We start from the raw sequence: 54,154 nt of genomic DNA, 5'->3' as shown, positions 1-54,154 counted from the left end.
TGAATGGCAAAGGCAAAGAGTTTTATTTTGTGTCATAAGAAACTGATAGTTTGGAGCCGGGCGATGGTGGCGCACGCCTTTAATCCCAGCACTCGGGAGGCAGAGGCAGGTGGATCTCTTGTGAGTTCGAGACCAGACTGGTCTACAGAGCTAGTTCCAGGACAGGCTCCAAAGCCACAGAGAAACCCTGTCTCAAAAAAAAAAAAAAAAGAAACTGATAGTTTATTCTATACAGTTCTTATAACAACAGCTTCTCCACCTGCAAATTTTGTCACAGTTATGTGCTATTTGGAGTTGATTATTTCCCATTCTATGAGCGTTATGGAGCTCTGAAATGGTGAGGCTTATTTTCAAGGTATGTGGGAAAACGCTTTTCCACTTCTCTTGTGGGTTGTGTAAGTGCAGGTACATACATATTAGAATTTGAGAAAATGGTCAAGGATTCATGATTCACTAATGAAAGCAAGCATGCAATCCTATACCTTTGTGCATGAGTGGTTTTATTAATTACCATTTTGTGTGGATGTGTGTATGCATGTGTGTGAGCGTGCACATGCCAGGGGTCAGGACTGAGTGTCTTCTCCATTGCTTGCCACCTTTCACTCTATCTATTTATCTATCTATCTATCTATCTATCTATCTATCTATCTATCTATCATCCACCCACCCACCTACCTACCTATCTACCCATCTACTATCTATTTATCTACTATCTATCTATCTATCTATCTATCTACCTACCTACCATCCACCCACCCACCCACCTACCTATCTACTATCTATTTATCTATCTACCTACCACCCACCTATCTAGTCTATCCTATCTATCTATCTATCTATCTATCTATCTATCTATCTATCTATCTATCATCATCCACCCACCCACCTACCTACCTATCTACTATCTATTTATCTACTATCTATCTATCATCCACCCACCTACCTACTATCTATCTATCTATCTATCTATCTATCTATCTATCTATCTACTAACCATCCACCCACATACCTACCTATCTACTATCTATCTACCTACCACCCACCTATCTAGTCTATCCCATCTATCTATCTATCTATCTATCTATCTATCTATCTATCTATCTAATCGATCATCTATTTTTGGCACAGAATGCCTCACTGAACCTGGAGCTTGTCATTTCAGTTAGCCTAGCTGGCTGGTAAACCTCAGAGATTGTCTGCTTCCCTGGTGCTGGATCCCAGGCATGTACTGCCGTACCTGACTTTTTAATGTATGTCCTAGGGCCCAAACTCAGATCCTTATGCTTGCGAGGTGAACAGTTTACTGACTGAGCCATCTCTCTAGCCCCTAATCACCATTTATACAAATAAAATTGTTGGGGCTATAGATTTCCCAAGAGCATGTGAAAAGCATAATGGAAGTAACTAGACTTTAGGCCTCCTGTGCCCCGGTGCAAATGTTCAATTGTTTTCGATGGTAAAGGTGGGATGGGGCAGGATAAATTGGCACGGAGTAGAGAGGCTGACAGATGAATGGATAGACAAAATGTTTATTCAAATGTATATATACATATTTGTGTGTAAATTTTACTCAGCCTGAGCCATGACATTCTGACACATGCTACAATATAGATAAATTCTAAGTACATTATACTTAGAAGAACACTTTGATATTTACATAAGAGACTTGGAGTCAAACTCCTAGAGAAGGAAAGTGGAATGACAGTTGTCAGGGTGTGAGGGGAGGAAAGATGTCAGGTGAGTGCTTGACAGCTAGAGAATTTCAGTCTGAGAGCATAAAAAGTCACAGCGATGGTGGTGAGAGGGGTCACACGTTCAAATGTTCTCTCTTGAAAAAGACCTGGTTCTGTGTGTCCTGTGAGTGCTGGGGTTACAGGTATGTATGACCATGTTCTGTGTGTGCTGGGATTACAGGTATGCACTGCCATGTCCTGTGAGTGCTGGGGTTACAGGTATGAACTGCCATGTCCTGTGTGTGCTGGGATTACAGGTATGCACTGCCACGTCCTGTGTGTGCTGGGGTTACAGGTATGTATGACCATATTTGTGTGTGCTGGGGTTACAGGTATGCACTGCCATGTCCTGCGTGTGTAGTGTTGAGGCTCTAAACCAGCACTTCATGTATTCTGGGCAAGCACTGAGCTGCATCCATAGTCAGGATCAGTTTATGTGGTGTCGAGGATTGCACCTTGCCCTTCATGCCTTCTAGGTGAGCGCTGTATCAGCTGAGCCCCAGCTCAAGCCCCAGCTATACTTCATCCCCAGGCCTCATCCTCCCTCACCCCAACAATGAATTGTACTCACAATAAGCATGAGGAAGATCCTAGGCTTTATTATAAGTCCAGATTATAAAAAAATAAGTCCAGATTGCATGTGGCCATTAAAAATGAATGACAGTTTTTTCCAGAGAAGGGAGGTGGTTCTGTCTGATTTCTGTGTTGGTGGATTACCCACGTATCATCAAAATGATCTTCCTTATTGCTGACCACTTTGTCGCTGTGCTAACATAAATTGGTGGCCTCTCTCATGCCAGCAGACAAGTGGCTGTTTGGCGGCACAGTGTACAAACTCCTCTAGATAGCTCTTGTTTTTGTGTGACCTCCCGGCTTTTTTTTGTCCATGTATAATTGCTGGACTAGAAAACACTCAGATTTTTTAAGGAAGCATTCTCATAGTCCAGAGCAACATTTTTTTCCCTGTCTCATAAAAAACAGAAGTTTGAGTGTTTTATACTCACAAAACCAGGTTTTATAGTTTCAAAGTAAACGTATCAAAATGAGGTATCATAAAGCTCTAGTGTGAATTGGGAGGCGAGGGAGCAATTGCTCACAAGACCAAGCCCACATGTGTACAGGAGAGAGCAATTAAGAGGCCAGCCATGAGAGTTGCTTTGAGAGTGCATTCAAAACAAGATGAAAGAATCTCCGGACCTTTGAAAATGCCCCAGAAACAATGAAGACAAGAGCCTTCTCCTTTTATCACACTCTGACTCATAAACCCACTTGAAAGGTCCATATTTACTTTATATAACACATGCACACATATGTATAAGCCACATGTATCCCTTCATGCTTAGACCATTTACGTCCAGTCTTTTTTGAATCTCAGAAGAAGCTAGGCATTGTGGTACAAGCTTATAAACCCAGAACTTGGGAGGTAGAGGCCGGAAGATCATCTTGAGCTACATAGTGAGACACAGTTCAAAAACCGAGGACTGGGGATAGAGCTCAGTGGTAGAGTTCTTGCCTAGTATGTTCAAGGCTCTGGATTTAACCTCCAGCACTGCCAAAGGAAAAAGTTCTTACACAATGTGGCATAAGAATAGATGTGGAAAATTGAGTGAATTGGGAGGAAAATTGATATAGGAAATTTCCTGAAGTTTCTATGATTCTCATTTGACACAAGTTGTAGCACCATCAGAATGAATTTATTTATGACCCATCAAATTGAAGCCCTTCATATCATAGAGACATCATCTTTAAAAGGGTGACTTAGCACAATATCCATATAGTAGAACATAGAATTTTACTGATCCGTTTGGCACAGCCTGCAACTCCCCTGAGTATTAAGTTGATAGGTATCTTAGTGGCCTCTTCTTGTAGTTGAAAGTGATGACTCCACATCCCTGCTTACTGGCCTTCTCTGAGGATAGGGAGGTTGATTTCAGATGGTTCAGTCAATATCATCATTTGGTTGCTAAGTGACTGTAGGGCATGGTGCTAACCTTTATAGTTTCCTTCAAAATTGTCTAGCCATGATTGCTCACACAGCGAAAGGTTCTGTGAAACACCCCAGTTCCATTTCTGTAGTAAATCAGGGTGCACCTATAGCCCAGCAGAAACTTGGGCAACTTGGCAGCTCGGAGGGTGACAAAAGGAGGGCCACAAAGCCATATTTCCTGAGAGCAGCTTGCTCTAAAGAGCTCTGCTTCCCACTCTCAGTTAGACTGGGTTTTTCTAAGGCTTTCTAACAATACACAATTCAATTTTAGTACTCAGCGTTTTGCAATTACCCACTCATTTTATGGTTGCCAGTTGGGTCCACCTCCACACTAGACTGCAAGCTTGAGGGACGTGAAGTGCTATGCTGGTTTTGAGTTCTAGCTTTCTAGTCCAGGGCCTGGCATGCTGATGTGCTCAGCAAGTATTATCGGGTATGTGGAAGTTTCTCTCCTTTGTACTTCTACTAACATTGCTGACATAAACTGAGGTAGGTATTTCAGGAGGAGCTAAGCCAGTTCAGAATGAAATAGGTGAAGTATCATGCCTGCCACAGAGGCAAAAAGATGAACTAGGTGGGAAAAGTTACATACACCAAAGAGGCAGGAGACTTTCTTGCTGACAAGATAAGCATCTCTGAGATGGGCATAACTTGACTTTGCTGTCTGAAATGTAATTTTGTTCAAATGTTTTATGGCTTTGAATTTTGTATTTCTCACCCTCTGCTCACATCTTCATTCTCCCAGGATAAAAGTCTCTTAAGATTAGACATGACAATATGTTGCTCATTGTTAGGACAAAATACGCCACAGAAACAGTGTAAGGGAGGGAAGGTTTGTTTTGAGTCCTGGCTTCAGTCCATCATGGCAGCAAAGGCAAGAGGCATAAGTATGAGGCAGTGACTGGTTGTTCACACTGTGGCTGACCAGGAAGCAGGAGCTAGACCTACATCAGGGCTGGGCTCTAACCTTCAAAGGACTGGCTCCAATTCTACTTCTGCCAGCCTGGCCCCATGCCTCAGAGGTTTCATCGTCATCATTCCCCCAACAACCCCTAACACAAAGAGCATCATCAACTGCAGAACAAGCATTCAGAACACTAGCACAGCTGTGGTTTAAAAGAAACAACCATTCTGAGTTTTAAGAAAATATTTTATGGAGAGACATAAATCATGTTAGGATATGCATAATTATGAGTGATGTTTTATAGCCGATAGGAATTTTAGATCATCTGACATCAGAGATGAATTATAAAATTGGTCAGCTGTATGTAAAGAAAGGGCTGCTGAGAAAAGGATGAGTCCGCCACGTTAAAGAGCAGAGCAGAGCAGGTCCTTACTATGTCTTGAAGTGCTGTAATAGGAGGAGACAGATACGGAGAGCTCAAGTGATCTGGGTCCAGTGGTAAAGGTCAGATCACACAAGCAAGAAGACACAGCTAGACTTTCATAGCATGCAGTGTCTCAGGTGCAGTGGCTAAGGTGCTGCAAATCCCAGGTGAGCCGTCCTGGGAGGTCTCCAGTGAAGCGTGCCGCATGATGTGTTTGCTACCGTAATGGGTCTTCAGGTCTTTAGTCTGCTGTTTTTGCTTTAAATTAAGTTTTATGTGTATGGGTATTTTGCCTATGTAGTAATAGGAGTGGCGGGGCTGCGTCCCTGGCACCCGGCCGCCCACATGGCTAGCTCTACCCGAAATAATTACATGGACACTGTATTCTTTTAAACACTGCTTGGCCCTTTAGCTCTAGCCTTTACTGGCTAATTCTGATATACCAATCAACCCATCTCTAATAATCTGTGAGCTCCGGTCTTACCGGGAAGATTCTAGCCTACGTCCATCCTGGGTCGGAGCTTCATCGCGTGTGTCTGCCCGGGAGCAGGGCATGGCATCTCTCTGAGAGGAGCTGCATGGTTTCTTAGCTCACTTCCTCTTCCTCCCAGCATTTTGTTCTGCTTACTCCTCCCACCTATGTTTTAACCTATGAGGGCCAGCCAAGCAGTTTCTTTATTTTTTAACCAATGACCTTCCTCCATTATGCCTACACGCATGTGTATGTACCATATGTCTGCCTGGTGCTGGCTGAGGTCAAAGATGGTGTCAGATCCCCTGGAAATGGAGTTACAGATATTTGTGAGCCACCATGTACCATGTGAGTGCTGGGAATCAAACCCATGTCCTCTGGAGGAGCTGCAATTGCTCTTAACCACTGGGCTCTGGCTGCTATTTAAAACAAAAACAAAAATACAAAAACCTGTCTTCAGTGTCACCTTAAATGAATTTATTTGAGATCAGAATGATTCCACTGCAAATGACTGAAGTTTCTAGGAAAAAAAGGCCACACTTACTACTACTAATAAAAAAAGGTTGAATACCATATTAGTCATTGTCCTATTCTTCTGCTTAGAGAATTGAGGAAGCTGACAGAGGAAAAGGCTTGTTTAGTGCCTGGACACTAGTATGTTGTTCTGTAATAAATGCACCATGATGGTGAGAGTGGAGAACAAAATTGCTCACCTAGTGACAGCCAGGGAGAGAGGTTGGAGAGGGGGGAGGGAAAGGGAGAGAAAGAAAGGGAGGGAAAGAGGGAGGGAATGAGAAAGAGAAGAAGAGGAGAGCACACACTCATATAAAAGCACATGCTACTGGCCTAACTTCCTTCTGGGACCCCTTTCCAAAAGATTCTACTGCCTCCTAGTAGCACCACAGACTCTGACTGTTGTTTTAACATACAGACCTTAGGGAGATATTTAAGATCTGAACCATAAGGCTGAGTGGAGGTAGCACATCCTGTAATCCCAGCACTCAGGAGGCAGAGGCAGGCAGATTTCAGAGTTTGAGGCAAGCCTGTACTACAGAGTGAGTTCTAGGACAGCTGGGCTATATAGAGAAACCCTGTCCTGAAAAAAAAAAAAAGGTCTGAACCATAAAAAAAAAATCATTTACTAAGCCTATCTTAGTTCTTAGAGATTCTTATAACCACAGGACACATTTAATTTAATATATTGGGCCATAGCCAGGTGGTGGTGGTGGTGCACACTTTAATCCCAGTACCCAGGAGGCAGAGGCAGGCACATCTCTTGAGTTCAAAGACAGTCAGTGCTACAACAGAAAAGCCCTGTCTCAAAACGACAACAACAACAACAAAGTTTGGGCTAAACACACCTTTGCCTGAAGGTATACCAAATATTATTAAGAAGCTTAAAAATATTTATCTATGGGCTAGAGACGGCTCTGTGAGTAAAGTGACTTCTGCACAAGATGAGGAGCTGAATTCAGATTCCCAGCATTGAGTGAATGTATGTAATCCTAGTGTGTGCGTGCGTGTCTGTGTGTGTGTGAGAGAGAGACAATAAGGCAGATCATTGGAGCTTGCTGGTCAGCCCAACCTATCTAACTAATGTATACTGGGCTCAGTGACAGACCCAGCCTCAAAAATAAATAAATGAATAAATAAATAAACGAGAATGATAGGGAGGACACCCAAAGTCAACTTCTGGCTTCCACATGTACACACACACATGTGCACATACAAAAATCTGTCAAAACATTCAATTACAAGAGTCTTTTAGACCATTAGCTCTATAGGGGGGCTACGGCAGTTCTCTGTCTTCTGTAAATCCAAGTCTCTTTCTCTGGTTTTTCTTCACATTGTGCTTTGAAACTGAAAAGCAAACATGAAGCTAGGTGTGGCAGCATGTGCTTGTGATCCCTGTGTTTGTGAGGCACAGGTGGGATGATTGTGAGTTCAAGGCCAGCTTAGCCTAAATAGCAAGAATTTATTAGAGGAGAGGAAGCCTAGAGGGAGGAGGAGAAAGGGAGGGGGAGGTAAGGGAAGAGTTGGGGGACGGGAACTATTGCTTAAGAAACAAGCCCCTTGCCTGGACAATTGGAAAGTAATCCAGCCACAATTTCTGGTGATATAACAGAAACCCAGGCTAGACACCCGAGGTGAGCAAGTAAGAGACAGCAGATATGTGACTCTTGAATATCACGGATTGTATTTCAAAATCACATTGGAAAGGATATTGGTTCATATTTGACTTTTGTATTAACTTTGCCTTTTCCTATTCCCATCACAGATAACTGAGATTTTAATGTACAGTAATGACATCCTAGTAAGGGGGGCTGTCCCAGAAGCATATCTGAACTTCTGCTTAGTATATTTTATTCTTGCAGCTTTCCTTCCTCCTGATTTGTAATTCAAGAGGCTGAGCAGAGAGACAGCAAAGCTTCTGGAATGGCTAAAACAAGCAGGAGCTGGGATACCACCTTCTATGAAAAGGTTTGCTATCAAACTTGCTTTTCATCTCATTATGCTGTGCTTTGCTTTTCCCCATGCTTCCTAAATGTAGATTACTCCTACATGGTCAGTTTGTGATTATCCAATAGTTGAATGTGAGGGTAATTTATTTTTTTCTAGGTGAGCTGCTCAGGCATAAAGCAAAATTTGTTAGGTTTCTCTTAGCTGTCAGTTCGCCCCAACTGCTTTAGGTCTTATCAGATGTATCCTTGCTTCTTGTTTGTAGCACACATTTTGACGTCTTGGAGCTGTGATTAGCCAAAGTTAATCTACTGTTAGGGCATGGTTTTCTGTATTATTTGTCTTCAGAAATGATGTACGCCCGTTTACACACTGCTGTTGCTCACATTTCCCCTTTACTTAAAAAAGATGAAGACTGTTTTGGTATAGAAGAGTTTATTGGACTTCAAAGAGGTGATGTAATACAGTCATTTGCACTCACTGCCATAGTTCCCTTCACGTATGTTGGACCAGGACTACTGGAAGGTTGAGCTCAGTTTAATAAAGCATGGTGTTTTGGTTTTACACCCAACAAGATGTACTAGAATGAGAGATTACAAAGTATACTCTCATATTTGGCTAATTTTTGTTGTTATATTCTATGCACATGAGGCAACAAAATACCTTTATTAAGGAAAGATGGCAAGTAGACATTCTTTAGCACCTAACATGTTTGTGGGTAAGAAATGATTTACTTCTCATCTTTGCGACACTTTCATGAATGAAAATCTCTTTAGTGTAATATGAAATTAATGAAAAAAAGTCTTAAAACTAATGTACAGAATCTCTTGCGCTACCAAATGAAAAGCATGTTCCTTCAAACCCGAGAAGATATGAGTAGCAGTCCCAGGAAATGTCATTCTCTAGTTGTAGTTGTGTAGCAGCAGGAAGCCGAGCCACAGGAAATCCTCATGACCCTTCAGTTTGGAAACATTGTTAGCTTTCTTCCTGCTATAAATGATCAAAGAAACATCCGGCTAACTCTCCTCGGCCCGAGCTCACGTTGAGTGACAGGTCCAACATGTTAGCTCAAGGAAACCTGACGGGCTAACTTGTGGCCTTCGTTGTCGAACAGGGTGTCATTTCCCATGTTTCGTTGGGTGCTCCAGCAGCATCAGCTTCTAACAAAGGCAGAGGTTTCAACCTACAGTGGCTTCACAAAAGGAAACATGTCACAGCAGCTCCTCAGCTTGGGAATCCTAGGGCCGGGAGTACCCCTGGGATCCCGTTCCCCTAGATTCTCTGCTTTACAGCTACTGGGTGGCTTTTGGAGTTGGGAGTCAGGCTCTCCGGTCCCAGATGGAAATCATTAACAAGACAGCCAAGCCCGTAACAAGAAGGGAAGCCATGGTCTATCGGACAGACCTGGGTCTGAGTGTGTCTGGACTTGGGAAAGAAAGGAACGAGGTGGTCCCTTCCTCCCGGAGTCCATTTGAACGATTAGGTAAAAATCCCGCCAGGGTGTGGTCGAGGCACCCACCGGCAACTACTAAGGCAAGGAAAAACCGGAAGTCCTGCAGGTTCCCACCTCGGATTGGCGAGACTCTCGTAAGTCTCGGAAGTCTCCCCAGATCTTCCGCCATTAGGCGCCCAGGCGGCCGCCACCGGGAGCGTGCGGAAAGGGAGTCTTTCTCCCGCCTCCCTGGCCGGCCCGCCTCCGCTCATTGGGTAGGGGAAGAACGCCCCTCCTGCGTCTGTACGTACTCCGGGTGGAAACCGGAGCTGTGGGCGTTGGCATTCCGGATAGGGAAGGGCCGTGGGGGACTCGAGAAGGCCGCACGCCCGCCGCTCCTCCTACCCCTCCCCCGCTTCCCCTACCCCCGCCTCGGCCCCGAAGGGGGCTGCACGGGCGACTTGGCGGCGATGGCTCGAGCTCGGGCGGCGACAGCGGTGGCCGGAGGCGGCGGCTCCTCCTCCTCCTCCTGGGCCTGGGCCCGGCGGTGATCCGAGCTGGCGGCCGCGGCCCCCCGATGAGACTGTTGGCGGGCTGGCTGTGCCTGAGCCTGGCGTCCGTGTGGCTGGCGCGGAGGATGTGGACGCTGCGGAGCCCGCTCTCCCGCTCCCTGTACGTGAACATGACGAGCGGCCCCGGCGGGCCAGCGGCGGCCGCGGGCGGCGGGAAGGACACGCACCAGGTATTGGGCCGCAGCCCTGCGGAGCGGGGGCGTGGCGCTCGGCCTTCCCGCGCTCGCCCGGGCCATTGTGCGGGGCGGCGCGCGCGGGCCTCGGCCCCAGCCTCTCACAAACTTTTCCCGGCCCGGGCGCTGGCCCCGCGGCGCCTTTTGTTCGGTGGCGCGGGCAGAGTACGGCCTCCGCTGCCCCAGTCCCCCAGGCCCCAGCGTGGGCGCCCCGGAGCCCCGCATTGTTCCCAGGCCCCCGGCGGCGTCCGCGCCCGGCCTCAGGATCCGTGCAACTTTAGGGTGGGCTACCCAACTGGCACCGGGGCCCGAGCAGAAAACAGCCCCCACCATCACCCGGGCCAGCCTTCCTCTGCCCCGAGGAGCAAAACCGAAAGCCGGTCCCTCTTTTTGTCTAACCGAATCTCTAAACATACAAAGGGTTGTAAAGAAATTCAACCGGGCCTCGTGAACCATTCAGCTGACATTTTCCCGAAGCACTTAAAAAAAATGTGTTTGACAGGTCTGGGCTCCCAGCCTAGGAACCCTCCCTCCCCTTCTGCCTAATGGACGTGTTCTTTAAACTTGGGTTTAGTTAGTTGATCAGAAAGGTTAGGACAAGGAGGGTTTAAAGGGAGAGGTTTTTAAAGTCGGAACTGTGCAGCAGTGAATTCTTGTTGTAGTTAATGGATCGTGAGCCGTGGGATTCTACCGGCTGGACGGTCTTTTCATTAGCTGTTTGTACCTCTTAAAAGAAGTAGGCATGGGTCAGCTGTTGAATTAAGAGGGAGGTGTTTCATATTTGATCGTGAGTAGTTTGCGGTTAACCTTGCAGTCATTTAAGAGAGAGGCCTTGGAAATTAGACAAACTTTGGGCTTCTAAAAGCCAGAGTTTAGTACATCTTGCTTTTACAGAGAGAAACATGGAATTATTCGTGTTATTTTCGACCTCACCTTTTCATGTATAAAAGCAACATTAGGTTTGATTTACTGATTATTGGGATACATTGTTTTTTTATGATGCTAGAACGGAACTCAAATCCCGGAAACTGTTCTACTGGTGATAGATACTCAGACCCCTTTTGGAAGTAATCCTAGATTTACATTTAAAAAAAAAATGCCCTAGTGATTGTGGTGTTTTAGATGACCACTCGTGGTGTTAAGAGTGTATATAAACTTAGTATACAATCTTACGTTGTATAGTTATATTTATCGCCATGGGCTACTTCCTGCTAGCTCAGTGTCATAGACATACTACCCTGTTCATTGTATAGGTACCAGGATGCCTCATGTCCATGTGGAACAAGAGATTGGAAATACTGTTTTTAACAAGGACTGGATAGAAAAAAAAAGCATTCTCTTTGATGAAGAATTATGGCTGAGTCTCCCAGTTGTTGGTCATACTTGTGAATACTGCAGCGATTTGATTTAAGTGCTCATAAAAATTGTGCTTATGGGATGGCTCAGTAGTTAAAGAATGTGCTGTTCAGTTTCCAGCACCCATGCCAGATAACAACTCTTGTAACTCTAGTTCCCGCGGGATTGGATGCCTCTGGCCGTCTTTGTGCATACTCATGCGCGCGCACCGATATTTAAAAGAAATCTTTAAAAAAAGCATTTATTTTAAAAACTGAAAACTGGTTTCTGTTGGTGGACACTGTCTCTGAATTTCCAGCAGAGAGCATTTTCTTATTGCATACATTCATTTATTTTTTGTGGTGCCGAGGATTGAACCCAGGACCTGTACATGCCAGGCAACCACTGTACCACAGGCACATCCATAGTCCTTGTTTATTTGTGTATTTAATTTTGAGACAGGGTCTTGTAGCTCTGGCTGTCCTAGTAACCCTATGTAGTCCAGGCTGGCTTTGAACTCAAAGCAGTCTTCCTGCCTCAGCTTCCAGAATGCTAGAATTACAGGTGTTCAGCATCACATCTGGCTTGCTTTCAGGGTTTTTTTTTGTTTTGCTTTGGTGTGCCACCACTGCCTGGCCGTCCTTGGTGTTTTGAGTAGTTTAGGATGGTCTCAGCTTCACAATCCTCCTACACTGACCTGAGTACTGGGGTAATTTTAAGTGTGCACTGCTAAACCCTGCCAGACATTATTTTTGAGGTGAATACATTTGTGTTATGAAAAAGAAATGTTTGTGAGTAAAGATGAAGATGACCAGTAGGAAAGTGTATATGCCTAGAAGCCACCAGGAGCTAACAGAGAGAGGCTGTCCTTTTTGCGTCTCGGCAGAGTGCATGACTTTTTTTATATTCCAGAATCCTGGTTTGCTGCATAACTTTGTTGCTTGTGAAGTAACTTTAATGGTTTTGCCCTTCAAATTAATAGTTTTATAGAGGTTTTCTGGTGTTCATTTGGGTGTGTGGGTTCCATGGCCAGCCGCATCTGGTTCTTTTGGAGTTGCATGAAAGAGGAGTTCCAGACTAAATCATCTTAGCACAGGTTTTCTTGGTGGTGTTTTATAAAGGATTTATGGTGCAGGGTTTTTTGGTTAAGAGAGATCTGGAGTGAAGTTTACTCATTAAAAATTGCTGTTTAGTTGTTGGGCTTAGCTTGAAAACTAATTACTTGTTTCAGTGTGCTAGTTGCAGAACTAGATTATGCTTTACTTTGGCAAGAAGAAGGACTTTTGGAGAAGGGACATAACCAGCAGGCTGAACTGGTTTTATTGACTTGGGTAGCTTGTGAAATAAGAATAGCCTCATGTTTTTAAGTGGTTGTCAGTGGGGGTACAAAATACTATTTTGTAACATGAGAATTTCACATATAAAATTCAAATATCAGAGTCTTCAAGTTTTGTTGAAACTTAGCTGAACACATTGGTTCAGCTATGGACGGTATGTGTGTTTGGGTAAAGAAATAATCACCACCCAACAGTCTTTAAAAGTCTTCTCCCCCCCCCCCCCCCCCCCCCCCAGTTCCCAGCTTTGTTGATCAACAGTATGGGATTCTCAACCACAGGATGGGAGGATGGATTTGTTGGGGAAGAAGTAGAAAGCAGCAGGAACTAGATGTCACTCATCTTGTCAGTACACTCAGAGCATAGGAAACCACAAAACCCTTTGGATGTAGTCTTTTTGGTGCATTCTACCTAGTGCTTAAAGTTAAAGAACCATTATGGAGCTATTGAAACTTGAAAGGCTCCTCAAGGCCCCAATAACTAGATTCTTAGTAATAACAGTCATCCACAGCCTCTCAATTGATGGATCGAAAGGTTGTTATAAAACTTGTTGGTTCTAAACCATGGCACTTTCTCCAGGTGGAAAACTTGTATTTGTTTTTCACATATAACATTTAATGTGTGGAATTATTTAGAAATCACTTAATATTACAAGTTACATGTAAGCCTAGTGCTTACATATAAAGAGTCTATTTTTACCTTCTTATATAAGCTCAGAGCTGCTGTGCCAGCCTCTACAATAGAGTCAAGAGAGAATTGGAATATATATTTCCAAATGAAAAAGTACTTGAATGTCATAGCCAGAGTCAGATGTGCTAAAGGACAGGTTGAGTTTCCTGTCCCTTTATTCCTCATTTGCCATGTGGAGGTTGGCAGAAGTCAGGCATGAGTTAACCGTGCTTCAGGGTGTCAGCCAGCTAGCCAACAGACGATGAATTGGTGTCTCTGCTCTGCCTTCCAGGCTGGAAGCCTTTGCAGCCGAATACTGAAGACTCCGGAGGTTTCTTTCCTCTTTGCACCCTCTACTATAGCCTTTAAATAAGTGCATGCCTCAGTTTCATGGAATACTAAGATCACTTCCTTCCCTGAATGTGCCAAGGGTCATTATGTTCCCCTTTGAAAGTGCCCTAGAGGACCCTGTAACCTGTACTAAAAAGAGTCTGTTGTTGCGCCCATCAGGAGTTTTGTTAAAATCTTAGGATTATAAAACACTAATCATGAGAGAGTATTTGGAATGAGGACTGCCAGTTATATATTTATTAAGTCCAAGCTAAAGCAACTTGATCTAATCTGTATAAATGGCTTTCCACTATGAATGCACGGGCACCTTTCATTTTGCGCATTGAAATTGTTAGCTGAGCCTGATTATGCTGCTGGGTGCTCTGCAGACAGAAATGGATGGAAGGACAGAGGTTTACTCACAAGCTTTGCCCAGTATTGGGGAGAGGGAAATTCTCAGTCAGTCTTGGCCTTACCAGGTGCTATCATTTATAGAAAGATGCACCTAAAGCCAGGACATATGCATGTGCGTATTTAATTATGGGTCTTAATTACCAGACTTGTATGCCAAATTTTCTCCTGTTCATAGTGCTTTTGGACCTTCCTTCCTTCCTTCCTTCCTTCCTTCCTTTTGAAGATTTTTATTTATTTATTATATATGTAGTGTTCTGTCAGCATATATGCTTGCATGCTGTAAGAGGGTTGTGAGCCACCGTGTGGTTGCTGGGAATTGAACTCAGGACCTCTGGAAGGGCAGTCAGTGCTCTTAACTAACCACTGAGCCAGCTCTCCAGCCCCATGGAGCTTTCTTTCTTTACTCATTGTTGCTATATCTTGGAGGGATCCTAATTCCTACAGCCCCATTACACATCTCAAGTAAAGAGATAACTGACTTGTTACAAATTTCTAGATAAATGGTGAGTGGGTTTTGGATTTACTCTTGAGCTGTCTTTTAGAGTGTCAGTTGTGAAATTTTGAGACTGATTGCATTGCATCTGGGAATGGAATTTCTGAGTCCGTAACTTTAAAGATTGTAGTTCATGGGCTTTTTCTGACCACCTCTCTAATTGGAAAGAATGTTTTTTCATTAAATTAATGGGTCCCATTTCTTTTGAGAATGATTTGGGTGCCCAGACAGTTAATATGAACTATGTCCTATATCCCCCCGTCCTGGCCAGCCAGCCGTTTCCTTCTGACATGTGAACACTTACTAGGACTTTTATCATGTACCTGGTAACTTTAAGTAAGTTGTGCTTTATAATCCTATAACAGCTCTTCTTCATAGCTGGCGCCACGCCCACATTCAAGAGACTTGTGAGAAACCAGAGTCAGTTGTTGGGTTTGGGATCAAGCTCTTTGCCTCTCCCGAGCATGTCCCATTACCTCATAGAGCTCCTTCCAGGAAACCATGTGTTCTCTGAAGGCTATGTAAAATGGAAAATCTGTCCACTCTAGTGGGCCTCTGTGGAGTCACTGTGGTTCAAGATTTTGTGGTCTGTGAGTTGGACAGCTGTAGGACTGCTCAGTTTGACCTGCTTTGGTAAAACTTAAAGCTGGCGTGGGGGCTCCTTACCTTCGGTGTCTGCTGACAAGGAGTTTTTCAACTTTTTTGTTTTTGTTTTTTTTCGAGACAGCGTTTCTCTGTAGCTTTGGAGCCTGTCCTGGAACTAGCTCTTGTAGACCAGGCTGGCCTTGAACTCACAGAGATCCACCTGCCTCAATTTTTCAATTTCTCACCACTCACTGTGTGCCCAACAACACAAGGGCAGAAGTTACAGGTCTTAGGATCTAGTTCTACCAGACTGCCACTCACTTTAGAGACCAGCAGCAAGTTCCAGGTCCTCAGCCTTTCCTCACCTTGACTGTATGTTTAGAGGATCCTGCAACCCCATCTCCTGGGTTTCATAATTTGCTGTAATGGTTCCCATACTTAGGCATAATGGATTGAATCATTGGCCATGGTTAGCCAACCTCAATCCAGTGTTTTTCTGTTCTTGGGGATGTAGGATAGAGCCAAAATTTTCTAGCTGTCTAGTCATAACTTTTCCTCCTTCCCATCTTACTTATGAACAAAAGAATATTTTTGTTTTTAATTTATGTGTATGAGTGTCTTGCCTACATGTGTGTCTGGGTACCATGTGCGTGCCTATATCCCACAGAGACCAGAAGAAGGTATTGGATCCTGTGTAACTATTACAGGATGCTGTGAGCCACCTTCTGGGTTCTGGGAATCCAGCCTAGGTTCAGTCTCAAAAAGACATTCTTATCACCAGGAAGGTTTCTTAGAAGTTTTAGGAGCTCTATACCAGGAATATGGGGGAAATGACCAAATATTTTATTTTGTCACACTATGTAAAGTCAATAAGCTGTGTTTTATAATTTTCAAGTTCTTTTGGTGTGTTCAATTCTGTTGTATTTTGGAAGAAAAGACTATTCATTGTATAGCGTGTATTTGGTTGGTGGAAATTCAAAAAAACAATTTAAGAGAAACTTTTAACTGTGTCCATTAGCCTTGACAATTAGCTGTAGTTTCACAGAGAAGCTGCATTTCCTTTATTCTAATAGTGACTCATCAACCAGGTTATATAAATATTAAGAAATGTACATGTGCTTAATGAAGCTTTTTTTTGTGTGTGTAGTGAATGTATGTGTATGGTGCATAGTCGTGGAGGCTAGAGGACATTGGGTATATTCCTCTTTCACTCTCTGCCTATGCCCTTGAATAGACAGGGTCTCTTACTGACCCTTCAGACCATGGTTTTGCCTAGCTGTCTGGCTTTTTATGTGTGTGCCTGGATTTCAACTCAGGTCTTCATGTTGGCACAGCAATTGCTCTTCCTCACTGAGCCATCTCTCCCACCCATGAAGAAGTTTTGAAAGACCATATAACCTCATGTCTCATTATCTTGATTTAGTAATATTGTCAGAAACCCCACCATGCTATTGTCACCCATCCAGTTTGGCTCTTTATTATTTGTCAAGTTATTACTGTCCTTGCAGTCTTGTGCGAGTAATGACAATATTGCTAGTTATTATAGTTTTACAGAGGTGTTGAGTTATCACAACCTACTGTGCCTGACATCTGTGGGTTGGTTGGATTTCAAAGTTTACTTGATTAATAAGATCACAGACCTTTAAAGGAGGGTGATAATGAAATGCCCACCATGAAATTTATTAAGGGTAGTATTTTGTTCTTGCCCAATGCACCTTTGTCTCTGTAGTCTTTGAGGAACATGCATGCAAAGAACTTCACCTGCTGGAGAGTGCCCGTGTGTCTCTAGGTGGCCACCCAGGTCACAAGCTCTGTAGAGCTTTCACTTAAGCCTGCTTGTTTGGAGAGCACCAGCTGCCTGCAGTAGCTTCTCACTGATTGGCTCTTGTTGGCTTCTCAGCAAGTTTTCTTATTGAGGGCTCTGCAGGTTGGAATCCAGATCCTAGTCTCATTGCTACTTGTTCCTTTTGGTTTCAGAATTTATTTTTGATTCTGGAATTCAAGTTTTGAGACCAGTGAGTCCCTCCTGTAATCAGTAGCAGTATTAGACCCCATTTTCCCATCCTGGCTAAATCCAGTTCTCATAGGTTCTCAAGCAGTGGCAGTTGCTCTCTGGCTACTTTTTGTTCACTGGGGTGATGCTAGTAGCATCTGATGTGTAAAGGTAATCTGTAACAAAGGGTTACCAGGCCCAAGTGTCAGTGCCAAGGTTGAGAAACACTGGCCCATAGGAATACGCTGCCTGGATTGGATTATTAATTTCTTCAAACTTGTCCAGACCAGCTTCATTGGAGAATAGCCCTGCTTATTTTCAAGCAGTGCTGGGTAGAGTAAAGCAAGAACCCTTTGTAAAAGATGTTCTTGGCACAGTCACAGGAATAGGATCTAGAACCAGCTGAAGGCACTGGGACTCTGGATTCCCTGTCTCTTCAAAAGAGGAGGTTCAACCCACACAAAGTGGCGCATGCCTGTAATTCTAGAGCTTGGGAGGCTGAGGCAGGCAGTTGCCTCTAGTCTGAGCTACATAGTGAGCTCTGGACCAATCTGTGCTACAGGGTATGGTACACAAATTCTAATTGCTCTTTTTTTTGGGGGGGGGGTGTTTGGAGACAGGGTTTCTCTGTGGCTTTGGAGCCTGTCCTGGAACTAGCTCTGTAGACCAGACTGGCCTCGAACTCACAGAGATCCACCTGCCTCTGCCTCCCGAGTGCTGGGATGAAAGGTGTGTGCCACCACCGCCCGGCTCTAATTGCTCTTAATAAAACCTGGAGTCAGATATTAGGGAGATCAGAGAAACAGTGCAGCCAGTCACTAGAGAGACCTTTTACCTCTACCGAATTCTCAGACCAAAAGGGCGACCCTATCCTCAGTCTGCATCCTCAGACTGTTGCCTCGGACTGCACTGAGCTCCTGTCCCCTCCCACCTTATATTCCTCTCTCCGCTCAGCCAAATCACTCCTATCTCCACCTCCCTAGTGCTGAGATTACTTAGAATTTCAGAATTTATGGGTTCTGGGCATTGAACTCATAAATGAGTTCATGTTTGAAAAGCAAGCATCTTATCAACTGAGGTATCTTCACAGTCCACACAAAAAAAATCAAAGTTTCTAGTATTTTCCACATAATCCATTATCATTATGTCAGGGAACATGGTGGCAGGCAGGTGCTCGAGTGGTAGCTGAGAACTGCATCCTGGTCTGCAGGCTGAGAAGAGGGACTGCAAGCTTGGCGTGGACTTTAAAAACCTCAAAGCCCACCTGTAGTGTCACACTTCCTCCAGCAAGGCCACACCTCCTAATTACCCCCCCCCCCTTCTTTAAAATAGTGCCGCTCTCTGGTGACTAAAGCATTCAAATATATGAGCCTTTGGGGACCATTCTTATTCAAAACACCACAGGTTTTTTTTTTTTTTTCTAAGAAAACTTTTGTGGCAGTAATGGTCCAATACATGTGTTAGTATTTATGAATGGAGAAATATGCTATTAAAATTTGAGATTTTTTTCATGGTGCTTGAAAGCAATAATAGCAGTTAATGATGCCACTTCTTACTTCTGAAAGTCAGGATCCATTGTTACTCTTGTCCGTTTACAAATGGATGCCAAGAAATTCTTAGCTCCTGGTTTTCAGTTGGATAACTTGTTGCCCACGTTAACAGAATGCTCCTGATTGCCTGTTAGCAAGGTGCTGTGTTTCAACTAGATTAGCCATTTCAGAGTAAAAAATAAATACAAGTCAGAGTAACTCAGTTGTAGAGTTCAGAATGTGCACAAGGTCATGAGTATAATAAAAATGGTTTATGAGCTGTACTGGGGCATAGCTTCAGGCTCAGTAAGTTTTAAGGATTAGTAAATAGTAAATGATTAAGCAGGAACATTTCCAGACCAAGAAGAGACGTGTAGGCTGTGAATTTCAAGCCATTTTATAGCTTGTCACTAGAGGGCAGAGACAACAAGTAGTTTTAGGAAAGTCCAGGAAGTTTTGTTAGCAGTGGTTAAATAGCAAGTTAGTACAAAGTAGTCAAGAGCGAGAACCTTTGGAGTCTGTAGAGTGTACGAAGGCTGAATCATTGACATTTACTGTGACCTTTTGCTTGTTTTTGCTGGCTTCCATTTGGTTTCTTTTAATGTTAGTGTCAAGAAGACTGATTGCACTTAGCATTTACTAAGTGTAGGATGACTATAAAATTGCTTCATTAATGGTGCAGGAAGTTATGGGACACTTATTGCTAGTAAGTGGTCAGATTTGTCAAGGTTAAGCAAGTCACTTAGGGCTAGTAGACTCCTTCTTTGGAAAAATTAGTAGTTTCCTAATAAATAATGCACTAAAAGTAACTGTCTGCAGTTTTTCCACTGTGTATAAGGGACTTGAGGGTGTGTGTCTGAGAGAAATCACTACTGCTGCCTTGTACTGTACTGACTTGTCCGCATTGTATTTGTTCATCACACTTGTGAGCTAAGGAGAGTCACTGAGCTCACATAGGGCTACACTGAAGCTGCTGTGCAACCTCCTCTCCCACTTTCCTGCTACACTAACTCTAGGGAGATGGGAAGTGTTTGTTTTGGAAGGCTTGCTAAATAAACATATAAAGATACTTTCATGCCTGTGAGTGTTTTGCCTGCATGTATATACGTGCACCATGTGCATACTGTGCCTGGGGAGGCCAGAAGAGAGCATTGGATGCCCTAACACTGGAGTCGCAGACGGTTGTGAGCTGCCATGTGGGTGCTAGAAAACTGAATCTGGGTCCTTTGCAGGGCCAGCTAGTGTTTTTAAACACTGAGCCGTGTGTCTAGCCTTTGAAGGTTAACTTTCTCTGTAGTTGTGGAATTTTGTTTTTTAAAAATATTATCTGGCTAGAACCTATTCTTGTGTTTTTTCAAGACAGGGTTTCTCTGTAGCTTTGCAGCCTGTCCTGGAACTAGCTCTTGTAGACCAGGCTGGCCTTGAACTCACAGAGATCCGCCTGCCTCTGCCTCCCTTGCTGGGATTAAAGGCACAAGTCACCACCGCCCTGCACTAGAACCTATTCTTAGAAATCTTTTCTTAGTGTGTAATCACTTGGTCGTCTTAATTGCAGAATGAACTCAAGTAACTTCTTCAGCTTTCTTGAGTTCATGAGAGTTGAGGCGGGCATACTCCTAAAGCACACCCCAGGATGTCCAAAGATCTCTTTTCCTTACACCTCTGAAGAAGGCAAACTGATCTGTTTTCCAGAGTACTAGTTATTTACTCTGCTGCTGATTAGGTTGGCAGATTCGAGGTACATCTCTGGATTATACAGTGTTCCACTTAAACACAGTGCAGCCATCCGCCTGCGATGCTGAGTCAGTCTTCGGCCAAGGAAGGTTTTCTGACTTGACTGTTTTGTGACTGAGGCCTTGGGTTAGAGTTCGATGACCTGGTTCTGCCAGCTACTGTGCTGCATGGCCTGGAAGCCCTCTCACCTTCCTCTCTACCCAGCGGGCTGGGTGATGGGAATGAAGTGAGAGGTCACCTGAACTTTGTGGGTCATGTGGGCAGGAAAGATGATTGATGATCGCCCTCAGAGTCATGAGATTGTATTTGAAGATCTTAGATTAGATTTTAGGCCTCTGGGGTTTTGTTTTGTTAGATTTCTTAGGCATTACATCAACTGTGTTTAATCTTACTTTTTTTTCCCCCCTAGTGGTATGTGTGCAACAGAGAGAAGTTATGTGAATCACTTCAGTCTGTCTTTGTTCAGAGTTATCTTGATCAAGGAACACAGATCTTCTTAAACAACAGCATTGAGAAATCTGGCTGGCTATTTATCCAACTCTATCATTCTTTTGTATCATCTGTTTTTAGCCTGTTTATGTCTAGAACATCTATCAACGGGTAAGTGAATATTAGAATTTCCACCCCTTTTATTCTCAGGCTTAAAAAAGGAAAGAGGGAAGTTACCTTGTTCTAGATACTACCTTAACCACAACACTCCTGCTTGTCAAAATTGCTATTGAAGCCTTGTGTACCTAGATTTTTAAAATTCATCGTAACTGTGCAAGTAGCTTGATTAGCCTGTATTTCTGTGGTGGGAGACTTCAGTTCATTTCCTGCTCTGATGGACATAGGAACCACCAGGAGATGGTGTGGTGTTAAAAGGTAGGTTATGAGTTGGTTGCTTCTGAGAGTCTATGTTTTCTGTTTTGTTTTGTTTTTTTCCTTTTTATTTTGAGACGGTTTCTCTGTGTAACAGTCCTAGCTGTCTGGGACCTTGCTCTGTAGACCAGGCTGCTCTCAAGCTCACAGAGATTCTCCTGCCTCTGCCTCCACAAGTTCTGGGGTTAAAGACATGTACCACCTCACCCAACTAAGGGTCTGTGTTTTTAACAAACTTCTGCTAACTGTGGGCTTTGGAGTAGCAAAGAATTGAGACCAAGCCCTCAACTGGAGGAAGGCCCTAAGCCCACATCCCACAGACAAGTTTTTGAGGGGATCTGACTATCCAGCCCAACAGTAGGCAACAACTGTTTAAAGGATCTGGCGTTTGTCCTTACATAATGTCTAGGCTTACCAGGAAGTTTGGTTCCTTCATAAATATCTACAGAAAAGATTTCATAAATATCATTTATCACTTCTTAGTTAGATTTTTAAACGTGCCCAAGGCCTTACAATGAAGAAAGCCAAATTTTGGCGATCGGTCATGATGCTTTTCTTTTACCCTTGAGGTTTGGATCAAATTTCTGCTAAATGTCCAGATCCCCAATCTATCATCTAGTTCTTAAATATGTTTTCAGGCACACAAGCCATCCGCCAGGGTTTCTTACTTAATTTTCTCCCTTGTTTATATGAACTTGGTTTATGTTCGCTTCAGCAAACATTTGAGATTTTTTATTGGGAGTTGAATTTATACAACCTGGCCTATTTTGTCCTAGAATTGGTTACACTGATTTTCTGTTCTATGCCATTCATTCTTTTTTGGGGGGAAATCAAGCGTGGATTTTTTTTTCTTTCTAATTTTTTATTTTTCAAGACAGAGTTTCTTTATGTAGCTCTGGCTGTCTTGGAACTTGCTCTCTTTGTAGGCCAGACTGACCTCGAACTCACAGAGATCCTTTATGGGAGTTCTCTACTCTTTGAAGGTGATAAAAGGTGGGAATCTTTTCTTTAAAAAGTGCTTTCAGGGTTGGAGAGATGGCTTAGCAGTTAAGAGCTTTGGCTGCTCTTCCACAGGACTTGGGCTCAGTTTCCAGCAACCACAAGGTGCGCCAGTTCCAGAGGATCCAACACCTTCACACAGACATACCTGTAGGCAAAACACCAATGCACATAAAATAAAGAAATAACTTTTTAAAGAAAGTGCTTGCATCAGTGCTTTGTTTCTGGACATCTCAAACTAAAATTACTTCCTTTTTCTTCTACCTTCTGAAACCCACTTAAAATTCCTTACTGTAGAATTTGGCAGTTTGACCAACAAGGCAGCATAATAGTAAAAGCCATTGTCTTCCATTACTGTAACTCTTCTGCCTCCACCCTTTTTGTTTTTATGTAGCCTTGGTATGTTGCCTAGATTGGCCTCAAACCCCTGTACTTCTGAGCTCAATGATATATACCCCTGTTAAATGCTGTTCTGTTTGCCTTGCTTATTCTACAGTTGTTATTATTGCTTATTGTGTGTGTGCATGTGAATGTGCATTCCCAGGACATACCAGTGTGAAGGTGGTGGACAGATTGTGGGACTTGATTCTGTCCCACTGTGTGGGCAGGGGGTTGAATTCAGGTAGTCAGGTTTGGCCCTTTACCTACTGAGCCATATCACTGCCACGCCCTGCCCCCACCTCTTGTTTTGAACCCACTGGTATTTTCCACTATGCAGTGGTACTCTCTGCAATAGAAATAACTACATAGTTATGGTGAAACCTTCTTGAACCAAGATGCTTATCAAAGTTCTTCATGGTAGAAAGAAGGCAAAGAGAGAGTTGGTTTGTGTTGTTTGGTTTTGTTTTTGCATAGTGTCTTGCTATGTGTCTCTGGCTGGTCTTGAACTTGTGGCAGCCCTCTTACCTCTGCCTCCTGACTGCTGGAATAACAGATATATGCCTCCACACCCAGTTTAAAAGATTTTCTTTCTTTTTTTTTAAAAATTGGTGATACTGGGGATTTTATTCCCTTATACAGTTGGGACAAGGACTGTTTTTATATCCTAAGTTATATCCCTTGAGAAACTTTGGTTTTTCAAGATGTGGTTTCTCAGTGTAGCCCTAGACTGTTCTGGAACTCGCTCTGTAAACCAGGATGGCCTTGAACTCACAGAGACCTGCCTGCCTCCTGCCCCCAAGTGCTGGAATTAAAGGCATGCACCACTAAGCCCAGCTTGTTTTCAGTTTATTTTATAAGGAAGAAACACAGCTCTCTGTAGACTTATGTCTAGAGAACCTAGGATGATTCTGAAGGACTGGAAAGAGTGGAGAACACTCTCCACAGTGTTTCCTGGAGGCCTGATGTCATACTAGTGCAGTGTCTCCATGTGTATTTGGATAATTCTGTTTGCTTGCTAAACAGTGTAGGGCATTTAGCTTCTTGGGTCATGCTGAACTTCTCGAAGGGCAGAGTTAGTTGACTCTTTTTGACACTCTTTTTTATGGAGCACCCTTTGCTCATGTTCTTTGCAGATAGGGTAGTATTTCCCTCATTTCTTTTTGGGGCCTTTAAATGTAGACTTTCGTGCATTAATTTTGTGAGCTCTGAACTCAGAGATGATCTCTGGCCCTATAATTTTATAGTAACATGACAGGCTTCTTCACATTCTAGGGAGATGGCTTGGGAACATGTTTTATAGCTGGGAAAATTTTAGGCAAAGTACTTTGTGACTTATTTTGGTTCTATGGCATGAAGTCAGCATCAGGCTGCCTTGAGCCCTTCTGCTTGACTGGATCCTGCGTGGATTTTGCACAGCCATTTCAGCAAGTTTAGTCCCTTTTCTCACATGTGCTTGTTTTCCCCCTAGCAGTGAAAACAATGGGGATTAGTTATGTCTCTTATGAGATATGACTTTCTTTGCTAAAAAGTTCTCAACAACATGCTTAGCAGTCTCTGGGGTCTTCTCGGTTCCTGCTCCCCAGTCTTTCAGTATTTATGGGAGACAGAAGATTTACTGTAAATTATTGAATTTTGTTCAGCTCTCTTATGGCCTTAATGGCAAAAGAAGAGAAGGAATTTATTACATCAGCTCCATTTTTATTACTGTTCTTGAAGCTGGTCTTACTGCAAGCACCGTGTTGTGTGTATTTTCACAGTCATTGAACAGTAAACCTAGTTTACATTCTGATTATTTCCAGAAAGTGACAAAATGGTGCAGATTTCTCTGTTTCTGGTACCAGTGGTTTTCCATTTTCTGAGGAGGAGCTGCATCAAGCTGCTTCAGGTTGCAGAGAAAATCTTAAAAGTGGGCTTCTGGCAGTTGCAGGCTTTTAGCCTTGTTGCAGCAGTAATAGCTCCTTAGATTTTGTAAGTCTGAGTTTCACTGCATTGAAGAAAAGGCTGTTTTGTTTAAAGGAAGTTGGAGAATTTTTGCCCCAGACAAACCAGGATTTAAGAGCAAGAAGGGAGTAGGGAGTGCATGTCTCTGAGGCTTGCTTGAGCTGCGCCTGCTTTCCTGCGGGCTCTTTCGGTCTCCACTTAACTTCTGACAGTCTCTTTTTATTTTCATCTTTTCAGTCAATACTATCAGTTTGAAGTTTTTTTTTTAGAACCTTTAATAAATTATAGGTCTCAGCTAATTGTAAAACAACCTACCTGAATATGGATCCACTTTCTTAATGCCAGTTGGCTGATCTTACAAGGGTTTCTTGTTTCCTCTTTTAAGATGGTTGTATTTTTAGTGTATCTTAAACTCTTTTATATAAAGCTATTTATTTTTTCCTATCACCCATTGTTGAGTCTATCATCTTAGAAGGCATGCTTGACTCCTCTGCCTAGTACTGCGGTCTGACTCCACTGACCTGGCATCTCTGCCTTTCCTTCCTTCTTCCTATTTGACTTCAGTTCTCACTTCCATTATTTCATTTCTTTTCTACTTCTCCTTACCATGCATTTTGGAATATCATTTGCAACTGAAAATCATGATATCATTATATGATATATTAGTGAATTTGCTTTTTAGTCATAGAAGATAAACTATGTTTTAATCATATAATAGTTTAACAAAGTCAGAAATTTTTGGTGCTGTTTGCTCTGTGTGTATGTAGAAGTATTAATATGTGTAGACTTCAACTCTTACCCTTTTTCCCCAGGTTGCTAGGAAGAGGCTCGATGTTTGTGTTTTCACCAGATCAGTTTCAGAGACTGCTTAAAATTAATCCGGACTGGAAAACTCACAGACTTCTTGACTTAGGTGCTGGAGATGGAGAAGTCACAAAAATCATGAGCCCTCATTTTGAAGAAATTTATGCCACTGAGCTTTCTGAAACGATGATCTGGCAGCTCCAGAAGAAGAAATACAGGTACCAGTTCTAGAGGTGTGCCAGGGGTATTGGGTATATCTTGGTTTTAGATGGATTTCTTCTTTAAAGTATATGTATATGTGTTTACATACATTTGTGTGTGTGTGTGTCTCACTGGGGATTGGACGCAGGGCTTTACCTCTACACATATCCTAGTGATAAGAATCAGGAACAGTTTTCCATGGTTAAGAATTAAACACGAATCATTGGGAAACCAGAGAAAAGGAATTTTCCATGGCAGCATTTTTCTGAAGCAGAGGACTTGTCATCACAGGGAACATAGCATGAGTGAGAGACAGCTTGGAGAAGGCAGTCACATATGAGGGGCTCTCCTCTAGGTAGGATCTGGCATGTTCAGATATTTTGTATGCTTTAAATTTTTTTTTGGTAAAAATAAATGTAATGTAAGATGTATCATTTTAATCATTTTTAAGTTTCTAATTAGGTCAGTGGTAGTGGTTCACTTGTAACATCTGTCCTCATAGCCTTTTCATCTTCCCTAACGACACTCTCAAATAGTCATCTGATTCGTCCTTCTTTCCAGTTCATAATGACCTTTCTGCTTTGTATGAATTTGACTCTTCCGTGTACTTTATCTTGGAAGAATCCTAGGAGGACCCATGGAAGCCCTTTGACTGGCTTATTTCATTTAGCATATTGTTTTGGTGGTTCATCTGTGTTGTAGCTTGTACTTCAATTTTCTTAGTACTGAATAACACAATTGTACAGTTCCTCCACACTATTTTACAGACATTTGGGTTGCTTCTAACATTTGTCTTAATTACTTTTTGTTACTGTACTAAGAGACGGTGACCAAGGTAACTTATACAAAAAAGAGTTTATGGGGCTTACAGGTTCATAGGGTGAGTCTCCGACCTTTCTGGTGGGCATGACGCTGGAGCAGTAGCTGAGCGCACGTGCTGAGATAACAGCTGTAAAGCACAGAGAGAGAACTGGGGATATTGTGAGCATTGAGAAGCCTCAAATTCTACCCCCACCTCCTAGTCCTTCTCGAATGGTTTACCAATTGGGGACCAAGTGTTTATTCAAATATGTGAGCCTTTTGGGGGCCATGCTCATTCAAGCCACCACAGCCATTGTGAGTAATACATGAATGAGTAATATAAATGCCTGTTAAGTCTCCCCCCTTAGGTATACGCCCAAAAGTGGAATTGCTAGATCACATGTTAAGTCTATGGTTTTAACATTTTTTAAATATATTTTTTATGTGTATAGTACTTTATCTGCATGTATGTCTGTGTACCATGTGCACGACTGGTGCCCACGAAGGCCAGAAGAGGGTGTTGGGATTCCCTAGAACTGGAGTTTCAGATGATTGTGAGCCACCATGTGGGTTCTTGGAATCAAACCCAGGTCCTCTACAAATCACCAAGTGCTCCAAACTTCTGAGCCATCTCTCTGCCCTCTAAGTCTTTGTGTAATTTTTTGAGAATTCACCGTGCCTTTTCCATAGCACCTATATCAATTGCATCCACACTAATTTCCTTATGTCTCTGACAGAAGTTGGATTCCACCCCCTACCCAAACAGCTGACAGTAATGATGGGTATAAAGTGTCAAGTTCAGTTTGTAAAATGCCTGCTGCTTGAGAGACTTAGGAAGAGTATTTATTAGATATGAAGTCTGTCGGTTCAGAGACTTCTGTGTATCGACTGCTTACACAGTGTGGAGGTGGCCCCTGCCTCTGTAATGTTTGGAGGCTGTGCACAGAAATTATGTCTCCATTTACTTTCCTGTCACATGTTTTAACTTAGGCTAATCCTAGTCATAGCATCTTCGCAGCTTTGGTGGAGCAGGACCAGGTTGGACATTTGGAGAACATTTGAGGACAGCTACTAATGTATCTTAAAGAGTGGAACTGAGCCCAGCGGTGGTGGCGCACGCCTTTAATCCCAGCACTCGGGAGGCAGAGGCAGGCGGATCTCTGGGAGTTCGAGGCCAGCCTGGTCTACAAGAGCTAGTTCCGGGACGGGCACCAAAGCTACAGAGAAACCCTGTCTCGAAAAAAAACAAAAAAAAAAAAAAGAATGGAACTGAGTTTACAAATAGAATTTTAAAAGATGAAGTAAGGATGAGATTGATCTGTCAGCGTAAGTTTAACTGTCCCAGCATAAAACTCTTTAAGTTTTGATTCAGAGAGTGTATTTCTGTTTTCTAGAATCCCTAACACAGAAACTACTTACCTGTAGCTGATTTTGAGGTAGATTAAGTGAGAGGTTTTCTTGGTGTGTCCCACTACTCTCTGCTTATAGTTATTTTTAAAGCTGGCTCTAAATCAGAGAAATATTAACCAAGTTCTTTTTGATTTTTTTTTTTTCCAGAGTGCTTGGCATAAATGAATGGCAGAATACAGGGTTCCAGTATGATGTCATCAGCTGCTTAAATCTGCTGGATCGTTGTGATCAGCCTCTGACATTGTTAAAAGATATCAGAAGTGTCCTGGAGCCCACCCAAGGCAGGGTCATTCTTGCCTTAGTTTTGCCCTTCCATCCATATGTGGAAAACGGTAAGAGTGGACAGGCCAACTCTTCTCAGAATGACTATCTATTGGTATTTTTGATTTTATGTTATGAGCAACTAAACACAGCCTAGTGTTTTTTAGTCATACAGAATTTAAAATAATATAATTAAACATATATAGTATCACTTTGGTTAATGCTTATCTTAATACAGACCTTATAGCACTCTGGTACCTCCTGGCACTATTCGTACTTGTACTCGGCTGGGTCTGTGTGTCTGTGTCTGCACTCACTTAGCTTTAAATGGCACTTGAGCCATTTATTTAGTGGCTTATATAGGCCAAGTCAAGTGGTGAATTGTATCTTTTAATCTGCTAATAGATACTTGCTAAATGTCATAGCTGTTTTGTTTTTTACGTTTTTGAAATTTTTGTTCCAGACTCTAATAAAAATGATGAGTGTTCTCTTTTGAAGATATTTATGCTCCAATTTGTATCATTTCTTTGAGTAACAAGATTAAAAAAAATAATTTTATTATCATTTTTAGAACTGTCTGTGTGTGTGTGCGTATGAGTACAGCGTCTGCAGAAGCTCGAAGATGGCATCAGATCCCTAGGGACTGGAGCTGCCCCACTTGGGTTCCAGGAACTGAACTTGGTTCCTGTGCATGTTCTTAACCTTGAAGCCATTTATCTCTCCAAGCCTTGTAATGTGATTTTGTAAATTAATGTTGCTGGTCTTCATTAGTATTGATTGAAGAGTATACTAGAAGGGATGGGCGTGTTTCCTGGCCTTAGGTTTACTGTGACTTCTGACTGTAACTTAATGTCACAGTAATTCATACTTTAAGCTGCTGTCATTTGCACTTTAGGTCAACTTGAAAATTATGTCTTTGATTCTCTCTTCTGTATTTTGATAATTTAATGTGCATCAGTAGAAAACTACTTGTTGTGCATGTTAATATTTTAAAAATCTTTAGTCTTTTTTTTTTCTTTTCCCTGAGACAGGGTCTCATGTAGCCCAGACTAGCCTCAAACTTGCTGTGCAGCCAAAGATGACCTTGATCTTTTCTGCCTTGGTCTCTCTAGTGCAGGATTTATGTGGTGCTAGAGATTAAACTTTTTAATATAAACCTTTTAATTAAGGGTGCTTGTATGTTCTTTAATTCTTGTCCTTATTTTTCACCCATGGTCATCGTCCGTCTGTCTATCGGTCCTTCTTTCCTTTCTTTCCTCCTCCCTTCCTCCATTCCTCCCTTTCTCCTTCCTACCTTCCCTCCTTCCTTCCCTTTTTTTCCTCCTGTCATTATTTCATTTGCTTGCTTGTTTTGGAGGCAGGTTCCCAAAACTCTAGCTGGTTTGGAACTCATGCTCCTCCTGTTTCAGCTTCCCACATGCTGGGGTTACAGGGGTCACTATGACAGGGCCCTCCCTTTGTACTTAATGCTTGTCTTTACATTTACCCCAAACATGAAAGTTTTTGTCATTGCTTTGGAAAATAGGAAATTTTCTCTCTCTCTCTCTCTCTCTGTGTGTGTGTGAAGAAGGTTGATATCAGTTTTCTGTCTCTGTTGCTCTTCATCTTTTGTTTTTTTGAGATGGGGTCTCACTGAACCTGGAATTTGCTGAGTTATAGCTGGACTGGTGGCCAGCAAGCCCCAGATCGCTGCCTGTCTTACTCCCTGGCATCACAACTTTGTGCTGCCACACCCATCTCTTGTATGGGTGCTAGAGATCCAAACTCAGGTCTCATGCTTGCATAGAAACATGTTAACCTCCGAGTCATCTCCCCATCATTGAGCCATCTTAGATTTGTTTCTGAGGCAGTTTCGTGTAACCTTCACTTGCTTTGTAACTGGGGATGGCTTCAACTCCTGATCTTTCTCCTGCTTCTGCCTCCAAGAAGTGGATTACAGGGGTCGGGGATTTAGCTCAGTGGTAGAGTGCTTGCGTAGTAAGCACGAGGCCCTGGGTTTGGTCCTCTGCTTCGAAAAAAGAAAAAAAAAAGTAGGTTACAGATGTTTGCCATCATACCAGGCTTGAAGATGGAAAATTTGTAGACATTGGAGAGCAGTGGTTAAAAGCACTGACTGCTCTTCCAAAGGACCTGGATTCAATACCCAGCACCCACATGGCAGATCACAGCTGTCTGTAACTCCAGTATCTGACACCCTCATACAGACATGCATGCAGGCAAAACACCAAGGCACACAAAATAAAAATAAATTAAAAAAAAAAGAAAATGAGTGAAATAGATGTCCCCCCTCCAGTCTTTCTTCTGTGTACATTATCTTCCTGTTGTTGAATGGCTTTCACCCTGCTGTGTGAGTGCCGTCCAGACCATATTTATCATGTAAGTGTCCTCTGATCTGCAGTGCCAGTCTCTGTGACTGAGCCTTGGCTCCCTCTCTGCACTCACTCACTAGACATGGAGTTGTAAGGTTCTGGCTTCCTGTGTCCTGATGGGCAGCCACGTGATAGAGCTTTAATGCTACTTCCTGGCATAGCAGGAGGTGGAAAAGCAGGAGGAAGAACATGAGTCTAACCACAAATTTCATTTCCTTGTGTTTCTGACAAGAAGCATTGAAAGGAAGTCAAGCTAAACAAGAGCGCAGTTTTCACTTAAGACTGAGAACAAGCTTCTTGATTGTGGGTGTCCAGAGCTGCCTGTGGACTCTAAGGAGTCTGGCCTGTGACACATTACAAATTTGAGACAAAGCCTTGTTGCTAGGGGTGACCTTTATTGACCTGTAGCTTCTGCGGATTGTCTGAAGCACTCTGTTGTTGCTGTTCCTGCTTCCTTTCTCTGAGGCTCTAATTAAATCCTGATGATTTCCATGGGAAACTGTGAGGATGGGAGACTTGAAGGCGCAGAGTGGGCTTGTTGAGAGGGTGCCTGAGTGGGCTTAGCCTGTTTGGTTTAATTAATTAATTAACAAAAGCAATTAAAGGTGGAATGATTACTCTTGATGGTTTTTTTTTTTGGGGGGGGAGGGAATAGTCAGTGCCATGCATTTAGCTACAGTTTTGTTGTTTAGGCTAACTTAGAAGAAGTAGTCTTGTATTTCGTTCCTTTTAAAGATTTATTTATTTTATGTGCATTGATGTTTTTCCTGTGTGTATGTCTATGTAGGGGTGTTGGATCGTCCGGAACTGGAGTTACAGAAAGTTGTTAGCTGCCATGTGGGTGCTGAGATTGAGCCTGGGTCATCTGGAAGAACAGCCAGTACTCTTAACCTGAGCTATGTCTTCAGCTCCACTTGTGTTTCTTTTTAGTCTGTTTACTTGGTTCCTTCACCTCGTCTTCAATTGGGGTTGGTTATCCGGTGAGACCTGTTCAGGGAAAAAGATGTCATTAAGGAGAATAATGTACAAATAAATTTAATAACATGATTAATTTGTTAAAAATCATAATTTTATGCAAAATCATTCATGGTAAAAATTGTTCAGGCTGCTTGCAAAGGGTGTATAATGAAAATCTTTGTTTTATTCCAATCCGTTTTTGGTTTTTGATCATCTTAAAATATTCTTCAAATCTTACTGTACATGTATGCAGATAGAAGCCATTAGGAATACTTTAATTTTTCCTTGAAATATATCTAGGAACACACTTTAACGCTACCTGGGTATAAGTAGTGGTGGTGAGCTGGACTGGCTCAGACTGACTCATGGGACCCGACCCTTACATGGAGTAGATGCAGTGTCGTTGCCACCGAGCGAGGTGGAAACATTGACACATGGAATTTAACAAACTGCAGATTATTTTCTCCTTCTCCAGTATGGTTGTTAGCATTTACTGTTGAGGAAAGGGCAGACATTAGCAGTCTGCTTTAACACCAGTGTCAAACATGTGGGTGTGATGGCAGGAGCTGCAGGAGCAATTCTGGCCTAGCCTGCTCTACATGCTGAATCCCAGGTGAGTCTGCTTTACACAGATCACTGCTTGGTTGATAGGTTTTAAAAATCCTTTTTTTTTTTAAATCAAGAGTTTACAAATCTAGGAGTTAATACTGAAATTTATATCTTAGTATTCAAAGTCTCTGGGAGAGACCATATTGAAGACAGTCTCTGAGAGGCCTCTTTAAGACGGTGCCACTCTGGTCTGCAGCACTTGTCAACATTCTAAATGAAGTGCTACAGATGCCAGGCGTGGTGGTGCAGGCTTTAATCCCAGTGCTCAGGAGGCAGAGGCAGGCAGGTCTCTGTGAGTTCAAGGCTAGACTGGTCTACAGACGTAGTTCCAGGACAGCCAGGACTGTTACACAGAGAAATCCTGTCTCTAAGAAAAAAAAAAAGAAGAAAGAAAGAAAATGCCATGAACAGCTGGTGGCACCTATCTTTAATCCTAGCACTCAGGAGGCAGAGGCAAGCACATCTCTGGGTTTGAGGCCAGCCTGGAAGTTCCAGGGCAACCAGGGCTATAAAGAGAAACCTTGTCTTGACAAACCAAAAAAGAAAATGCCATGAACATTGATATTTTTACCATTTATTTTTTTCAGTTCTAGTGACTGGACTCATAATCTTGGATGTGCTACACAAGTGCTCTACACTGCAACTTATTTTCACACATTTACCTTTTTATTTTATTATTATTATTATTTTTTTTTTTTTCGAGACAGGGTTTCTCTGTGGTTTTGGAGCCTGTCCTGGAACTAGCTCTTGTAGACCAGGCTGGCCTCCAACTCACAGAGATCCTCCTGCCTCTGCCTCCTGAGCCCTGGGATTAAAGGCGTGCGCCACCACCGCCCGGCCACACATTTACCTTTTTTTTTTTAATTTTTTTAATTTAATTTTTTTATTTATTAAAGATTTCTGTCTCTTCCCTGCCACCGCCTCCCATTTCCCTCCCCCTCCCCCGATCAAGTCCCCCTCCCTCATCAGCTCGAAGAGTAATCAGGGTTCCCTGCCCTGTGGGAAGTCCAAGGACCGCCCACCTCCATCCAGGTCTAGTAAGGTGAGCATCCAAACTGCCTAGGCTCCCTCAAAGTCAGTACGTGCAGTAGGATCAAAAACCCATTGCCATTGTTCTTGAGTTCTCAGTACATATTTACCTTTTTAAATGGCTTTATTTGTGTGTGTGTGTGTGTGTGTGTGTGTGTGTGTGTGTATGTTGGGAGATGTAGAGGTGAGAGAACAACTTGTGGGACTTGATTCTCTCCTTCCACTGTTGGGTCCCAGGAATTGAGGTCTTCAAGCTTGGCAACAAGCACCTTTACCTTTTGACCCATTTTGCTGGCTCCTAATTTTTAAAAATTGATTTATGTACATGCGTTGGGTTATGTGAGTGCAGGTGTTTACAGAGGCCAAAAGACCAGGAGTTGGGATTACAGGAGGTTGTGAGCCACCTGACATGGGGCTGAGAGCCAAACTCCCATCCCTGTTAGAGCAGTAACTACTCTTACTGCTCTTAACACCTTTTCAGCTCTCCCCACACCTCTTTAATTTTTATTTGAGATAGGGTCTCACTAGGTTATTTAGGCTGGCCCTGAACTCTGGATATTCCTTCCTTAACCTGAGGAGATAAGATTACAGAGTTGACCACAGCACCTCATAGATAGCCTTAATACTGTGGATGAGTAAATTACTTTTAGGTGCTCTTTTTGTCTGTGGAGGGTGTAATCTTGGTTTTATATCATTGTCCTGCTGGTTTTGTAGAAAATAATTGGGAATGTTCTACTCTGTATTTTATTCTTTAAAAATTTGATAACGTTATTTTGTGAAACTGTTGCGTGAGGCCTGTGCTTTTAAGAAATAGCCTGTTAGCAACTTTCTTACTCATTTATAAGGTCATGGTCTGGCGCCCAACGTGGGGCTCGAACCCACGACCCTGAGATTAAGAGTCTCATGCTCTACCGACTGAGCTAGCCGGGCAGGCGGCTGGGGTGCTGGGAACGCAGCCCCGCCGCCGCCCCTATTACTTCATATGGCGCCCACGTGGACAACTGCTTCCACATAAAGCCTGAGACAGCTTGGGAAGTAATTCTTGAACAAAATGAAAGCATTGTGCCTGGTTTCTTGGTAGCAGCAATTTCTCGGTTCTACTCTGCTTGCTAGAGGCAAGCAAGCGCCTCATCTAAGAGAGGCTTCCTGACTCAGCTTTAGCTGCAAAGCCTGCAGCTCATTAAGAGGTCCTGCCACGAAACACTTAAACGGTGTTGACAAAAAGCTGATCACATGCTTTTCGGTTTTCAGCCATAGCAGGAAAAAGCTGCGCCGTTTAAAAATGCCGGCTTTCTGGGCTGTCCTGCCAGGGCAAATTCTGACTGTTTGAGGCAGGAGGGCTGGCTACCGAGAGGACTTGAGTGTTGTCTGTTGTAGCTCACTTGCTGGCAGGGACCTTGAAATGCCATGCAGTTGTTGCAGTAAACATGGCTACAGCCTGTATATCCGCCATAGGCTGGAAAGCTAAGGAATGAACTGGATCTAGCTGGCAAAGCCACGCCTTTAGTCCTACTGATATTGCTTGGTAAATTAAAGACTTCTGTGGTCAGAAAAAGAGAGATTACAGTAAAGAGAGATTCAAAGACAAAGAAAATTTCTAAATGGTTTGAAGTGTGTTAAAAATATATGCAGACTAAAATTTAAAGTTCTTAAAGTAACAAAAAAAAAAGGAAGAGAGTTGTTGTGTGTGGTAGCACACGCCTTTAATCCCAGTGCCTAGAAGGCATAGACAAACAGGTCTCTGTGAGTTCAAGGTGTCGTAGTGTACACCTTTAATCCCAATGCCTGGGAGGCAGAGACAGGCGGATCTCTGAGAGTTCAAAGACAGCCTGGTTTACAGAGTTACTTCAGGTCAAAGATACAGAGAACCTGTCTCAAAAAGCAAAAAGTTAAAAGTAAAAATAAACGAAATAGAGGTTAAAACAAAGCTGTACAAAGATGGAAAATACACAGAGAATCTTGATACTGTATGCTATTATGCTCTCTTTGAATTATTTGAATGCTGAGGAAGGAGCAACAGCTGCTAAAAGATATTTATTTATAAATACTGCTGAACTAATCCAACATAGATATCTTGAATTTGGATCTAAGGATATGATACTTTGGAAAAGAGTTCCTTATTTTGTTTTCACAGAGGATGAGACGCTGTTCATTTCTTCTATTCCGATTTGGTATGATGGACCACGTCCTCCTGAATGGTTCCTGTGCACGCCTTCAGAAAATTGCTTCGCTCAACTGCCAACTGAGATGAAACTAGCACACAGGTTATACCATGAAAGACCTAATTAACGACGCCCCCATTCAGCAGGAAGCAGTTTGGAGAGAAATAACTGCGCCCATATTCCCAAAATATGGTTTATAAATGTTCTTTTACATTTAAAGGGGGATATGATATAGATATGAATAATTTGCATTAGTATAGATTTTGCTTTATTGATAGAGATTTAAGGTCAATTTTGTTATATGTATAAGTGTTTCTGATTTTGATTAAGGTATTGTGATTGTGTAGTTCATTTAAATATGTACTGTATAATTAAGAAATATAGGTTGTTAATGGATAATCGTCGATAATAGTAAAGCTTGTAGTTATGTTAGTTAGATTTTCTAGATATATAGAGATGTATTTCAGTTAGATAGACATTCTTCATGTCTTTCAAAGATTACAGAATAGGACATTTAATGTTTTAATAACTGAGGACTTTTCATGACAATGAGACACTCTGCTCCTGGCAGCACCAATCTACTTCAAGAGGAAGATGGGCATCGAAGAGGCTCGTTATGGAGTTTTGATAGCCATTTGGGCAAGAAACTGCTCTTGCCTGGACTATTGCATAAACTGGACACAGAGAACCCGCAGAGAGAGGACTACTGAACTTGCCTAAGGTGAGATGATCTTTCGGGGTTCCTGATTCATTTTGAAAGAGTCTGCGAGACATTCTGCAGGACACAACAGATAGTGACTGAACTGACTTTGAATTTTCCTGCTTTATGGAAATGTCTGCTGGATACCATGGGCCTGAAGGCTGAAGATGGATGCCCCAACGGTACAGAGGAACTTTGGGTGACTATCCAGGCAGCGAGATGTCTCTGTCATTTCTAGAGTTTGAAGTTTCTTAGTTCTTGTTTACTTAGGTAATATATCTTTCTGGAGTCTTTGATGGAGTTAAGAATAGTTAGTTATAGTTATAGTTTTCCTTAGTTATGATAAAGATTATTGTAACTTTTACTTGATAACTGTTTTGTTATATGTAATTTTGCTATGTTAAAGCCTTTTTTTTGTTTAAACCGAAAAAGGGGAAATGATGGAGGAAGGCCATTGGCTAATAAAGGCACTGCCCTGGCCCATTTTATTGGTTAGAGGATAGGTGGGAGGAGTAAACAGAACAAAATGCTGGGAGGAAGAGGAAGTGAGGTCAGAGTCTCGACAGCTCTCTCGGGAGCAGACGCCTGAGAGAGACGCCATGCCCCGCTCCGGGCATGAAGCTCCGACCCAGGATGGACTAGGCTAGAATCTTCCCGGTAAGACCGGTTCTCACAGATTATTAGAGATGGGTTGATCGGGATGTGAGAATTAGCCTGTAAGTGCTAGAAGAGAATGGGCCAAGCAGTGCTTAAAAGAATACAGTGTCTGTGTAATTATTTTGGGGCATAAGCTAGCCATGTGGGCGGCCGGGTGTGGGGGACGCAGCCCTGCCGCCCCTTATTACTACAATGGTCTGATTGAATTAGACTATTATGTTGTTGTTGTTGTTATTATTATTATTATTGTGTCCTGCTATGTAGTTTTGGTTGGTATGGAACTTCCTATGTAGCTTGGGTTGGTCTCAAATTTATGTTTGTCTTTCTGCCTCTGCTTCTTGAATGCTAGGATTTATAGGCATGCCCATTCTTCTGGTTAGACATTCAGTCTAAAAGTCACTCACCCAGATAGAAGCATGCAGGACTCCTAGTCTATTTTGTGGAAAGAGCTTAGTGTCAGAGGGCTAGCCCCTCTTTGAATTTGAAATATGGGTTAGCTTGACCTCTTAATAATCTGAGAGCTTCTCCTGTCCAGAGTGGCTAATACCCATGTCAGGGTTTATTAGAGGGTTAAGTCATGTATTATTAAACAGTGGCCAACTGTATGGGTCTGGTTTCTGGTATTTGATCCATGCTAGATTTATTCTAGTCTGTCCTATTCTACTCTTTTTTTTATTTGTGATTATTGATCATACTTGTTCACAATTCCTCCCATAGAAGTATTTGTCAGTGTCTTTTAGTCTGCCTTAAACTCATAACAAAAGCATTCAGAATCTGAAGGCTTTGTTTTATGTTTTAACTGTTTCAAAGTGAGTTCTCTATTGGTGAATGTGACTCTGCAGTTATATTCCCAGTGGTCACAGGTTTGAGATTTCTTACAGAGATGAAAAGGGAATTAATTCTTTTGAAAACCTCTTTGGCATGTCTTGGCAGGCAATTCAGGGTAGAGGATATAGATAGGAGACTTCTGGATCCTTTTGCTTCTTCTATGTTAAGCCTTTCCTCCATTGTGCGGGGTCTACGAGGTGGCCCTTTGGGAGGTGATGGTGTTGACTAGGTCATTGGCCTGTGCTAGAGGTTCCAGAACCCACACTCTGCCTTCAGCAGTTTGGAGGAGGGACCTAATTAGAACCCACCTTGTAGGACTCTGATTCCACTTCAGCCTCCAGAAGTCTGAAAAAGACATTTCTGCTGCTTGTAAGCCACAAAGCCTGTGATGCTTTGTCACAGTGACAGCAGCCGACTAAGGTGCATCCTGATATCATTCATCTTCACTGTCATGGGAGACGCCAGTCACATGGGGACTATGGTTTAGTATGTAACAGGGAAAATTCTCTGGATGCCCAGGGAGCAAGAAAGGGTTCAGCTAGTAGCTTCTGGAGAAAAGTCAGTGGCGGCAAGGAAGTGAAGTGTTTCTCATCTCAGTTGAAATGAAAGAAGTTTTAAAATAGAATTACTGTTCATTCATATTCATACAAAGTCATTTGAAGGCCTCTGTGCTGGGAAGAGCCAGGTAGTGGAAATACCAAGATAAATGAACACTATGCTTCTAGTTGTGATTCTATTATAGATTGTAGCTGTAACAGGCAATGTTGGGATAATGTAAAGAGACAGGGTAAAGTATGGTGGGACTAAAGAAGGAGAGCTCATTAACTGGGACTTAGGGAAGGCTTTGTGTGTACGTTGTTGAGCTGCTGTGTTTGTTGTCTTGTTTTTACAGTCCTGGGGTTGAACTCAGGACCTTGCTCATTCTGTTGAGCTGTATCTTCATAGCTGTTGCAAACTCACACAAGAGTCTGTGTAAAAGCTTGAAGATGCAGACATGGTAAGGTTGGGAGAGAGCAAACTCAGTGTAACCCAAGGACAGAGTGCAGGGCAGGCCTTTAGAATAGCCAGCTCACTGAGTGTTGGGCCATCTTGTGTGTAATGTCGGGAATAGATGTGTAAGGTACTTCCTCTGAAAATACCTTCCCAGTTTCAGTTTAAAGTTCAATTTTGAGGCAGTTGCATTCATTCTTCAGGAAAGGCATATTAGACTTCAATCCTAATACAGGGATTTGTCTCCTGGAAACAGTACAAGAGCACAGTCACTGGCAGAAATGAATGATACTTACATCCAATACTCTACTCTTAATGGAGTTAGTATTTGCCCCTTTCTGTATTCTGGTCTAGAAGTTTGTTTATTTTGCTTAAACTGGTAGTTTCAGAGTGAGGGGGTTTGCCTCTTGGAGTCTATAGGACGTTCATTTTGGAGTATGGTAGCAGAAAGATGATGAGTTCATAGGCTATGTGGGGTCTTGTGTCAGAAAGGAAGGGAGGGGAATAGCTCAGTGGTTAAGAGTGCCCCCTTTAATCCCAGCCCTTGGGAGGCAGAGGCAGGCAGATCTCTGTGAGTTCCAGGCCAATCTGGTCTACAAGAGCTAGTTCCAGGACTGGCTCCAAAGCTACAGAGGAACCCTATCTCAAAAAATAACAAACAAACAAACAACACACAAGAAAAAAGTACTGTTCCCATCACCCACATTGGACAGATCACAACTACCTGTTATTCCAGTTGCAGAGAATCTGATATCCTCGCTTGGCCTCCGTGGGCACTTGCAGATACATGCACACATAGAAATGAAGAAACGAAAATCTCAAACAGCCAACAAAAGTGTTGCTGTATATGCCTCTGTTTTATTCCTTTTGCAGTTGCTAACATACATATACATATGTATATACTACACACAATACATGTGTACCGTGTGTGTGCGTGTGTACACAAGTAAAGTGAGGTCACCTGCTCTTTGCTGTTTTGGGGACACATGTTATCAGGATAGCACTGATTTGAGCCACCAGGGTCAGACTCTCCAAAGAAACTTTGAAGTGTGTGAGGACTGACTGTATCTGTGTTTTAAGAAGAGTGTGTGGCAGTTAGTACCTGTTTAAAAGAAACTACTGATAGAATACACTGTGATTGAATTTAGTGAGCAATGTGAGCTTGTCAGTACTTTATATTCAAAGAACAATCCATGGCATACCTCTTAGTGAAATAGTGAGGACCTTGCTGTACCAGGCCCTCCATCTAAACCCACCAGTGGTCCTGGCACTCCCTGGGTCTGAAGTCTTTGTCACCATACTGACGTCTAGAGTCAGTTGTATGCATTTGTTCTGAGGCTTTTTCTGATCTGCTTTGGGTTTCCCGATTTGTATTCTGCCTCTAGTCTCTCTTTTGGTGTTGCTTTTCTTGGTTGTTCTGCATACCTCAGCAGGAGAATGTGCACTGCCATTGCTTCATATCAGAAGAAATGATTTTTGTTCCAAGATACTTTTTACAGTGAGTTTCTGTTACTCAAAAATTGACCTTCTCCTCCCTCCTTTTGCCCCCCTCGCACTTGATTCTCGTGTTTTGTCATTCACACAACTCAGGAAGACACTTATTCCCGCAGAATTCAGATCTGTGGTTTAACTCTAAGCCTTCTCCAAGTTCTTGGCCATCACATATCTACTCTGTTGAGTGAACTGACAGGATATACGTAACAATTTTAAAAGACTATTAAGATGAGGTTTTTTTTTGTTTTTGTTTTTGTGTTTTTAAATTGAGGCTCTTTAGACTGTTCCTGGAAAAGTTCCAGTTAAATTTTTTTGAGGTTTTCATTTTGTACTGTTAGTGACAGTTTCTTACGCTCTGCCTTCTGGTGTGGCTGGCCATCTTTTCCACTTCTTTTTCTCTTGATGGTGGCAGTTGTTTTGGGACAGGGTGACATTTATCTCTGGCCTAAAATTCATCCTCTACTCAAGTATGACCTTGAACCTCTGATCCTCTTTATTCAACCTTCAAAATGTCAAGATTATGGCCTTGTGTCACATTACTGAGTTTACGCGGTGCTGGGGATCAGACAGACCCAGGGCTTTGTGCCTGCTAGGCAAGCGCTCTGCCACCTAAGCTGTGCCCCAGCTTTCCTTGGTGCTTTTGATTGATCTGTGTCCATTCACGCTGCGGTAGAGAGTAAGTACCTCTATGGTCTTCCAGCGGTGGGAAGTGCTCTTCTGTTTTCATAAGTGCCGTCTTTCTCCTGTGACAGTAAACGGGAGCTGTGCTTATCATTATGTTACCCGTGATGTCATCCTACAGCTACATAGGAGCATGCAGCTTTGGTCTTGTGTACACTATGAATCATCGTGTGTGTGTGTGTGTGTGCTCGTGTACATGCATGTCCTCATGAGGGTATGTGCATATGTACTTACAGTTTGAATTTTCTTTTTGTGTGAAAAAAGAATCCACCCTTTGCTTTAGTGGTGTGATCTTTTGAGACAAGTAACCCTTAGACTGACTGAACTCACTACGTACGTAGTCCAGGATGACCTTGAACTTTAGATCTTCTGCTTTTACCAAGTAAATACTGGGATTATAGGTACTTGTTGCTAACAGATGAGGTGGCACACACCTTTAATCCCAGCACTTGGGAGGCAGAGGCAGGCGGATGTCTGTGAGTTCAAGGCCAAATGCTCTGCCATGGAGCCCTTACAAATCGTCTAAAAAGTGAGTTCTGAGTCAGCCAGAGCTATTACACAAAGAAGCCCTGTCTTGGGGAAAAAACAAAAACAACAACAAGTGGTGTTGTGGGGCCAAAACAGCAAAACACAAATATATTACCATACTCATCTTGGTTTGTTTCTGAAACATGGCTCAGGGGCTTGCTGTGAAGCTGATAGTTCTTCTGCCTTAGTCTCTGAGGGCTGGGATAACAGGAGTGTACCATCTTGCCTGGCCCTTCCAGTTCTTCTAAGTCTGGTTACCAGTTTTCCTTTTTTATTTTATTTTTTTTATTTTTGGTTTCCTGAGACAGGGTTTTTTGAGACAGGGTTTCTCTGTAGCTTTGGAGTCTGTTCTGGATCTAGCTCTTGTAGACCAGGCTGGTCTTCAACTCACAGAGATCCGCCTGCCTCTGCCTCCCTAGTGCTGGGATTAAAAGCATGCGCCACCATTGCCTGACTCAGTTTTCCTTTTTTTTTTTTTTTTTTTTTTAGTTTTTCGAGACAGGGTTTCTCTGTAGCTTTGGAGCCTGTCCTGGCACTAGCTCTTGTAGACCAGGCTGGCCTCGAACTCACAGAGATCCGCCTGCCTCTGCCTCCCGAGTGCTGGGATTAAAGGCGTGCGCCACCACCGCCCGGCTTCAGTTTTTCTTTTTTAAAGGATAGTTTCTCACTATATAGTCCTGGCTAGCTTTTAGTTGCTACATACACTAAGTTGACCTCTAACTCTCAAAGATGTGCCTGCCTCTGCCTCCGCCTCCCTAGTGCTGGGATCAAAGGTGTGTACTACTTCACCTGGCTTCATTTTTCCTTCCTTTTAAAGTACGATATAGGAACTAAGATAAAATCTGTCATGATGCTGTTGTCAAATCTTTGACTCAGAACTTTACGGTTCTTGGTTCCATCTTACTTTGGACTATTTACTTTTGCTTCTGTGGGAAAGCACTCAGGAGACAGGCAGGTGCGTCTTTGTGGGCTTCAGGCCAGCCTGGGCTACAGGGCAAGTTCCCAGCCAGCTAGGACAACAAGCGAGACCATTTTTCAAAAAATAAGATAAAATAAGCCTTAGCTTCAATAGGAAAAAGTGTGAACAGACAGTTTTATGCACAGGAGGGTGAATTGAATATGTGGATGATATTCTCTTTTGGTTAAAAAAAGTTTAGAATTTTATTTTTAAAAACTGATGCTGGGGATGGGTCCCAGGGCCTTAATGAATATTGGGCAAATGCTCTGCCATGGAGCCCTTACAAATCGGCTGACTCTTTCCTATCCTGCCACCCTCCCAAAAGCCAAAACAAAACAAAACAAAATCACACTTCATAGTCATCATCCTGTTGTGTTTGCCTCTTTCCTAGTTATCTGTTCTCTGTGTGCATTGAGCCGTGTGTTGTGGAAGCAGGTATCCTACTACCCACAAAACTGAATTCCATCGGAATCGTGCCTGTGGCTTGAGAGGTGTTCTGTCAGGAAGCTGCCTAGACAGATGCTGCTTTTGTGTCATTAGCAAATTTAGTTTCCCTTACTGTAACAAGTGATTTAAATGTATTTTATCTGCACAGGATTGTAACATTGACTTGGGCCTACTAAAGCCCCTTGCCTGTATTGAAAACCACATTATGAGCCGGGCAGTGGTGGCGCACGCCTTTAATCCCAGTACTCTGGACCAGAGATAGGTGACTCTCTGTGAGTTTGAGGCCAGCCTGGTCTACAAGAGCTAGTTCCAGGACAGCTAGAACTGCTACACAGAGAAACCTTGACTCAAGAGGGGGGGAAAAACACATCACTAAGATGGAGGCCTCTGACTGTTAAACACTGTATCAAATGTGCTCTGTGATACTTTGGGCTAAAGAGGGTCTCTGATAAAGAGTCTTCTAAAGGAAAACTTGGTTATTGACAGCTTGTTGGAAGTACTTCTTTATATCCTTAGATCTGCATTGTGCCTTTTGCTGTTTTATACTTACAGGTTGTTGGCATGTTTCCACATATCTCTTATGGTATAATTCTTGAGCAATTTCCCGAAAGATGCGCCGAGCACTCTTCTGTAAAATCAAAAGGGAAGGTTTGTCTTTCAGGAGCGTAAGCTCCACCTTTATTACAGGGGACTCAGCAGTGGGACCCCTCTGCAGCCACACATTGGCTCTTGTGCTCTGAGTGCATTCAGTAGAATGCATGGCTGAGATCTATTGGCAACTTCCTCCCCAGATGACTGCAGAAGATTCCTAACAGGGATCAGAAGCCTCTAGGGTAGAAGTTACTGTGTTCTTTGGGCTTCCTAGCACAGCTCTCATTTGAACTGGTTCCCATCTGCCACTGTGTTGAAATACAAGTACTAGCAGTACCTTTTGTGAGTCCTCTTTGGTTTCTCTGCTTCTTGAACTGTTAGATTTTGACTGTGAAGAATAAGAAAATCTGTGAACATTTTGTGATATTTTATGCTGAAAGAGAACTGAGCTAATTCAGTGTTTGAATGACACACTATATAATTTTCATAACATTTTTGATGCTTTTGTTTAATTAATAAATGAAGTAATGACTTAAATGAATCTATTACAGCATATGAAAGAATTCTAATAGATATTTATACTCCCACTTTTGAACATGTAGACATCAAAGATAGTCCTTTTTGGTACATTTAGGACTTGAATTTTTTAATTTATTTTTTTTCCTCATTAGTGTTTTACTTGCATGGGTGTTGGATCCCATGGAACTGGATTTACAGACAGTTCTGAGCTGCCATGTGGTGCTGGGAATTGAACCCCGTCCTCTGGAAGAGCAGCCAGTGTTCTTAGCCCCTGGGCCATCTCTCCAGCCCCTAGGTCTGGAATATTTTAAGGCAACTTCTATTATCTTCATTAACTGTTTCTGCTCTTAAAAATTGTTCTGGTTTTCCTAGATGAAAGTAGCCTCTCCCTCTCTACCCCTCGCCCTTGGAGTAGAGAGAGCCATCACAGGTACTGAGTTCCCTAGTTGTGAACTCTGACTAGCAAGCAGTCTCAGTTGTGAAGGCTCAAGTGACTGCAGCCTTCTCCCAAGTGGAGGCCCTTGGAGATGTGAACCAGGTGTTTGCTGGGCCAAGTGTTTCTGAGGCGGACAGATGAAAATAACTTCTGTGGTAGCATTCAAGGTGAGAACATTGGACTTACTCTGAAGAGGACTATGAAGATGACACACACCCCGGCGATGTAGATGGAGAACAGTGCTATGATCACTATCAGGAGACTGTGCACCTCCCTGCTGAGAAGTCCTTCTTCATGGTGGAGACAGAAAGAAGAGGCACTGTTGAAGCACATGCTGGCAGGCATCGACGAAGTTTCACTTATGTCATTTAGAGGTGGAGCCTGAACTTGCTGTGCTCACCATCCCAGCAATGTCTGCCTGGGGCCCCGTGAGGAGAAGATGCTCAAGAATGGGCTAAGTCGTGGCCTTGAAATGCGTTACAACAGATAGGCTTCTTCATACAATAAAAACATTAAAAATTAAATTGAAGAGCCAGCCATGGTGGCTCATACTTTTAATGCCAGCACTTGCAAGACAGAAGCAGATGGACTCTGAGTTTTGAACCAGTCTGCTCTACATAGCAGGTTCTACGACAGCCAGGGCTACATAGTGAGACTTTGTCCCAAACAGATAAATTGAGTTGAACATCTGTTGTAGGGCTAAGAAGTATCTTTTTGGTTTTTGATTTTTTTTTCCCTCCCTTTCTTCTACTGTTGATTGAACCTTCTGCCTCAACATGCTTAGGCCTTGAACCACCGCACTACAGCCAGCCCAAGAATTACTTTTTCTCCTTAAATACAGGGACATTGAAATTTTCTTTTTGTTAGAAGTGATCAACAGGTGTCACCAAGCCTGTTGCTGCAGTGCAGATATTTTCTTGGTATTTGTTGGTGCAGCTGTTTGAAGCTGACCTGAGCTATCTGGTAAAAACTGGAGGAGGCGGAGCCCTGAGGAGCTAAGAGCCAGCCGCTTGCTTTCAAGGCAGTTGTGGCATGTGTGTCCCCTAGTAAAGCCCTCCACGGACTAATACTGAATGCTTTTTCACATTCTGAATTTTCCTTTTGGGCAGGAAGTGTCCTGTGTTCAAAGAGGGGATTAAGTAACTGTGTCTTTCTGAACTGACTATATGAAACATGAAATACAACTAGATACAAAATTATTTCCCACTAACCTATTCCAGCTAAATATCCCATAGGTCCTGCCCCATTGACTCAGTTTGTACAATGCACTTTTTCTTTGTAAATTGTAACATTTTGTTCAGATCTTTAAACCTTTATCTCATAAGCACAAATTATGTTATAAATCTGGAAATATAATATCTTGACCCAAGCTGATAGTTTCTAGAACCTTCCTGACTCACTCCCATCTGGTATCCACAGACACAGAGACAATGGAGGCCCTTCTGAGTTCTCTTTCCATCCCCAGACTTCACTGATGAGCAGCTACTCTTTGTCCTTCTGCTGCAGTGTCTAGGTGTAACACGGGGGGGGGGGGTCCTGTGTGTGTGCAGTGTCTAGGTGTAACACAGGGGGGGTCCTGTGTGTGTGCAGTGTCTAGGTGTAATATGGGGAGTTCCTGTGTGTGTACAGTGTCTCGTTGTAACACGGGGGTGTCTGTGTGTGCAGTGTCTAGGTGTAACATAGGGAGGCCTGTGTACAGTGTCTAGGTGTAACATAGGGAGGTCTGTGTGTGTGCAGTGTCAAGGTGTAACACGGGGAGGCCTGTGTGTGCAGTGTCTAGGTGTAACATGGGGAGGCCTGTGTGTGCAGTATCTAGGTGTAACATGGGGAGGCCTGTGTGCAGTGTCTAGGTGTAACATAAGGAGGCCTCTGTGCAGTGTCTAGGTGTAACACGGGAGGCCTGTGTGTGCAGTGTCTAGGTGTAACACTGGGGTGTCTGTGTGTGCAGTGCCTAGGTGTAACATGGGGAGGTCTGTGTGTGTGCAGTGTCTAGGTGTAACACGGCGAGGTCTATGTGTGCAGTGTCTAGGTGTAACACGGGGAGGCCTATGTGTGCAGTGTCTAGGTGTAACACGGCGAGGTCTATGTGTGCAGTGTCTAGGTGTAACACAGGGAGGCCTATGTGTGCAGTGTCTAGGTGTAACACGGGGAGGCCTATGTGTGCAGTGTCTAGGTGTAACACGGGGAGGCCTGTGTGTGCAGTGTCTAGGTGTAACATGGGGAGGTCTATGTGTGCAGTGTCTAGGTGTAACACGGGGAGGCCTATGTGTGCAGTGTCTAGGTGTAACACTGGGGTGTCTGTGTGTGCAGTGTCTAGGTGTAACATGGGGAGGTCTGTGTGTGTGTGCAGTGTCTAGGTGTAACACGGCGAGGTCTATGTGTGCAGTGTCTAGGTGTAACACAGGGAGGCCTGTGTGTGCAGTGTCTAGGTGTAACACGGGGAGGCCTATGTGTCTTACCAACTTTCTCAGAAATTGGCTTAGTATTGCACCAGTTAGAATACCACCCTGTAAGAGAAGCAGAGGTGACCAAAAATTGGACTCAGAAATAAAGAGGATTAAACATTAATTTGGAAAGAAGCCACCAGTAGATCCTTGGCCTTTGTCATTCTGCCTGAATATCAAAAAAGAAAAACTGATGACTGTGGCTTCCTGAAAAGATCCCTGACAATCCCCCACTCACACGAGGACATCAAACCTACATAAACACCAGCAGTACTTTCACCAAGCCAGTCCCTTGAGCAGTCTGAGATAAAGACTGATAGCAAACGGTCTGGTAGCACATGCCTGCAATGCAAGCTCCTTGGGAAGCTGAGGCAATAGGAGTATTTGAGCCAAGAGTTCAAAGCCAGCCTAGAACACTGTAGCAATGCTTGATATCTTTTAAAGAGTCGGAAAAAAAAAAAAGAAAAATGAACAATAACAGAAAAAAAAGGCTTCACACAGTTTTGGAGCTGACAACATGTTAGCGAGTGTGACGCAGCCCTGTGGACTGACCTCTTACCACCAGTGTAGTCCCGCTTCCAGTCTGTTTAGCTCTCGGTGCTGGCTCATGGGGAAATGCTATTCCACAGATGTAAATCGCGCTGTCATTTGGAGACACCCTGTTGACAGTGAGGGAGACTCGGTTCTGGTCCAGGGTTTCTTCCACTGTGAACTTGTCTGCCTTATTCCTGCATCCATCCAAGCACAGAGCCTCAGGCTGATGAGCGCCACAGCGAAACCACAGGCTTCTTGGTTGCTTTGAAGAGCATCCAGTTGTGGAAAAGGTACACTCCAAGGTGACAGTCTCAGAAGTGTAGTCCACCTCGAGGTAACGAGGCTGCACCACAGAGACAGTGCAGGCGCCCACCACACCTGTGTGAAGAAGCACGTGAATGTTGGGGAGCTTCTTGGCTGCCGCTGCTTCTGGCCCTATTGAGCGAGGGACCAGTCAGGCTCTGGTTCTTGTCCTACTCCCATTACAAACAAGACCGTAAAGACAACAGTGGGACTCGCCTGTGCTAACTCACTGCTGCTGGTCTTTACCTGATGGTTGTTGCCATGTCACCCAGCTACCTGTGGACAACCTCAGAGAGCTTCTCACAGGGTCAGTGTGGCTAGTGGAGGTGGTGTGTCTGAAGCCAGAAGGACATTCTATTTTTTTTTTAAGATTTATTTATTTACTATGTATACAGTGTTCTGTGTGCCTGCACATCAGAAGAGGGTGCCAGATCTCATACAGATGGTTGTGAGCCACCATGTGGGTACTGGGAATTGAACTCAGGAACTCTGGAAGAGCAGCCAGTGCTCTTAACCTCTGAACCATCTCTCCAGCCCCCAGAAGGACATTCTTAATGCCTACAAGCATTTCCTTGATCTCAGACCATCTATGTAATCTTGAAGAGCCTGTTTCCTCCTACACACCCCTTGGTTTGGGGTTTGATCGACACATGAGCACCACCAGGTTTTCTGCCTTTTGGGGGCTGGATTGCCTAGGGATGAATCTGGTGTCCACTTGGGAATTAGGATAATGGGAAGAGATTGCCTATGAGAAAATGCAGGTCTGACTACTGTAGAGCGGAGGTCAGGGAGGAGTCCTGTTGTAGAGTAACAAGGAGAACACAGACGGGCATTGGAACCTGTCTCTGCACTTGTGGCTCCGAATGCTGCCTGGGTCTCCTATGATGGTAGGGATGCTGCTCCCTTGTGCAGTTCATATGGTTTAAGTGATGTGTGTAATAGAAGGCAGCCATTTCTGTTGCTGCCCATGCCATTACTGCTGTGCACTGTGTGGAGCTGCTTGGAGCTTGAGTTCCTATCTTGACCGTGTCACATGAGGAATAGTATTGGTGGAGGCAGATGGGAATTTATATGAGTTTTCAGTTCAACTTCTGCCTAGTTCTACGCGCCAAATGGTCTCAGAAAAAATAATGGGCCAAATGGTCTTGCTTATCCCACTTTGTTCCTAAGAATGGGAGAGGGGAATCAATCCAAGTCCTCTGGTGCTTATATTCATTTAGCAGTGGTTCCCAATCTTCTAAGGCTGGGACTCTTTAATACAGTTCCTCCTGTTGTGGTGGCCTTTAATCATAAAATTATTTCATTGCTACTTTATAACTATAATTTTGCTGCTGTTTTGAATTAATGTAAATATCTGATATTTGACCCCCAAAGGTCTTCAACCCCCAGGTTGAGAGCTGCTGATTGAGGGGCTGGGACTCTTAACATTTTGTCCTGCAGGTTCCCACCCAGAGCAGCAGAAGGCAGGGAAGTTAGTCCCCGCGTTTGTGAGAGGCTGTGCTCACATTTCACTCTGAGCTGTGTGTAGGCTGATGGAAGCTGAGGCTCTGTGAGTCAGCTGGGAGTACCTCCTGGCTCCTTGTGTGCCCAGGGCAGTGGGCTCCTCTGCGCCTGTTGACTGAGCCCCCCCCTCCCCCTCATCAGGGACAGTCACCTTAGAAGTCCTCTACATGCAGATTGGAAATGGATCAGTCCTGTCAGGTTCCAGCACTGCAGATAGAGCCCCAGTCTCAGATGACTTCCGTGTGAAGAGTTTAAAAGTAGAGCCAACCTCTAACCCAGTAAAAAGTACTTACAACTTAGGAGTTTCCTATCTCAGCCTCAGGATGGAAGAAAACACGAGACAGGCCAACAGAGGGGGCAGTGCTGTTCCTCCCCCTCCAGTTGAGCAATGTTAGCCAAAACAAGAATTCTGGATGGTGTCTCACCAAAGCCCTCTCCTGTGAAGTTTTTCTTTTAGGAATTCTTAAGTTCTATAGTTTTGCTTTGTTTTTAAAATCAATTTCTACTGAAAATGTTCAAAGTTTATCTTGGGAGGAAATAAAATCACCTTACTACTTTTTGAAAACTAAGGAATACTGTAAACTTTGTTTGTGCTTACGTAGGTCTGCCTGTTCAAGCGTGTGCACTTGTGTTGGTGGGCATGCATGCATGAATGTTGAGGTGCATATGGAGGCCGGAGGATAACCTCAGTTGTGTTCTTGGGAGTCGTCTACTTTGTTTTTCCAGATGGTCTTAGTGGTTGAGTAGACTGGGCTGGCTAGTGAGCCCTGGGGAATCTGCCCATCTCTGCCTTCCCATCACTGATATCGTGTGTGTCACCAGGCCTGACTTTTTACATGGGTTCTAGAAACCACATGTAGGTATAGCAAGCACATCACTGAGTTATTTCTCTAGCACCAACATTTATTATTATTAATAAATTATTGTTATTATAGCTTTTCAAAACATAGACTTTTTAAGACAAGACTGTATAGCTCTGGCTGTTCTGGAACTCGCGCTTTAGACCAGACTAGCTTCAAACAAACTCAGAGATCCACCTGCCTCTGTCTCTGCCTCTGCCTCCTGAGTCCTGGGACAAAAGCAAGTGCCACCACCACCCATCCCAACATTATATTATCGTGGAGAATGTCAAGGATGGAAAAGTAGGTACCTAGCACAGCAGACCCACCGTTGCCTGGCTTTCCCTCAGTCTTGTTTCATCTCTCCTTACTGTCTCGTCCTTGTACCACTTTGTTACTGTATCTGCAAACATTTCATGGTACAGCTGGAGAGGTTGGTTTTCTTTAACCAACTAAAATAGTGTGTAAAAGTAGTATATAACTCATTGTAGACAGTAGAGTCGTTTAAGAGATCACCGTGGTTCCTTAACCAGAAAAACTAGTTAACATTCTAGTATCATTCATTCTCTTCCCCTCCCTGTAGCCTGCTTTCCTTTTCTTGTGTGTGAACCCAGAGCCTTGCGTATGCTAGGCTCACTGCTAGATGGTCGACCTACCCTATATTTCTTTACAGATGAGGAGAACATACTAATTTCAAGAACTTCTGCTCCATTTCTTTCCTTGCAGTCTAAATTTTATGGATAAATCTGAGATTATTTATAACCGTGATGAAAGAAATAACTTTTATAGAGCTAGAACAGATACAGGCAGAATTTGGAGATATTATGGGGTGACTTTTCTCTAGAACATGTTACAGTAGCTTTAAAATTCTTTTCGGCCTTTAGGAACACTGTCCTATGGGATACTAGGCAATTCTTGTGCAGTGTGCAAGCTTGCCCGTTTGGGAATTGACTTGTTAGCACATGAGGTGCTGAGCAGATCCTGTCAAGACTAGCAGGAAACCTTCCTTCAGCTGTGGGGAAGAAGAAACCCCACATCCTTACTGTAGTGCTACACATTTTAAATTATTTGGCAAGAGCTTAAGTATACGTTTATTAGGAAGCAACAGTTCATTTAAATGAAATGGAGAAGAGAAAAAAACCATCCTTACCGACATGAAATAGGATCAGGCTGATTTCCAGCGGGAGGCCGATCTTGCTTGTACTCACAGGGCCCATCACTCTGCATGTGCTGGGCATGTACTCAAGAGGACGGCCTTCCTTGTCCTCCTTTTTCAGAAAGGAAGAAGTAAAGAGGAACTCTTATTAAGGAAGCACAAGCAGGAACTTTTAGAAATTGTGTAAACATGGTTTCTAACAAGTTTCACCATTTAAAGTTGAGATTTTGGTTGGTTTTTCTAAACGTGTGTATTTTAGAAATTTTCATAGGCATTTAACGTTCCGTGTGGAGGTTCACTTTATACCTAGCCATGTCCCAGGAAGTCACGTGGTTCTCATGAGTGCTCTTGTTGCTGCTGTGGTCATGTGTGGAGAGCCTCTCAGGGCAGAAATTGCTAAACCTGAGCAGCCGCAGGCCATGTTTCCTGTAGGCTTGGGAGAAAAAACAGTGGTCAACACATCCTAGTATGGTGAAGAAGTGTGTGGCTGCTGTTAAGCATGTCCACCTGGCTTTAATTTGGACTCCTTAGTATTGACAAGCAAATTGAGTGTGCCCCTGGTCTGTGTTCTGGGTATGAGTCACACACAGCCCCCACTGTCAACACACACACACAGCCTGTCAGTCAGGTGGTTCTCCATAAGTAGCAGGAACTGACTCAGGCTGATCCAGCAAAAGGAGACCTGTTAAGAAGGTTTGAGATGGCGCCTGGAGAGCCATGTGAGCTCAGAGTCGGGAGGTGCTTGAGTGACGCTGTACACTGGTGTGATGCTGTGCTGGGCTGCTCCCTCCGGGCACTCAGTGACGCTGTACACTGGTGTGATGCTGTGCTGGGCTGCTCCCTCCGGGCACTCAGTGCTGCACACTCGTCATAATGCACCTACCACTCCCCAGTCTACCGCGCTAGCCACTTGGTGTCTATGCCTGCACTTAGCAAAAAGCCTCCTGTTCTTTTGGGTCATTCCAGTCTTGGCAACAGACCAAGGTGCTGCACCAGTCCCCTGCTGCAAGGAAGGCCAGAAAAGCAGCTTCCTCACCCCCACCCAACGAAGGATTAATTCCCCAAATGGGCTGGCCACTGAAGGTACATACAGTCTTTCCCCAGTATCCATTGTGCTCTAGTCACCTGATGGTGGTAGATCTGTTTAGCATCAGAAGCCTCACTCTGAATTCAGTGGCCTGTCACCATAGCCTCTAAAAGCACCCCACATTCAAAGATACTCTTGGTTTTGTCCTTGTATAGTCAGGGTATGGCTTGGAGGAGAGCGTGACCTTGCCTGCTTTCCACACCGCAGGCTCTTAATGTTTATAGGTTTGGAAGTGTTTGACAGATGACTTAGGGAATGGGTCAGCATCTCTTGAAAAGTCTGTGTGTCTGTAAATTAAATTCCTCATGAGCCTATTTTAGTTTTCATGCAGGTAACCTTCTAGACTGGAAGTTGAGTAAGTGTTCTGTATATGTGGTTCCTTGTACTGATCAAACCTTCCTTTCAAATACTAGCAGTTAACCTCTGACCCCATATTTCAGTATTTCCTGGCTAGTTTTCTGAGCCACAAGAGAAGCTCCGTCAGTGTAGGATCTGGATGCAGACGGCCCGAGAGCATCACTGGGAAATTCTGTCGCTCCTTCCAGCTGTGTCCACCAAGGGTGTTCAGCACCCGGAATACTAGCGCTCCCTTCCCTTCCCTCTTAGTGAACCATTTGTTCAAGGATTTAACTTGATGTTTTTATTTGTTCTAGTAGGTGGCAAGTGGGAGAAACCGTCAGAAATTTTGGAAATCAAGGGACAGAATTGGGAAGAACAAGTGAACAGCCTGCCTGAAGTCTTCAGGAAGGCTGGCTTTGTCGTCGAAGCTTTCACCAGACTGCCGTACCTGTGTGAGGGCGACATGTACAACGACTACTACGTGCTGGACGACGCTGTCTTTGTCCTCAGACCAGTGTAAACGTGCGGGCCAAGCCTTCAGAGCCCAGAAGAGGGGCTGTGCCCAGTGATGCGAGGGGACTGCCTCTGGAGGCTGCCATTCTCAGTATCGTGTAGGAATTTTAAAAGCCAAAATACTAATTCTTTCTTTGTAGTGTGTAAAGGAGTGTTTTTAAAAACAAAACCCCAACTCTTTGTGTATTTTTAATCAAGTCTTTACTCAGAGTCACGCTCCAAATGCAGGTCACTCTCCAATTATGATGGAAGATATTTTTTATACTTAATTGCTGTAGGGACTCATTCCCAGACAAAGCAATAGTCATGATGTCATGGAACCAATAAATGGATTGTTTTTAATAAATGAAGACTGGCAATAAAGCTGTCCCTTCAATTCCAAATATTGATTATAAGGTAGAGCCACTGATAACTCTTTCATGTTTAGAAACTCCTTCTGTTGCTATTCAAAAAAATGTTTTTAATCATGCTAATAAACGTTTTTGGAGATGACTCTGCCCCACATTTAAGTTACTTTCCAACTCTTCTTGTAGTCTACTACAGCTTTGGATTCAGGATGCTCAGTTGAAGCCTGACTTGAAACATGCAGGCAGAACAGGGAAGGCAGGCTTCAGCTTGGGCATGGTGGAGCATGAAGCTTGCAGAGAACCTCTGGTGGTTTTGACATCCTTAGAATGACCAGCTTCATTTAGATAGAGTGCTCTAGGAAGCACCATTCGCAGCTCTGACCAGCCTCTCCCACAGCTCTGTTCTCCTGGTCTACTTTGTGTCCTCAGGGTTGAAGCATTCCATTGTGTTGACTGACTGGATGCAGCCTAAAATTCAGCTTCTTCCTCTTCCTCACAGGCCGAACATGACTTATCCCCAACTCCTTAGCTGAGCTCAGTGTTTGTCAAGAATATGTATGTTTGCTGAAGACCATAGCAGACACATGCTAGAATCTGGGAGTGCCTCCAAGAAACCCAAACATTTAGCAAGATCAATAACCATTGTGGACATTCCGAAGAGCAGACTGCTTACCCTAGAGCCTAAATAAAGTCCCAGTGGTCACAGCAAAGACACTGTGAGTGAGGGAAGTCACACTATGTGCTCATTAACTATTCAGATTTACACAGAGAAACTGAGTCACATTTAACGACAACACCTGGGCCAAAGGGCCACACCCCAGCAGCCCTCCACCATTACTGTGTTCTCAGAGGGGTCATGCAGTGTTAGCGCTGTGTTCTGTGATTCTGTTTTTCAGGACACA

The 54,154-nt window shown here is 43.4% G+C and overlaps 2 protein-coding genes and 1 non-coding gene across 6 annotated transcripts; 1 reads left to right on the top strand and 2 right to left on the bottom strand.

Annotated features, from left to right (window-relative positions):
• The first annotated feature begins 9,779 nt into the window (after positions 1-9,779).
• On the top strand, positions 9,780-53,397 carry Mettl9 (methyltransferase like 9). 2 transcript variants are annotated; one of them, XM_041666368.1, is made up of 5 exons: positions 9,780-10,154; positions 20,983-21,173; positions 25,568-25,777; positions 28,119-28,303; positions 52,710-53,397. In XM_041666368.1, exons 1-5 carry the CDS (start codon positions 9,990-9,992, stop codon positions 52,910-52,912), a joined length of 954 nt encoding a protein of 317 aa, XP_041522302.1. In that variant the 5' UTR covers positions 9,780-9,989; the 3' UTR covers positions 52,913-53,397. The 2 variants fall into 2 exon arrangements, with proteins under 2 accessions (XP_041522302.1, XP_041522301.1); XM_041666367.1 differs by having other exon boundaries at positions 52,707-53,397.
• On the bottom strand, positions 31,533-51,069 carry Igsf6 (immunoglobulin superfamily member 6). 3 transcript variants are annotated; one of them, XM_041666372.1, is made up of 6 exons: positions 50,961-51,069; positions 47,184-47,543; positions 44,374-44,477; positions 43,570-43,620; positions 43,192-43,269; positions 31,533-31,588 (listed from the first exon to the last, which is right to left on the bottom strand). In XM_041666372.1, the coding sequence occupies exons 1-6, from the start codon at positions 51,046-51,048 to the stop codon at positions 31,550-31,552; spliced, it is 720 nt and encodes a 239-aa protein (XP_041522306.1). In that variant the 5' UTR covers positions 51,049-51,069; the 3' UTR covers positions 31,533-31,549. The 3 variants fall into 3 exon arrangements, with proteins under 3 accessions (XP_041522306.1, XP_041522304.1, XP_041522305.1); XM_041666370.1 differs by lacking the exon at positions 31,533-31,588 and adding an exon at positions 39,395-40,770; XM_041666371.1 differs by lacking the exon at positions 31,533-31,588 and adding an exon at positions 39,395-40,770 and having other exon boundaries at positions 44,374-44,474.
• Positions 34,054-34,126, bottom strand: Trnak-cuu. The gene has a single exon. It is a non-coding gene; the product is annotated as a tRNA-Lys (tRNA).
• Positions 53,398-54,154: the final 757 nt, after the last annotated feature.

Source organism: Microtus oregoni, unplaced genomic scaffold, assembly GCF_018167655.1.
Source record: "Microtus oregoni isolate MIOR12 unplaced genomic scaffold, Mior012 000016F_ref0000370, whole genome shotgun sequence".
Taxonomy (NCBI): Eukaryota; Metazoa; Chordata; class Mammalia; order Rodentia; family Cricetidae; genus Microtus; species Microtus oregoni.
The sequence above is the reverse complement of the archived record's forward strand: the minus strand, read 5'-3'. Positions and strand labels throughout refer to the sequence as shown.

What these genes read in the sequence shown, in the direction of transcription:
- Igsf6 (XM_041666370.1), bottom strand. Translation starts at nt 51,048, where the DNA reads ATGCCCAGCACATGCAGAGTGATGGGCCCTGTGAGTACAAGCAAGATC. An exon ending in CCAAAGAGGACTCACAAAAG is followed by an intron (nt 43,270 to 43,569) that starts GTACTGCTAGTA and finishes TTGATTTTACAG; the next exon opens with AAGAGTGCTCGGCGCATCTT. An exon ending in TGGAAACATGCCAACAACCT is followed by an intron (nt 40,771 to 43,191) that starts GTAAGTATAAAA and finishes TTACTGTCACAG; the next exon opens with GAGAAAGACGGCACTTATGA.
- Mettl9 (XM_041666367.1), top strand. Translation starts at nt 9,990, where the DNA reads ATGAGACTGTTGGCGGGCTGGCTGTGCCTGAGCCTGGCGTCCGTGTGG. An exon ending in TCTAGAACATCTATCAACGG is followed by an intron (nt 21,174 to 25,567) that starts GTAAGTGAATAT and finishes CTTTTTCCCCAG; the next exon opens with GTTGCTAGGAAGAGGCTCGA. An exon ending in CTCCAGAAGAAGAAATACAG is followed by an intron (nt 25,778 to 28,118) that starts GTACCAGTTCTA and finishes TTTTTTTTCCAG; the next exon opens with AGTGCTTGGCATAAATGAAT.